The sequence below is a fragment of the Hemitrygon akajei genome, chromosome 10, assembly GCF_048418815.1.
Source record: "Hemitrygon akajei chromosome 10, sHemAka1.3, whole genome shotgun sequence".
Classification (NCBI taxonomy): Eukaryota; Metazoa; Chordata; class Chondrichthyes; order Myliobatiformes; family Dasyatidae; genus Hemitrygon; species Hemitrygon akajei.
In genome coordinates this window covers 55,841,206-55,904,069 of record NC_133133.1, presented here as the reverse complement: position 1 = coordinate 55,904,069, position 62,864 = coordinate 55,841,206, and the positions used below count along the sequence as shown (strand labels likewise).

The 62,864-nt window shown below is 42.8% G+C and overlaps 1 protein-coding gene across 3 annotated transcripts; it reads right to left on the bottom strand.

Annotated features, from left to right (window-relative positions):
* Positions 1–9,258: 9,258 nt before the first annotated feature.
* gpr34l (G protein-coupled receptor 34 like) lies at positions 9,259–16,867 on the bottom strand. 3 transcript variants are annotated; one of them, XM_073057649.1, is made up of 3 exons: positions 16,756–16,867; positions 16,086–16,198; positions 9,259–11,328 (listed from the first exon to the last, which is right to left on the bottom strand). In XM_073057649.1, exon 3 carries the CDS (start codon positions 11,317–11,319, stop codon positions 10,282–10,284), a length of 1,038 nt encoding a protein of 345 aa, XP_072913750.1. In that variant the 5' UTR covers positions 11,320–11,328; positions 16,086–16,198; positions 16,756–16,867; the 3' UTR covers positions 9,259–10,281. The 3 variants fall into 3 exon arrangements, with proteins under 3 accessions (XP_072913750.1, XP_072913752.1, XP_072913753.1); XM_073057651.1 differs by having other exon boundaries at positions 16,094–16,198; XM_073057652.1 differs by lacking the exon at positions 16,086–16,198.
* Positions 16,868–62,864: the final 45,997 nt, after the last annotated feature.

The window sequence follows — 62,864 nt, the reverse complement described above, 5'->3', positions numbered from 1 at the left end:
TTTCTGCCTAGTCCCACTGACCTGCACCTGGCCCATATCCATATGGTCAATTGTGCACTGGTGTGTGTTTTCTGGACTTGCTCATCCTGAAGTCCACAATCAATTCCTTGGTCTTGCTGCTATTGAGTGCAAGGCTGTTGTTGTGACCCTACTTAACCTGCTGCTTGATCTCACTTCTGCTTGCCTCGTTGTCACTATCGGAAGCTCTGCCAGCAATAGGTTGTGTCATCAGCAAATTCATGGACGACATTTGAGCTGTGTCTAGTCACACAGTCATGTGTGTACAGACAGTAGAGCAGTGGGCTAAGCACACATTCTTGAGGTGCGCCTGAGTTGATTGTCAAGAGATTTTTTTAAATTTATTATCCAAAATAAACTTTATCATAATAAAAATATTTATAAGAATTAACCGTGCAATTCCTTTTCATCCTTACATTTGTAGACAATGCATTTAGGGTTAAATTACATTTTTTAAAACCAAGAGCACTATTGTACTCGTGACACCCCACGGGGTGGTAGCAACTGCAACAACTGGGGGAACTCCAGCAGTACTTGATGTCCGCCTGTGTGTATTCTTGGGAACAGCCATAGATCAGAGGACCCTCTATTACGCAGCGGGATGGGATGAACCACGGCACAAGCCCTTGCATCTTTCCTGGTCGGGCGAGTTGCTGAAGAACATGGCCTCACACTCCATGCGGACATCTCTGGCACCTGATGCCAACTGGTTGCAGATGGTGATCTCTCTGAGAACTGACCTCGGATCTGATCAGAAGGTAACGTCACCCGTGTATAGGGAGGTTTCACCTGGCTGCCTTCACATCTTGGCAGCATCACCCCTCTTCTGCTCTTGTCCTTCCCGATGGCTTTGGCAAAGACAGGGGAGAGTAGACAATCCTGCCTGACACCAGATTTGATGGGGAAGCTGTCTGTTTGGACTGCACCACAGGTGTCTGTGTAGTGCAGTTGGATCCAATTCCTAATGCCTTCCCCAAAGCCCATTAAGGAGAGCACGTCCATCATGTAGGAGTGTGATATCCTGTCAAAGACTTTCTCCTGGCCCAAGCTGACCACGCAGGCACCCATTCCTTTGTCCTGCATGAAGGTGACAGATGTTCTCTGAACAGTGCAAGGCTGCCAACGATCTTTCTGCCTCATACAATACAGGTTTGGTTTTGGTGGATTGCCTGTTCTGTAGCAGACTTGACCCCATTGGTGATGGCCTTGGACACGATCTTGTAATCTACATTCAACAATGCTTTGATTGTCAGAGGAGGAGATGTTATCACTGATCAGTACTGACTGGGGTCGCTGATGAGGAAGTGAGAGTTGAGAGCCAGTGAGATTGCATCCACTGTGAACTTGTGGTGGTGGGCACATTGCGGCATGTCCAGGCTCTTGCTTAGGCAGGAGTTAATTCTAGCCAAGACAAACCTCTTGAAACACTCGATTACAGTAGATGTGAGTGCTACAGGACCATAGTCATTGAACATAGTACAGGCTCTTCAGCTCATAATGTTGTACCTACTCTAAGATCAATCTAACTCTTCCCTCCTACATAACCCTCCATTTTTCTATCATTCATGTGTCTATCTGTGAGTTTCTTAAATGTTCCTAACGTATCAGCATCTACCACCACCCCTGCAGGATGTTTGATGCACTCAGAACTCTCTGTGTAAAGAACTTACCCCTGATATGCCCCCTGTACCTTCCAATCTCCTTCAGATTATGCCCTCCCCCAGTATTAACCATTTCTGCCCTGGATTATTATCAATTTGTACACCTCTATTGTCACCTCCCATCCTCCTTCACTCCTAAGATATAACCCCTAGATCACTCAATCTATCCTCAGAAGACATGTTTTCTAATGCAGACAGCAATCTCATAAATCTCTGCAGTGTGAGGCAGTTCACCCTGCTCTTACAGGGCATGGAACTGATTGCTGCCATTTTGAAGCAGGTGGGAACTTTAGAATGTAACAATGAGAAGCTGAAGATGTCCTTGAATATTCCAACCAGTTGGTTGGCATAGATTTTCACTACCATCCAGGACACTATCGAATTCAGAAGAGAACTCAATGAGCTGTATATGGTCTTTTCAAATTCTTTATTTTTTATGTGTTTGCTATGGGAAACAGAGATTAAATCCATCCAGAATTTGCATTTAATTTGATGAAACACTCATTGCAAGCATTAAGGATTTCCATTCCTGTTTGAAAATATAACAATCGTTCTGATGTGTAACTGTGGAGAATGGAAACCAGCAGCCATAATAATACTTCAAGCCAGGGGATGGAACAAGAGATAACTTGATAGAAAATTAAAATTAAATGCTTGGAGGAGAATTTGGTGATTTATAAAGCAATGACGTAATTGTTCAGAAATTAAATTTCATCCTCTTTTGGTGCACTATGCGTGATCTATGTATGGAGCTTAACTCACTTGATCCTCTGCAGACTTCTATAAAATTGGGATAACATTAATTAAAAGTCAGTAAAATAATATTTTACATTTGGAATCCTGTGCTAAGCAAGATCTGTGCAGACTGTGCGTGAGAGCTGCTTAAAAAGCATGAGCTGCTGCATCATTGAGGACATTATTATTCTAAAGTTCTCTCTTCATTGCTTCCACAGAACTCCGCACAGCAGGCTCTTGCGAAAGTGAAGGAAACATGGCAGTTTGTTCCTGTCGTCACCGATCAACTGGACGCTGACAGCTTACATTCATTCCTCAACCACGCTTTACCTACTTGTGCACATGGAAAGCAGCTTGGCCCCCGTCATCAAACTGCTCTGAAGTTTGAACAAATACATGTCATTTTTATACAGAAATTGACAAGTTGTATGGAACTATTGATCCAATAGATATCTTGTGTACTTCTAAATCCAATCCTTTGTATATTCAAGTACCAATCAAAATATATATTTCAGGTGTTCTGAAATAATTAAACCTATGTGTTAAAGGTGGATAATACTTGAGAATTAGTATAACAACTGTCTAATGGTAAATGTTGCCCTGGAATCCTTTATTTTCATCTTTATCTTGTCTTACACTTGGAGATCTTGGTCCCCAGTCTTGAACAGAAAGGCTGTTAGGCTTTCAAGGGCCATGTTCAGCCTGGGTAACTGCACTATGTCTATGCACTGTCTCTGTCAACTTATCATCTTTACTGTTGCCTTACTGAATTACCAGACATAGAAAAGTCTATACGAAGTGTCTGCGCTCTGTTCTGTCAGCACATAATTTAAACCCTGCTTTGCTGTAACTTCTGCATTTACACTCATCCCCCATGTGATGGTGTGCCCTTATCAAGCCCCACGCAGTGAGTGGGGTTATGCCTCTGCAAGAGTTGGGTTCATTAGCTAAGCAGGTGCTTGCTCTGATGGGATTTTTACAGATAGGCTGTGAATAGGAACAGAGACAGATGGTGATAGGTGGAAACAGATCGGGGGAAAGAAATGTTTGATAAGGCTTACTTTCAAAGTTCAAAGTGAATTTATTATCAAAGTACATATATGTTGCCATTAACAACCTGATGTTCATTTTCTTATGGGCACACTCAATAAATCCATAATAGTACCAGTGATAGACCACATCAACTGGGCACACAAACAGTGTGCAAAAGACAACAAACTGCAAATACAAAAAGAAGGAAATAATAATAATAAATAAATAAGCAATAAATATTGAACACATGGGTCTATAGGTTATGGGAGTATTTCAGTGATGGGGCAAGTGAAGTTATTCCCTTTAGTTCAAAGGGACTTTAAAGTTGCTGACCCTCTCCGCCTCTGATCCTCCGATGAGGACTGACTCAGGGACCTCCGGTTTCCTCCTGATGTCAGTAACCATCTCCTTGACCTTGTTGACAATGAGTAAGACGTTGTTGTGGACCACTCAGCCAGATTTTCAATCCCCCTCTTAATGCTGATTCGTCACCACCTTTGATTCGGCCTATGACAGTGGTGTCGCCAACAAACTTGAATATGGTTTCACTTTAGCTTATAATGAATGAAATGATGTTAGGGATTCAAAGGTTTTGGAATTATGTGAAAATAGCAGATATTAATTCAAATGGTGACCAGTCTTCAGGAAAAAAAAACTATTCACAATTTATACTTGGTGGCTAGTGGAACCAATCATTGGGCATGGGACAATCTGATTCTGTCCCCGTGAAATTACACAGGAGAAGATAATCAATGAATGTTCCTGTTAACTGGTGGTCATTGAAAACTTCAGAATGAGATCAGGAAAGGCATTAGTGGACATCTCATATTGTTAAAGGCATATCCCTGCCTCTTAATGAACAGTTCAGGACTGGTCTGTTTAGTCATGCAATACTCTAGCTAGTTGTGTATTCATGAAGGCATTCCTCAACACTAACTGATGCACCATCAATAACTCACTCTGAGACGTAAAAGCGAGGTATCGGATTTTATTGACTGGAAGAAGGAACGAGCAGTGAGTGACCACCATACTACATCCTGGAGACTGAGAGGTTGGGCTCAGACCTCCATCACCTTTATACAGGGGTCTGTGGGAGGAACCACAGGAGCAGTCATCAGGGGGTGTGTCCAGACAGGTATATGTAGTTCACCACACTAACAAAAGGAACATATTTCAGGTGTCTGGAGTTTGTGTGAAGAAGCTTTCAAAACAGACACCACTGCTGACCGCCAAATTCGAGAGGAGTTACTTTCCCCAGGCAGTAAGGCTGATCAACAGCAGCATCTACTAATCCACCACCATACTTCATCATCTCCTGTCAGAGTCACCTTATGTACACAAGCATCACTTTATGAACATACGATCAATGTACAGGTATATAAGCTATTTATATTCCATTATTGTGATCTTTATCTTACTGTAACACACACAAACTACTGGAAGAACCCAGCAGGTCAGGCGGTATCCAAGGAAATGAACAAATATAGAAACATAGAAAACCTACAGCACAATACAGGCCCTTCAGCCCACAAAGTTGTGCCGAACATGTCCCTGTCTTAGAAATTACTAGGCTTACCCATAGCCCCCTATTTTTCTAAGCTCAATGTACCTATCCAAAAGTCTCTTAAAAGACCCTATCGTATCTGCTTCCACCACCGTTGCCGGCAGCCCATTCCAAGCACTCACCACTCTCTGAGTAAAAACTTACCCCTGACATCTCCTCTGTACCTACTCCCCAGCACCTTAAACATGTGTCCTCTTGTGGCAACCATTTCAGCCCTGGGAAAAGGCCTCGGACTATCCACACGATCAATGCCTCCATTGATATTTTGGGCCCAGACCCTTCTTCAGGACTGGAAAGGAAGAGGGAAGATGCTAGAATGAAAGGTGGGAGGAGAAGAAAAGATCGAAGGTGATAGGTGAAGCTAGTTGGGTAGGAAAGGTAAAAGGCTGGAGAGGAAAGAATCTGATATGAGAGGAGAGCAGACCATAGGAGAAAGGGAAAGAAGAGGGGACCCAATGGGAGTGATTCCTGTGGAACGTTGGGGCAGGGTAGGTAAAGATATGTTTGTTGGTAGGATCCCTTTGGATATGGCGGAAGTTGCAAAGGATGACCTGTTGGATGCAGAGTTTCTTGTGGCGGTATCTTAAGGATAAGAGAAACCCTATCACTGTTCAGGCAGCAGGAAGATGGGGTGAGCATGGATGTGTGGGAAATGGAGGCGATGCAGATGAGGGCAGCATCAATGGTGGAGGAAGGGAAACCCTGTTCTTTACAGAAAGGGCATCTCTGATGTCCTGGAATGGAAAGCTGTATCCCGAGATCAGAAGTGGTGCAGGCAAAGAAGCTGAGAAAAGGGAATAGCATTTTTACAGGAGATGGAATGGGAAAAGGTATAGTCCAGATAACTGGTGGAATTGGTAGGTTTATAAAAGATGTTAGTCAATGGTTTGTCTCCAGGGATGGAGGAAAAGAATTCGAGGAAGGGGCGGGAGGTGACAGAAATAAACCAAGTGAATTTAAGGACTGGGTGGAAGTTAGAAATTAATGAGCTCAGCATGGGTGCATGGAGCAGCACCAATGCAGTTATCGATGTAGTGGAGGAAGAGTTGGGAAGTATTACTGGGAAGGCTTGGAATGCGGACTGTTCTATGTGGCCAAAGAGGAGGCAGACATAGCTGGGGCCCATGGCTACCCTTTGATTCTGGAGAAAGTGGGAGGAGACGAAGGAAAACTGTTGAGGGTGAGGACTAGTTCTGCCAGATGTAGGAGGGTAATTTTGGAGGGGAACTGGTTGGTTCTTTTACTGAGAAGGACACTAGCGGAGAGCTAGCAGGCTTCTTGATGGGGAATAGAAGTGTGTAGAGACTGGACATCCACCGTGAAAATGAGCCAGTGAAGGCCGGGGGATTGAAAGTTACCAAGAAGAGCTGTGTATGTGGGTGGGAACACAATGAACCAAAGAGGATAGACTGGAATTGTGGTTCAGTGGGGCAGGACTGGGCAGAGACAATAGGCCTACCTGGACAGTCAGATAGAGTTAAGATGCAGACGAGGGCGTGAGCGTGGCCGGGTCTGCACGACAAACAGGAGACAGGCAGCAGGCAATTCTTATCTTGCCACGGAACATTGCTGAATTTGAACGGCAAACAGGGAAGGTAAATGGCAGATAATACTTATCTTGACACGGAGAGACAGAGTTACCCAGGTAAACCTCGGTACTGAAGTAAAACTTAGTATACACAATCCTAAGCGGCTGGAAACGTGAATTATCACACTGGCTGAAACAATGACCTGGCGATGAGTGGATGCAAATCTGGGGTTTTTATGCTGCTGGTTTAGATGATAATCAGGTGCCACAACCAATGAGCTCAGGAGAACATGGGGAAAAGGGAATTAGGAGAATATGAGGGATTAACGGTCGGGACCTTGACACAAGCAGCTTCTATGGAAAAGAGTACAGTCGATGTTTCAGGCCAAAACCCTTCGGCAGGTCATTGATTTCAGGTAATCAGAAAGGTTTCTAATCTGAAAAATTAACTTTTACTCTTTCCACATGTGCTGCCTGATCTGCTGACTGTTTTCAGCACCTTCTGTTTTTACTGTGAGCTCTAGGTGTCACTCTACAGTGTCTGGATTTACATTGAACTGCAGCTGCTAAGTTAACGAATTTCACGTCACATGCCGGTCGGTGATAGTAAACCCGATTCTGATTCTGATTTCCAGTTTCTGTGACATACCAGGTGCCTGGGCCATTTTCTTGCTGAGAGCTGCATCGCCCAGAAAAGATTACTGGCATTATCCAACCTTAGTAAAATGACTTGAGCTATTTCTGTACCAAGTTAGATAATAACTCTAACACAATAAGATCAGGAAAATATAAAAAGTCTAATATCCCATGAAACACTTGAAATAGAACATAGAACAGTACAGCACAGGAACAAGCCCTTCAGCTGACAATGTTGTGCTGAACCAGCTGAAAATTAAATTTTAAAAACCCAAAATATAATCCCTTCTACCTACACAACCTCCATATCCCTCCATCTTCTTCATATTCACGTGTCTATGTAAACATCTATTAAAAGCTGCTAATGTATTTGCCTTTGCCATTATACCAGGCAGCTCATTCCAGGCATCAGCCACTCTCTGAGTAAAAAACTTACCCCTCACATCCCCTTTGAACCTACCCCCTTTCACCCTCAATGCGTGCCCTCTGGTGTTAGACATTTCAACCCTGGGAAACTGTCTACTCCGTATATGCCTCACATGATCTTATAAGCCTCGATCAGATCTCTCCTCAGCCTCCAACACTCCAGAGAAAACAACCCAAGTTTGTTCAGCCTCTCATGATAGCACGTGCCCTGAAAACCAGGCAGCCTCCTGGTAAACCTCTTCTACACCCTCTCCAAAGCCTCAACATCCTTCCTACAGAGGGGCAGCCAGAACGGTATGCAATTCTCCAGATGTGGCCTGACCAGAGTTTTATAAAGTTGCGGCATTATGTCTTGGCTTTAGAACTTAATGCCTTGACTAATAAAAACAAGGACTCCATGAGCCTTCTTAACCACACTCTTGACTTGTAGCATATACAAGAGGAAATCTGCAGGTGTTGCAAATCCAAAGCAAACACACACAAGATGCTGGAGGAACTCGGCAGACCAGGCAGCATCCATGGAAAAAGGTAAACAGCGGACGTTTTGGGCTGAGATCTTCCTCCAGCATTGTGTGTGTTGCTATCGACCTATGTAGCCACTTTCAAGGAGCTATGAACTTGGACCCCCAGATCTCTCTGCTCAGCAACACTGTTAGGGTTTTACCCTTAACAGTGTACTGTCTCTTTGCATTTGCCCTACCAAGGTGCAACACCTCACATCTATCTGGGTTAAACTCCATCTGCAACTTCACTGCCTGTATATGCAACTTGTCTGTATCACGCTGTATACGCTAATAAGACCACTATTGCTGGTCTTCTACACTAGCCACAACTCCACCAATCTTGCAAACTTACTAACCCTCCCATCTACATTTCCGTCCAGGTTGTTTATATACATCACGAACAGCAGAGGGCCCAATACTAATCCCTGTAGAACAGCACCAATTACAGACCTCCAGCTCGAATAAATCTACTACACTCTGTCTTCTATGCGCTAGCCAATGCACAAGCGTAGGAAGGAAAGTGTGTTACTTTACTTTCAAATTTCAACTCCCTTCTCTTCACATTGTCTGTATCCAGATTGTCATTCCCTTCTATCCATGGTGATGTGTTCTCTATTCCAAGCTCTTTAACTCCCACAACTATCCTAAATACACCCACACACCCAGTCTTTCTGTAGAGATTCCATTCTACTCCAACAGGGTTTTCACTTAATGACATCTTTTCTGACAGTTTCCTTTTGCAGATGTGCTGCTCAATGGAGAAGCCCCTCCACCATGATTAACATCTTCCTTGACCACTCTCATCCCTTTTTTCACACTTCTACTCTCAGCCTTTCCCCTCTCTCACAGAGCTTTAATGGGGTTTCCTCGCATTCCTCCCTACGAGTCTTACATTGAATATCACGCAGCCATTTCCGCTGTCTTCAGTGAAATGGCACCACATACCACAACCTTTTGGAGTTCCCATCTCAGCATTTTAAATGGCATTTAGTTACCTCCAACAAGTTTACCTTCTTAGAACTCTTGCTTTGCATGTGCATTTCAGTGTGGAGCCTTTCAGATAAATATAGGAGACTATAGTAATATTACATTGTCTCAGTCACTATATTTTTTAAAGTTCAAAACCACACTGATTAGGAAAATAACATTTTATTAGAGTAAAGCTGATGTATACAAAATCATCTTTTTGACCTGTGTTGATAAACACAGTGAGCATGTTATAGGTTATTATAGACAATTTTTCTTTTGCATATTGCCTTTATTTACAGTCTAATCATTCCAGTGGTTCAAATTTTACCAGTCCTATTGAAAACAATTATTTCTAAAATGGGACTTATATATCCAAAATAGAGCAGTTCTTTAAACATCAAGTTAGTAAGTCAGCTCATCTACTGTCCAGTACATTTTTGTCCTTAAAATGGTTTATTGCACAGGAAAATGAATTTAAAACCTTCTTCTCAACGCCATGATGAACTATGTAAACCAGCAAGACCAAAGATTTTTTTTAATATTTAGTGCAGATGTTTGATTCTCACAGAACAACAATTACTTTCACAATGAAATACTCATCCATATTTTAAGTTTGGGAAGTTCATCTGCCCTTCTCCAGACAGTCTACACTCTCTTGTGTCCACGCAGTTTGGGAAGGTAGAAATTTTCAGGTTGAACAAGTTGCACAATTGGCCTTGAATGTACTTATTTTTCCTTACGTAATAATGCTGCATTGAAATTATCTGGGGAGCACTTGAAGTGCTCTCTATAAGTTCAGTATAACTTAGATCATATATCTTCTTTGCAAAAAGACTCTAATATCCTGTTTGAAAGCCACAGAGGAAGTAGTTGTATAGTTGCATCAGAGGAGTCTATGGTTGATATTTTCATTCCCATGAATTCCAGTATTCAACAGGCTTCACATAACTGTAGCCGAACTCATCCTCTTGCACTTATTTTCCTTATTGTGACCATATAGTTGCCTCATGTATTTGCCAGGCTGTTTATGAGATGCATTCATAAATGGAACTTGTGCTCTCTGTAGTATGGCCATTTCAGCCCATAGGAATGCGATGATGCTAATCCTTTCCGGAAGTACCACGGTCCAGCAAGATAGTTGCTGCAATTTTGCTGCCATGAAGGCCTTGCATTCCATTTCTATCCCATTTACTCAGGGATCACACCTCTTCAGATTTCTGTGATGGATTTGAAACTGTTTAGTGTGCCATTGGTTTTGGGGAAAGTTTTGTTGAATTTTCCATAAAAGGTGTTAAGTATAGTCCTACGAAAGGAGTTGGAGAGGAAGAAATAGATGATTGGATCAAGACAACTGTTCAGAGCAGAGAGGCACAGTACCAGTTCATTGGCTATGTGCAGGGAATTCTTTGTGAGGCAGCTGGGAATTATATCCATCTGAGAGAGCACGTACGGGATTCGAACAATGTGGTATGGCATGAAGCACACAATGTAGATCACAAGAACGATAAATGTCTTCAAAATTGCTCTAGTTCTCACTTTCCGGATTTCTTCCTTCTTTTTCCCCTGGGAGATCTTGTAGAGCTTGACAGCAATCTTAGCATAAGATATGAGGAAAAGCAAAGAGAGGAGGAAGATGAATATGACGGCTGCCAGGTTCATTGAACCGGCTAGTTTACTTTGCCTTTTGTAGTGGAAGCACTTTGAGTCTTTAGATTTTGTGGTGCTCAGCACAACAAAGGGAAGCATTAACAGAAAGATGGATGCCCACAGAGCCATGGATATGCCTGAACTCCATTTCACACTGTGGAGTCTGAATTTGCGGAGAGGCTTTGTGATCTTCAAATAGCGGTCCAGGCTGATCAGCACCAGGAATGCAATGCTGACGTACATATTAATGTAGAAGAATGCCCCAATGATCTTACAGAAGTAGCACTTGGCCATCCAGGCATATTCTCCGATGTGGTAGGCGATCCTGAATGGAAGGCAGAGCAACAGCAGGAGGTCAGCCAGGGCCAGGTGCTTCATGTAAATGGAGATCGATGTTGCCTTCTTCTGATTGAAGTAAAACACCCACAAGGCCATTACGTTGCTCGCCAGCCCTATCACACAGATAATGGAGTAGAAAACAGGCAGCACGGTTGAGAGGAAGCCATCTTCAATTATACAGGTAGGCTCTGGTGTACTAGAAGTTATTGAAGTCTGGGTAATATTGTCAAGTAATGATGCCAAAGATGACAAATTAGCCATAGTTGTAATCTAAATCATAGGCAAAAAAAAACACGGAAGAACATTAGATTCAATGCATAAGTGAAAATAATCTGTAAATTAACAATTAACTCTTTTGAAACAGGCCTATTTTTTCATGCCAGGTGTGAGACACTTTGAGTCAGGCTTTCCTGTGTTATTCTACATGTACCAACTGTTTCCAACCTCTGTTAGACAGGTTTTTCATTAATTGAACATATTGAGCGTTTAATTCATATTGCAATAATCTAACTTTATTCTTCAGATTTTAAAAGACAAGCACTGCCACACATCAAGGATGCATGCATGCCCACTGTTCTACCCTCTTTATGCTCATGATTGTGTGGCTAGGCACAGCTCAAGCACCATCGATAAACTGGCAGGATTTCAGGTGGTGATGAGAAGGCGTAGAGGAGTGAGGTAGATCAGCTGGTTCAGTGGCATCAAAACAACAACCTTGCACTCAACATCAGTAAGACCAAGGAGTTGATTGTGGGTTTCAGGAAGGTGGAGTCGAGGGAACACACACTAGTCCTCACCGAGGGATCAGGTGTGGAAAGAGTGAGCAGTTTCAAGTTCCTGGGTGTCAACATCTCTGAAAATCTATCCTGGGTCCAACATGTTGAGGCAATTACAAAGAAGCCACAACAGTGGCTGTATTTCATTAGGAGTTTGAGGAGATTTGGTATGTCACCGAAGACTCTTAAAAATTTCTATACATGTGTTGTGGAGAGCATTCAAACTTATTGCATTACAGTCCAGCATGGAGGGGCCACTGCACAGGATCAGAAAAAGCTACAGGAAGTTGCAAACCTAGCCAGCTCCATCTTGGGCACTAGTTTCCCCAACATCCAGGACGTCTTCAAAAGATGATGCCTCAAAAAAGGCAGCATCTGTCATTAAGGACCCCATCACTCAGGACATGCCCCCTTCTCATTGCTTTCATCAAGGAGAAGGTACAGGAGCCTGAAGACACACACTCAGTATTTTAGTAACAGCTTCTTCCCCACTGCCATCAGATTTCTGAATGGACATTGAACCCATGTACACTACCTCACTTTTTGCTCTTGTTGCACTACTTACTTAATTTAATTTTAATGTATATATATTTCTCATTGTAATTTATATGTTTTATATTGGACAATGCAATGTATAGCTGCTACAAAACAACATATTTCATAACATATACCAGTGATATTCTGATCTGTTCTGATTATAAAGAGGAACCAAGTGAGTAAAAGATTAAAAGCTGATCATCTAAACTATTAGGGAACTTTATGTTTCAGATTCATTTTCAGATTTATTTATCACATCAACATCGAAGCACACAGCAAAATGCGCCATTTGCATTAACAACCAGCATAGCCAAAGATGTGCACGTTCTGGCACCAACATAGCATGTGTGAAATGCTCTGCAGAACGACGCAGACGACAATAAAGCAGAGCCAAACAACAAAGCAACAGCAGCAAAACAAGTCCAATTCCTCCCTCCCTCCCTCCCTCCCTCCCATCCACACACACACACAGTCCTCTAACCCCAGGACAGCACGCTTTAGCCTTAAGCCTTGGGGATTTGCTGGAGTCCATGATTTCAGTATTGGGGGGTTAGTTACATATATTTTTGGGGGTTAGTTACATATATTTCTCGACTTCCAGTTGAATTAAAATACTGTACATCCAGAATCAAACAAGTTGCCACCAAATTAGCTTTCTGGGTCAGACTGAGAGTAAAATCCTCATTTCCATCCTGACAAGTTCTACCACCCTGAGCCCTGACAAGTTCTACCACCCTGAGCCCTGACAAGTTCTACCAAACCTCTCCAAGTTTTGATTTAGAAATAACAAAGAAATCAATTGTTCTCACAGTGAGACAGTTTAATTGCATTTCTCGAACTTCTTCTTCATCAGCCTAATATTCAGCTGAATAATTGTGGTTAACAAACTTGTGGTGGCCACTGTGCGCTTCAAAGACTTGTTCAATACCCACAAGCTTATTGACAATCAGCTGCCAATGCAGGAACATTGCAGCAGGAAATGGCTTCAATAGATTTTTACCTTGATGCATCAAAATACAAACTACTGGGTGTGGGGAACGTAAAGAATATCCACAAACAAGAAATAGATAAAATACAAACAGACTAGGAGAAGTGAGCAATAAAGCCGGAGTTTATACAGTATTATGTGAAATTGAATTGGAATTTATTATTGAATCAATTTGCTGCCCCTCTTCAAGGAAATGAGAACAAATCTTTCCGAAGGGAAAATTGTGTTTCTTGAACTTTCTTAAAATTTTTGAGGAAGTGACAGCTCAAATAATAAATTCGACCACGTGGTTTACTCAATGTCTGTGCAGCATCTGACAGGGAATTTTATTGACTCAAGTTAAAGGTCAGTTTAAATTTAAGTTAAATAATTGAATTAGATCTGAGCTACAATGGATTTTCATTAGACGAATTATCTTGGGATGAGTGTGCTGCAGCTAATTCATATATAGTGCATCAGTGTTAACTGATGGGACTCCAGTGGATTTCCTATTGATATCAATGATTCAAATTCAAAACCTCAGTGCACATTTGCAGAAAATAAGAAACCGAAAGGGAAGTAGAATTCAAACAAGCAGCTCAGAAGTTATAAACTATTGGACAACATGTAATCTAGCTAGCAATTTAATGCATTGTACCACACAGAGGAGCAATAAAGAATATTAATATTGTAAACAAAATCTGTTATAGAACCAACTCAGGTTAAAAAGCCAAGGCAGAAAATGAAAAAGAGATGGGAGTATTGAATGATCTGATATAAGCAAATCCACCTAATGTGGAGCAGTAATCAACAAAGACTGCAAAGTGTCAAAACAACAGAATATTAGACATTGCATTGAGCAGAACTACATTTTGGATATTGCATTCAGATCTAGATGGCAAAAAAGATTCTGATCCCTAATGCTGGGGCTGGAAGGGGGTGGGGAAGAGCAATGGATTGGAAAGGCAAAGGATTTGCAAGTTAACTGCTCTTGACTAGCCAGTATCAGGAGCATGTAAATGGAGTGCACTATGTAGTACTGCTCAGCGGAAAAAGAAATATCTCCGCACTGTACGGTTAACCCGTGAGACATTCCCGATTCTGCCTCAAGCCTCACCAGCTAGTGAACTGTGAAACTTTACGCTCCAAGGAGACCTGCTCGCAGGAGTGAGAGCGGCTAGTTTGGTTCACTCGATTTGCTGTCAGGAAATGACTGAGAGAACAGAGGTTCTGTCTCCTAAAGCTTTTTGGCAGTGGGGGTGAAGATTTGAGCTTCTGAAATAGTTATCCTTCTGATATATGTTGGACATAGTAGATCAGGTAGCGTTAATGCTGAGAGAAGCAGGGTTAGTGAATGTTCAGATGAATGATCTATCAACAACCTGAAATGGTCAGTCTGTTTCTCTTTTCATTTGAAGTTGCTGGATCTGCTTTATACCTCCAGCATTCTTTATTTTTACTTCTACTCTCCAATATCTGCAGTATTTTGCTCTTTTGATGGACCAGACTGAAACATTGATATTGAACTGCTCATTGGAGACTCGAGTCACCCCAACCACAAACTGTTCCAGCTGCTACCATCCAGGAAACAGTACAGCAGCATAAAAGCCAGGACCAACAGACTCCAGGACAGCTTCTTCCACCAGGCCATCAGACTGATTAATTCATGCTGACACAACTGTATTTCTATGTTATATTGACTGTCCTGTTGTTCATGCTATTTATTATAAGTTACTATAAATTGCACGTTGCACATTTAGACGGAGACGTAACATAAAGATTTTTACTCCTCATGTATGTGAAGGGTGTAAGAAATAAAGTCAATTCAACTTGCCCAGACATGACCGGTTCACACAAGCGCAGACTGGCCAATCATACTAATCTCAACCATAACAAACAGAATCAGAATCCGTTTATTATCACAGATGCGTTGTGAAACGTGTTGTTTTGTGGCAGCAGTACAGTGCAAGACATAAAACGATAACTATAAGTTACAATCAAAGTAAATGAATATATAATACAAAAGAGGACTAGTGAGGTAGTGTTATGGACCATTCAAAAAAATAATGGCAGGGAGAAGAAAGCAAAATGATAGAAAGGGGTTTCGCAGTTTTGTCAAATATTTCTTCTATTAAGCTGCACGCTTAAGCCTTCCGTCAGTATCATTCAGCTCCCGATCTCATTACTACACCAGTCCAAACCTGGACAAAAGAGGCAAATTTCAGAGCCAGGAGTAATTGTCCAGACAGCACTCGTCCACGTGTAGGTCAAGGAGACCTGATTGAATTGAACTCGGTGCACGTCAGGTTGAAAATCCTCCACTGGCTGTGGTAAACTACAGCACTGAGTGGCAAGATGCCGTGGGAGTCAAAGCTCACTCACCTCAGTCTAAGTATATTACTGCAAGATTTCCCCAGAGCAGAGTATGAGTTATATCAGAAATCTCTATCTGCTTTATCAATTAATTTCCCACAGAATTAAGATCAATGTTTGCTGATGGCTGTGGAAAATTAATTTCTACTCACAACTCTTCAACAAATAATTTACATTAGCAAGTCATGAGTGACATTCATGTGTGGATTACAGAGCTTTCAGTTTTATTTCCTCGGTGTTCAATGGTTTTTCTACTGATAGAATTTCCTCACTATAAATTTCCTGAAGACAGTCACTACTCAGAAACCTATCTGGACAACCACATAAATACAGTTCCTTCAAAATGTCTGGATATTTTATGGAGAGCGACTCACCTACTGACCTTTCAAAATTTTCAGACGACCTTCAAGCTGTACATCAGCAGTGTGATGATACTATATCTCCTCCACTAGACAGCTCCAGCAATACTCCAGAAGTTTAATATCATCTAGTTAAGAGGGAGAGGTAAGATTAATGTTAAACTAAACCTCCAACATGCACTTGCATTGTTTATATGACCACATTGATTAGCATTTGATGTAACTACAACATATCGCCTGGTATTGCTGTCTATTCAGACATACTGCTTACAATTACTCATTGCTAAAGCATACCACAATCTTGTAGATTTTTGCTTACATGGTCTCTGCCTCTATCAACTGCAAATTTTCTGCCTGTACCTTCCGCATCACACCACTATCCCATATACATCTGCAACACATTAGTTTACACAAACTTTGATGTTTATATTAAACTTTCGAAATGCAACAAATGGACCCTAGTAACCATGATGTGGGACAACCAAATTCTTCAATCTCCCCTAAATTCCTAGAGGTTTCACCATAAAAGTTTAACGTGACAAATTCCAGGGGAAGGTATGTTTATCGACTGCTGTGCATAAGATAAAGTTCTCAGCTGGGAAGCTACTCGATAATAATTTACAAGGAGTTAAGAAATGACTAGCTTGTGAATGGTGATTTGAGTTATAATTTCATAGGCTCTTACCTGCTCTGTGTTGTTCTGTTCTGCTCTCTCACTGAAAGTTCATTGAGAACCCCTTTTTAATTCCTCTGTCAATGGAAATTCCATTGAGGGAACTACGCAAGCTTTGCTTTGTAGTTTAGCTCATGGGTTAAGACTTCCTGATGTAATTTCTATGACACTTTTTTTCTCAGTGGTTTTAAGTATACGCCTACTTCTTTAATGCGTTGCTTCAAAAAGAAAACAAGAAGGAAATTGTTTAAAGTGTACTGAATAGAAGCAGATTCAGGAGTCAGAGCAGATCTTTGCTGCTTGTACAAACAAATAAAAATACTTCATACTTACAGAAAATGTTGATAGAACAGCACACTTCAGATTATTCTCCTTTGCCTGATTTGTTCATATTTCAGCTTAGGGGCAAAAGTAATATTTATTGCAGCCTCTTATTTAGTCCTTTAATGAATTATCTTGCCAGGCCAGGTCAGGGTCATACATATTATATTGCTGTATCTGGAGTATATGTTGGCCCAGAAATAAAAATAGAAAATGCTAGAAACATTTAGCATGTCAAAAATAAAGAGTCTTCACAGTATTTCTTTGAAGATCTTAAAGCCATAAGACAAAGGAGCGGAATCAGGACATTTTGGCCATTGAGTCTACTCTGTCATTCAATCATGGCTGATTTATTATCTCTCTCTTTCCTCTTTTCGTGTCTTCCCTCCCACCATAACCTTTGACATCCTTACTAATCAGGAACCTGAAAATCTCCACTTTAATTACACTCAAAGATTTGGCTACCACATCCATCTGTGGCAATGAATTCCACTGATTCAACACCACCTGGAAAAGCAAATTCCTCCTCAGCTAACGGGACGCCTTCTATTTTGAAGCCATATCCAGACTTTTGCTTCACTCCCTTCTTAAAGAGTGGAGTGGCAATGCAATTTTCCAGCCCTGTGGAACCATTCCATAATGAACCCACTTGTCCTTGATTCTCTGACTATTGGATGAATCCTCTCCATGTCCACTCTGTCCTTTCAATATTAGGTAGGATCCATTGAGACCCCCCCCCCCCTCATTCTCCTAAACTCCAGCAAGTACAGACACAAAACTATCAAATGTTCCATATGCATTGACCATTTCAGTCCTGGGATTGCTCTCGTGAACCTCCTCTGGATGCTCTCCAATGCCTGCACATTCTTTCTTTGATAAAGGGCCCAAAGCTGCTCACAATACTTCAATTTCTTTGAAGAATTGTGAGCAGTTCCCAAAATGGCTTACAGTACTCCAAGTTCAGTCTGACCGATGCCTTTTAAAGCCTCAGCGTTACGTCCTTGTATCCAGGTCATCCTTTCTTCCCACTACTGCCATCAATAAGGAGGTACTGAAGCCTCAGGTCCTGTACCACCAGGTTCAGGGACATTTATTACCGCTCACCATCTCTTGCTCCTGAACCTGTGTAGATAACTTCACTCAGTTTCACTCACTCTAGCACTGAACTGATCCCACAAACTATAGACATACTTTCAAAAACTCTTCAATTCATGTTCTTGATATTTATTTATTTATTTATTTTTCTTTCCCCTTTTTTCTATTTCCACAGTTTGTTGTCTTTTACACACTGGTTGTTTGGCCGTCTCTGTTGTACATGGTTATTCATTGATTCTATTGTGTTTTTTTGTAGTTCAGCTGTGAATGCCTACAAGAAAATTAATCTCAGTGTAGTAGAGTATATGGTAACATATATTTTGATAGTAAATTTACTTTGAACTTTGATCTTGCAAACAAATTTTGCCAGCTCCTCGTTCAATGCAGTTACTTTACTCAACAGTATTAACAATACATTTAATTTTAGATTCTCCCTCTCAAACTGCAGGGTGAATTCTATCATATTATGATCACTCACTCCCAAGAGTTCCTTTACTCCATAATCAAATCGCAACACTGGATTTAGAATTGGTTTTTCCATTGTGGGTTCAACTATAAGCTGCTCTAAAAGCCCATCTCGTAGGCATTCTACAAACTCCTTCTCTTGGGATCCAGCACCAAAATGATATTCCCAATCTACCTACATATTGAAATCCCCCATGTTCATCGTAACTTTATCCTTTTTACATGCCTTTTTATTTCCTGGTTTGGTGTTTTACGCCACATCCTGGCTACTGTTGGGAGATGTTTTTTTTCCACAGAAACTGCCTGAGAAGTGTTTTAGCATTTTGCTTTTTTTTAGGCTTTCTCAGCAGTTTGATTTTGCTGTCTAAACCTGTCTTTGCAGGGTATTAGTGAATTCGATGATTTTCTAAAACAATCTAATAGTTGGTAATGCTTGTCTTTTTAATAGAATTTAAGTCTTCAGCCACCATTGCTTAATTTGAATTCAGCTTACTTGACAGTTTCTCTCTTCCTCTTGTTTACTCAACTCAATTACTAAGCCATGTGGTAGCTTTTAACTCTCAAAGTCTGGGTATCAGCATGGGTCAACAGTATGTGACTTACTTTCCTTTCAAGTTGCATTTTCACTAAGCAACACAAAACCTGACTTATATTAGGAGAAGATTAGAAATCACATTATTTCTTTATGACCTAATGAACATGTTCCTAAAGAGATAACAGATACCCAAAACTTTCTCTTGCTGGTCTGTGATTTAAAGCAGTCCCTTTCGAACACAAATATTCACCTTTACCTAAATAATTCAAAGGGACTCCTTAAACTTTGAATTGCACTGCCTGCATACTGTTCTTGCTTCAACACCAACAGAAAACAGCATACATTTTTCCTTCTGGAGTAACTTTGTGAAACAAGTATAAATAGTGAATAGTGAGAGTAAGCGTTCGGCACAGACTAGAAGGGCCAAGATGGCCTGTTTCCATGCTGTAATTGATATATGGTTATATGGTTATATGACATGAGCTGATGTGTGGTGGGAGGCCATACTTTCATATTAAAAATTTCAGAAGAAGTTACCTCAGAGATGTTTAGGAATTCTGGATTTAAATTGCTTCCAGCTAATTTGATAACTTAGGATTTCATTTTCCACACATTTTAGTTTATATTGTCAGGAAGATCCTTCACCCTAAACCCAACATCCTGCCCCAACCCCTTTCAACCACACTTTTAACCTCACCATCCTTCTATGTTGTTTGACAGGAAGATCATTGGTTAACTTCAGGAAGTTAATAGAGGAGGAGTTTAGCAATGGTTAAGCTTGTCGAAGATGCTAAATAAATGTAAATTGTTCTTTCAACATTTTAAATCAAAATCAATTGAATAGGAGCATAACTATTCCATTGTGAAACACATTGCGAAAAATATATTATAGGTCGCCTTATGGAGTGAAAAGAAAATCCATCTGAAGTTAGAGACACATTTGGAAGTATGACAGCTGGGGCAGGGTCTGCATACCATTACTTATAATAATATGAAACCTAACAGCCTAAATGGCTGTGATACTTTACTCCCTGATGAGCTAATTGCCTCTTATGCTCACTTTGAAAGGGAGAATAAAACTACACCTGTGTGAATCCCCACAGCACCTGGCCTGTGATCTCTGTCTCCTTCAAGGGAGTGAACCCAGTGGTTTACCTGGCAGGTACTGAAAACCAACTAGCTGGAGTGTTCAAGGACATCTGTGAGAAAGTTGTACCACTATCAGCAATGATTAATCATGTATACATATGAAAGTCTAGTGCATATCTTTACAGTGATCAGTCTGTTTTGTCTTTAAAAAACACTCTAAGATGACATTTTAGTAAACTGATCGTTGTGCTCTGAGAATTGCTCAGTATTTATTCTAAATATGTGGGTGATCCAATTTTTCTCTTGATTGTACTCAATTGGAGTTTCTGAGAAACATTTGTTTCACACTCCCATTAATAATTGTGCGACCACAGTCTGAACCACAGCCATAGACAAGTTTTGACTCAAAGCATCCATGAAAGCTTAATTACAGTGGTAGAATTTAAGGTAGTAATAACCACTCCACACCTCTCTGCTGTCTATTTTATGCGGCATTGCATTTACAAGTTTCTATTCATGAAACGCTACGAGATCTTAATCATTTCCTCTGTGAATGGAACAAATGATATTGCTCCCTCAAGAGAGAAAAAAAAATTTAAGTCCCAGAGAGAACTCAGAACAGAAAAATGCAGCTACCTGTGGAAAGGAATGTTCATAATGGCAGAAGAAATAAAGATATTTGAAATACTGGGGAGTTTAACAATACCACAAACTGCAACTTGGAAACTGCACCCTATTTCCCAGTGCCTTTAGCCTAGCAGTTTAGTCACTAGTTCTTCTTCCTGACCCTGGTTGCACAGCAAACATAAAGCAGTACAGCACACCACAGGCCTTTCAGTCTACAATTCTAAGATTTCAGATACGAAAGATTTCAGTCTTTCATTCTAACCTACTGCAAGATCAATCTAACACTTTCCTCCCACTTTGCTATTCACTTTTCTTTTGCCTATGTGCTAAGAGTCTCTTAAATGTCCCTAATGTATCTGCCTTTACCACCACCCCTGGCAGTGTGGTCTACAAAGTCTGAAAAGCTTTCCTCTGCCATCCCCTCTACATATTCCTCCAATCACCTTAAAATTATTCCCGGTCATATTGTCCATTTCTGCCCTGAGAAAAAAGCACTGGCTGTCCACTTTAATCATCTTATACGCCTCTATCAAGTCTCCTTTCACTCTCGTTGCTCCAACAAGAAAGCTCCCGTTCACTCACGCTATCCTCCCAAGACATGCTTTCTGATCCAGGCAGCATCCTAGTAATCTCTGCACCTTCTTGTTAAACTTGTAACTTGTGAAAGTCTTTGGAGGTACTGGATTAAAGTGCCTCTGCAAGATTCGTACATTTTTGTTAAAGATGTGTTTTTAGATTAGGATTGGTTACTTGATGGGCTGATGAGTGATAGAGATCAATTAATACGGTTGGACAGAGGACTTAATATTTGAAGGGACATGTTGGGCAGCTTTGATATGAAACATCATTAAAAAGTAGGAGGTTGCTTGGGTCATGATTCATAGAAACTGACATTGGGAAAAATCCTTAAGAGTAACTTGTATGGCCATGATAGAAATTATAAATTATTGTTGCTCCTTGTGGGTGACGATTAAAGAAGCATCTCCATGGCTTGCCACAATATTACTCAAAATTACTTGGATTTGCCACCACATTGAGACCCCCCCACCTCCCACCGTCATAATTTGTTACACAAAGGGAAGCCTTGGCTCTGAGGTGAAAAGCAACATTGCATTCATAAGCAGAACAGAGACAAGCTAACAGTCAATCCACCCTGGTGCTTTGCAACATATAGAAACTGAGAGTCAAGTGTTACTTCCAACCAAAGGGCCCGTGACCCATGTAATGGAATCAACTCATGACCTATGATTGCAGACTCTTCCCTTTTCTCCAATGAGAAAACATGTGCTAATTGTAAAGAGGCCATCATTTCTGGATTCACTTGATTCTGGAAGTTTCTAGTTGTTGAGCATCTTATTTTGTTTGCAGACTGTAATATAACGGTGACAATCTTTGAACCATTTTAATGATGATGACTGCACGAATGCACAGCAGGCTATCTTGGTGCTCTTTGAAGTTGTACATCCAAACAGAATACCACAGTAGACATTTCATGGCTGCATCTACTTAACAAGAGGGAAATGGCTGAATGGAAGAACAAACTTCTCAACTGCAATTTGACAATAATAATTCGCAATTCATAACTGGTGATCCTCCGAGAGGACCATAACCTTGTCATAAAGTTTGGAGGCTTGCATGCCTCAGGAGTGCTACATTAGCTGGAGTCAGGGTCTTGTGCTTTGGTTCTTGGTAGGGTCACCCATGCCAAATAGGTCAATGGGTAGAGAGCAGACTAAGAGTGGTCCACTGGTCTTCCAGGTTCAGGAGTTCAGCTCAGGGCTAGCAACCCTAAATGGTAAAAAAAAATTGTTATGGAAGCAGCAATGAAGAAACCTCCACTGCTGCCCTAAACACCAGCGGTGTAACGGGCAGGAAGTAAGTGAGCTGGTGATCTTGACGGTCCCTCTCCTTTGCACCAAGTGTGTGATTATACTGCATCAAAATTGGGTGAATCAGATAAGGGACTAAGTGAGCTGATCACCCCTCTTGAGGAGGTGGCATGTGCTGTTGGTGTGAGAGGGCTGCCTGGGGTGGTGGGGGGGGGGGGCGCATTGCTGTTACACGTCTGCAGGGCAAGAATGACAATAAAGTAGTATGATTAAACATTTTTTCCTGACTCATGTTACTAACAGTACCTGCTGGGCTTTTGCTACTCAGGAAGCTGGGTGACATCAGATGGCAGGTGCGACATGGACATTAAAAGAAGAATAGGGATGGCAAAAGACACCTTTACGAGAATGAAGAGTATACTGACCAACACTAAACTAGGCATGACAACCCGCCTCAGAGCACTGAAATGTTACGTTTATCCAGTTATGTTATATGGCTCAGAATGTTGGACAATATCTAGTAACATGAGGAAACGAATTGAAGCAACAGAGATGTGGTTTTTGAGGAGAATGCAAAGAATATCACGGATGAAACGAATATCTGACAAGGATGTCATGAACAGAGCAAGCACAAAAAAAGAAATAATGTATGAGATCATGAAAAGGCAACGTAACTTCATTGAACATGTGATTAGGAAAGAAAACACAAAGTACACTGCAGATGCTGTTGTGGTCAAATCAACACGTACAAACAAGCTGGATGAACTCAGCAGATCGGGCAGTATCCGTTGAAACGAGCAGTCAACGTTTCGGGCTGAGACCCTTCATCAGTCCTGAGTTCATCCAGCTTGTTTGTACGTGTTGATTAGGAAAGAGGAGTTAGAATGCATGGTAATCATGGGAGAGATTGAAGAGAAGAAAGCAAGAGGAAGACAAAGACAAATGATGATGGAGACAGCAGCCAGAGAACTGGAAATGAATACCAATGAACTGATCCACTTGACACAACACAGGAGTGTGTGAGTACAGTCAACTGGGTGTAATCAAGTCAAAAGGTTTTGGTGGTCCTTGTCATAGGTTTGGAAAATAGAGCCCACTACTTTGTTCCTGCTGTCTCCTTGAGTGGAGATGCTGGTTGTATTCTGGCATGTTCTCACGATGTGCTGCTTAGCAAAGAACACCTTCTCGAAGTGCCCTACCTTTTGACAGAACCAGCAGGCTATCGTTTGATGATTGCAGCTGGACAATTGGGCATGACTTTCACCACACTGATGACATGATCTTTGTGGGAAACGTAAGCTACAGGTCAGTATTCTTATGTGTTTGGAGGGGACTGGATCTGCATAAGGCTTCTCTTGACTATAGTGGTGAGCTGCGGAGCTGTCTCAGAACAAGATGGGTAGAGTCCGCCCATCTTGGATTCTAACAATCAACACTTGGATAAGCATTATTTCTTCAGATTTGCTTGGGGGAATACTTTTGTATTTGCATTCCCACAGCGTTAGGGTCAGTCTTGTGATGACATAATCTATGTTCTGGTCAGGGGTCTGCTGTAACTGTGAGAATCTGAAAAATGCAATAAAGACATTGTCCTGCATCCCCAAAACATCGACCAAAGCCTCAAATGCATCTGTCACTTCAGATTCACTGTGTAGGTGCGAAGTTTTGAATTATTACTGCCCAAGTTCCCCCAAGTGCATGTAGTGCAGCTAGAGTTTCATCGCTTCCTCCAGCTTTGCTGCTGATGTTGCAATCAGTAGGAGGTTGATGTAGTCCGGGAAGGTTGTCTTCCTTTGCAGCCAAGTTCCAAGGGTCAGTTTTGCCATAGCTGGCCCAAAACAGATTGGGTGCTTGGAGTAGAGCGGCCATTCTTGTTTTGATCCTCTTTGCCAGAATGTTACGTATCTGCAGGGCAAGAATGACAATGGAGTAGCCTGCTTAAATGTATTCACTGAGTCATGTGAATAATGGACACGCTGGGCAATTTACAGTGTGGGAGAACAAACCAGGCCCAATGAAAAACAAATCATGCACTCAAAAGCCTGCACTTGAAAAGGAGCGCCCAATCGATTGGCCACATTCTCGTCATTGATCTAATACGATACAGGTGGGAGGATTACTATGGTATTATGAGTGCATTTAATCTGTGCTCAGTATATTGAAGTTGTCCATATGCAGCTGACAATATATATTGATCTAAGATTGATCAGGATTGTTCAGGATACAAAGGTTCATTGAAAAGCTGTTCTTGATTACGGTTCATTGAGATCCAATCATTACACAGTGCATTGAGGTAGAACTAGGTAAAACAACAACAGTGCAGAATAAAGTGTAACAGCTGTACAGAAAGTGCTGTGCAGGTGAGCAATAAAGTGCAAGATCATAACGATGTAGATTGTGAGGTTGAGAGTCCATCTTATTGTTCTAGGAGACCATTCAATAGTCTTATGACAATGGGGTAGAAACCATTCTTGAGCCTGGTGTCAGGAGTTTTCGAGTTTTTGCATCTTCTGTCAATGGAAGAGGGAGGCAGAGAGAACGTCTGGGGTGGGTGGACTCCAGAGAGAGGATAGTGGTGCAGTTCTGGTGGTTTTGCTCATTAGTTTGAATTGCCAGCTGCCGAGTGTTCTGGTTCAAAAGCGGACATGGCTGGTTTCTTTCATCTGGTGTAGACCGTTATTTTTCCTGGACAATAGCCAATTGAAGTTCCTTTCAGAACATGTTCCTTTATAGACTGTTGAGATTGAGGTCATTATTGAGACCATGGCTTCCTTAGAGAACTGATTTCCAATACTGGTTTGCAGATCTAGAGTGACCTAATAGACCTAGAGCCAATATATTTTAACATGCTTATGCAAATCAGCATCTAACAGGCATGATAAAGGAAACAGTGAAGCAGCAGTTACCAAGCAAGAGGTTCAAAGAGCCCATGAGTCATCAATAAACATTGCTTCAGACAAAGTATAGCTGGAACCCAGTGTATGGATGACCAGACTTCAGAAATCTGTCTTTAAGCAAATTTCAGTATAAGTCTTTTGATAATTTTACAAGATGATAATGTTTTCAAGTCAAGGCAAGTCAAGTCACTTTTTATTGTCATTTCAACCATAACTGATATGTACAGTACATAGTAAAAATGAGACAATGTTTTTTCAGGACCATGGTGTTACATGACACACTACAAAAACTAGACCGAACTACATAAAAAACACAAAAAAAACTACACTAGACTACAGACCTACCCAGGACTGCATAAAGTGCACAAAACAGTGCAGGCATTACAATAAATAATAAACAGGACAATAGGGCAGTAAGGTGTCAGTTCAGGCTCTGGGTATTGAGGAGTCTGATAGCTTGGGGGAAGAAACTGTTACATAGTCTGGTCATGAGAGCCCGAATGCTTCGTTGCCTTTTCCCAGATGGCAGGAGGGAGGAGAGTTTGTATGAGGGGTGCGTGGGTCCTTCATAACGCTGTTTGCTTTGTGGATGCAGCGTGTAGTGTAAATGTCCGTGATGGCAGGAAGAGAGACCCCGATGATCTTCTCAGCTGACCTCACTATCCACTGCAGGGTCTTGCGATCCGAGATGGTGCGATTTCCGAACCAGGCAGTGATGCAGCTGCTCAGGATGCTCTCAATACAATCTCTGTAGAATGTGATGAGGATGGGGGGTGGGAGATGGACTTTCCTCAGCCTTCGCAGAAAGTAGATTCGCTGCTGGGCTTTCTTTGCTATGGAGCTGGTGTTGAGGGAGCAGGTGAGATTCTCCGCCAGGTGAACACCAAGAAATTCAGTGCACTTAACGATCTCTACCGATTAGCCGTCAACGTTCAGTGGGGAGTGGTCGCTCGGTGTCCTCCTGAAGTCAACAACCATCTCTTTTGTTTTGTTCACATTCAGAGACAAGTTGTTGGCTCTGCTTCAGTCTGTTAGCCGCTGCACCTCCTCTCTGTAAGCTGATTCGTAGTTCTTGCTGATGAGACCCACCACGGTCGTGTACATTTTGTAGTATACATTAGAAAAACTGGATACAGTAAGTGTTCCATTATTAGTGTGTTCAGCTGGACAGAGAAGGCACCTGATGAAAGAACTATAGGAAGTATGTTCAGTATGATGTGATTATGGGTAACTACAGATAGCAAAAGTTTCTGACTTACAGAAAAATGGATTTATAGATTATTCTCAGGAGCAAAACCTTTACATAACTTGGAGACTGCTTCCACACACCATGATATCTTCCACCCAACAGATTAATGAGCCCCAAGCTACAGGAAAATGCAATAGGTGGAATAGAAAAAGCCAGAAGGCGCAGCACAAGAGATAGGACTGAGAGTGATAGCCTTAGGTGAATGCCATGCAGAATTGTCAAGCTGGAGATGTGGGAGATGGTTGAAGTACTGTGAGCCAAGAACAAAATGATGAAGAGGACTAAGAGGAGTTGAAAATTCATGTCCATCAATTAGTGCACACACATAATGCCCACAAGCATTGTGATTGAGAAGGTGATGATCAGGATGAACCTTGGAGTTGAGTACTGAACTGGATCACAAGACAGAAAGTTCAGGAGGACTCAGAGACCTAATGTTAAATATATGACACAGCCCATGGTGGTTGAAGGGTGGAGGAGTGGAAAGGTAATCCATCAGAGTTAAGGCTGACTAGTGTGGACACATTGCGGGCAACAAACATACCTCAACTGTTAAGGTGGTCTTAAAGTTTGCAAACATCTCTGGATTCATTAAATTTGTAGTTATAGACTCTTTATTCATATGACCAATTATGTCATTACCTAAATGTAAATAGATAATTAATAATATAAATTCATGCAGAAAGTTGTATTATTATGAATTTGTTACTGGTTGAAGGGTGAAACAAGGACCTTAATAAAATGTGCACAAAATGTGACATAGCCTTTGAAGCAGCATGTACACTTGTCAGTTAACTTGTTAAGACCATAAGATATAGGAGCAGAAGTAGGCCATTTGGCCCATCGAGTTTGCTCTGCTATTTTCTCTCAGCTCCAATCTCCTGCCTCCTCCCTGTATCCCTTCATGCTCTGACCCATCAAGAATCTATCAACCTCTGCCTTAAATATTCATAAAGGCTGGTTTACACAGCTGCTTGTGGCAAATATTTCCACAGACTCAACACTCTCTGGCTAAAGAAATTCCTTTTCATCTCCATTCTATTCTCAGGCTGTGTGCTCTGGTCCTGAACACTTCCACTATATGAAACATCCTTTCTACACCCGCCCTATCAAAGCCTTTAACCATTCGATAGGCTTCAATGAGGTCATCCCTCATTCTTCTGAATTCTAGTAAATGCAGGTCTAGAGCCATCAAATGCTCTTCAGATGACAAGCCATTCAATCCTGGAATCATTTTTGTGAACCTCCTTTGAACCCTCTCCAGTTTCAGCACATCCTTTCTAAGATAAGGGGCCCAAAACTGCTCACAATTCTCCAAGTGAGGCCTCACCAGTGCTTTATAAAGCTTCAACATTGTTTTTATATTCTCGTCTTCTTGAAATGAATGCTAACATTGCATTTGCCTTCCTCACCATAGACTCAGCCTGCAAATTAACCTTTAGCAAACCCTGCACAAGTATCAAGTGCCTTTGCACCTCAGTTTGTTTTGTATTTTCTCTCCATTTAGTCAACCCTTTAATTTCTTCTACCATCTGCCATGTCTTTGCCCATTCTCTTAATCTGTAGCATTCTTTAGCCTCTCTACTTCCTCAAAACTACCTGTCCCTCCACCTATCTTTATATTGTCGGCAAATGTTGCAACAAAACCATCAATTCCATTTTCCAAATCATTGATATATAAAGAATCAGTCCCAATATAGACCCCTGTGGAACACCACTAGTCACCAGCAGCCAGCCAGAAAAAGCTCCCTTTATTCCCACTCTCTGCCTTCTGCCAATCATCCTCTCTTTACCCATGCTAGAATCTGTCCTATAATACCACGAGCTCTTAACTTGCTAAAACAGCTGCATGTGTGGCACCTTGTCAAGACTTTCTGAAAATCCAAATATACAACATCAATCAATTCTCCTTTGTCTATCCTGCTTATTATTTCTTCAAAGAATTCCAACAGACTTGTCAGGCAAGATTTTCCCTTGAGGAAACTATGCTGACTACGGCCTATTTTAGCATGTGCCTCCAAGCGCCCTGAGACTGCAACATCTTCCCAACCACTGAGTCAGACTAAATGGCCTATAATTTCCTTTCTTCTGCCTTTCTCCCTTCTTGAAGAGTGGAGTAACATTTGCAAATTTCCAGTCTTACAGAACCATTCCAAAATCTAGTGATTCTTGAAAGATCATTACTGATGGCTCCACGATCTCTTCAGCCTCTTCTTTCAGAACCCTGGGATGTACACCATCTGGTCTACCTTCAGACCTTTCATGTTTCCAAGAACCTTCTCTCTAGTAACGGTAACTTCACACACCTCATGCCCCCTGACGTCTGGAACTTCCAGCATACGGCTAGTGCCTTCCACAGTGAAGACCAATGCAAAATACATATTCAGTTCATCTGCTATTTTGTTGTCCCCCATTACTATCTCTCCAGCATTGTTTTCCAGCAGTCAGATATCCACTCTCACCTCTCTCTTACTCTTTATATATCTAAAGAAAGCAACATCTGTGGCATTCTGAGCCCCCATTATATCTACCCTGTAAGCCCCTCATTATCTGTTCAGAGGCTGATTTAGTTGCCCAGCTGAAAACAAACAAATGCCTTGCCATGGTGACACCTTATTAACGAGTGAACATCATACCACGTGTTCCTTTCAGAGCTTAACACTTGCAGTGAGATGTATTGAAATACTGTGAATGCATGTAAGAAAAAAATGAATGTAGGGGTCGTATATGGTGACATATATGTACGTTGATAATGAAGTGAATTTGACATTTTTGAACTTTGAAACTTAAAAGATCTGTGCCTACACTTCTGTAATGCTCCTGCAAGCAAATTTTCCCTTGTACCTATAACCTGACTGTGCAGATGACAATGTACTCGAGTTGACTTAGGATTCAACTCCCATACTGTACACATTTCAGAAATATGTGCACCATGTGATTTGACTTCTGATCATGCCACTTAATGTCTGACTCAGGTTTAGTTGTCCAGTTTAAAAGCAGATCTGAGCTGGAGTACTGAGTTCCAAAATTACGGCATGTTTGAAAGAGGATCTGAGATGGAGTACCAGTACCAAAATTACAGCAAACTGGCGCGCTGCGCAGTGAGTTCTGATTCTTGCTCATTGGCTATCGATGCAGTAATACCTCTGGCACAAACAAGTCAGAAAAAGCCGTGAAAGTGCTTACCATGCTAGTGGATACTGTGCTGCTGGTTGGGACTTGGTATCGAGCTTACAAAAGAGGAAATCATCTATCAAAGCAGGAATCAAAGCTGAATGATTTTATCCTTTAAGCACGTCATTTCTAAAAGTTACCAGCTGAGAAATTAGCATCAGTGCTGCCTGCTTTCGGGTGTTTTAAATGCCCTTATGTAACTTGGAAGCTGGTTCATGGCTTTGGTGAGTGAGGCAGAATACACTGACTATGAAGAAGTATATGAATCATTTATTTACAAACAGTAAAAGATTCGACCAAGCATCTAAGTTCCCCCTAGATTACACAAACTACAAAACTAAATATTCAACAAACAAACACTTAGCTAAGTCTGGACCATACTTTCCTAAATTCTTCAGCGCTGGCCGTGCCCTCAGTGTGAAGCACGGCCTGGGAACAAAAAGAGAGAGAGCGAGCCTCCCATTCCTGCTATTCTTATATCCCTGTGGTATCCCGGTGCTCTGGCACACAAGGCAACCAATCGGAAGGAGCTGCTGCACACTTCTAACGAGCCAATCAATGACCAGCATGATCAAAACGGGTTTCAAGCGACAAGTAAACTAGCACCTTAAGATTCCAAAATAGCACTTGTCAGGTGCATGTATATAACTGTGATGGGAAGTGCAATCCTGATAAATGTGTTACTTTATCATAGAAACTGTTCACAGAAAACAAATAAATCAGGCAGAAAAGTGAACAACACTGCTTAATTTTGGAACTCAGCTAAGATCCATTCTGAGATTCACGCATCTGAAAAACATCTTCAACTTCCATGGCTGGATTCTTGGCTTCCTTATGTGGAGACCACATTCAGTGTGGATTGATAATAACGTCTCCTTCTCACTCACTATCAGGTGTAACCTCAAGGATGCGAGCTTAGTTCCACTCCTTCATTCTCTCGACATTCATGACTGCCTGGCTAGGCATAGCCCAAACACCATCAATGAACTCACAGATGACACCGCCGTCGTCACGGCATGGTAAAATCTTAGATGGTGATGAAAAGGTGCACAATGTAGACACTGTCTAGGTGCTCTCACAGACAGGCAGTGGTAAGAAGATGGTAATCAGGCACATGAGAATTCACACACTCCAGCCAATTTGGACTTCTTCGTAATTGTACTTAACTCTTTTCCTTTTGTTTCCGTCTCATCAAGTCTTGATCAAAGTGACGACAATGCTTCCTGCTTATCTTAGTCTACATTCCAGCAAAGAAGATTAGTGATTTAGATGATGCTGATAGATATAGGAGCAGTATTAATTTAGTCGTAGGTTAATGCTTTCCAGTTGCAATGGAGGCATCAGTATTTAGTTAGTTTGAGAGCTTTCTCAAACTGCACTGTTTGTGCAGTGCAGCTAACAGTGCAGGAGCAACTGAGTATTTCCCGGAAGCAGCTGAAGAAATTGAGGTGTTGGTGAGTGAGGCTGAAGAGACTGTGATAAGAGAGGATAGGCAAGGTGCTGGTGGTGGAATTGGGCTGTCCTGGCAGAGAGCTGTTGAATACACTAATGACTGCCAGCTGCACCTAGAATTTATGATTTTCCTTTGTTCAGTACAGTCCGTAGTAAAACTCAGTGAACTGTTCATTTCGTGCCTGTGTCTCTCCCTCTGCACTTGGGCCATTACTGAACTCCTGTCAGCAAGACTTGACCATCAAAATGGACCCAGAGGAGCAAGGGTAGCTGAAATCAGCCCTGAATTTTATTGGATGGGTGGGGGAGAACATAAAGTCAATGGAGGCTGGACTGACAGAAACGGTTCCTGCAGTGTGCGAACTACTCTCAGAGCGGCACGTCCAATCCAAACTCGAAGAACAAGTGTCAGCCCTCACAACAATGGTTTGGCAACTCACAACAGACAGCCAGAATCAGCTGGCAGTCATTAGCGTATTCAACAGCTCTCTGCCAGGACAGCCCAATTCCACCACCAGCACCTTGCCTATCCTCTCTTATCACAGTCTCTTCAGCCTCACTCACCAACACCTCAATTTCTTCAGCTGCTTCCGGGAAATACTCAGTATTCCTCCACCAGGCAGATTCTCCGATGACCCCAGCAGCTACAGAAAACTTATTACCCAGTGTGAGCTAACTTTTCAAGCCCAGCCAGGTCAATTCAGTGAGGAAGCATGTAAACTGGTTTGCATGGTGAATCTCTTAGATGAACCCAATTAATTGTTCAACACCCTACAATGAAAAGGCCCTCACTGCAACCCAGCCTTTCCAGCGACTTGTAGTTGAGTTCAACAGAATGTCTGACCTTGTAGTATGGGGTCAGAGGCTGCCCACCAGCTCCTGGACCTGTGCCAAGGGAGAGGGTCAGTGAGGGACTACGCAGTAAAGTTCCTCACTCTTGTAGTTTAGACAGGGTGGAACAAAAATTCATCAGAAACTTCAGATCCAACATGGCTCCCATAAATTTACTCAACAAAAGACCTCTGCAGGATTCCAAAGGACATATGAAGCAGATAAATCACTCTCAGAGCTAAAGTGATGCTTTACCAACGTGCCTGTGGTGCAGACATCCAAAGCCATCTCATGCGTTCATCACCGAGGTCGATGCATCAGATGTCGATATTGGAACTTAACTCTCCCAGCACTCTTCAGTAGGTAATCGGCTGCACCCCTGTGCTTTTCGTTCCCGTCTCTTGACTCCTGTTGTTTGGCTGTCAGGGAGGCCCTGGAAGGAAGGCGACGCTGTCTGCAGGGAGCAGAGCATCTCGTTCTGGTAAGGACAGATCACAAAAACCTCTCCTATGTGAGTGCAACAGAGACCAAGAGACTCAACTCTTGTCAAATCCGTTGGGCTCTCTTCTTCACCCAGTTTAATTTCACTCTCACCTACTGTCCTGGAAGGAAAAATGCCAGGGCTGACTCTCTCTCTCTCTCTCTCTCTCTCTCCCTCTCTCTCTCTCTCTCTCTCTCTCTCTCTCTCTCTCTCTCTCTCCTCCTCTCTCTCTCTCTCTCTCTCTCCTCTCTCTCTCTCTCCCTCTCTCTCTCTCTCTCTCTCTCTCTCTCTCTCTCTCTCTCTCTCTCTCTCTCTCTCTCTCTCTCTCCTCTCTCTCTCTCTCTCTCTCTCTCTCTCTCTCTCTCGGCAGATTGACTATCCCAATCCAGAACCCATCCTTCCCTGCACATACATGTCTACTCTGGTGATCTGGGGAATTGAAATAGAGGCGAAGGCTGTCCAACAGTTGGATCCAGGCCTAGGTGGGTGACCTCCCAACCAGCTGCTTTTCCCTGCCATGTGCTTGGAATGGGGTCACTCTTCCTGGCCAGTTGGCCACCTGGGGGTTCGACTGACCCTGGAATTCATAAACAGATGACTTTGGTGGCTGTCTATGTCCCAAGATGTCCACGACTTCGTCTCTGCCTGTCCCATTTGTGCCTGTGATGCACCATCAATAACTCTAGGAGACTGGAAGTGAACGATAGGTTTTTATTAACAGCATAAAGGGAGCACGACCATGTCGAGACTGAGGGGGGAGCAGTGCCCCCAATCGCCTTTATACAGGGGTCAGTGGGAGGAGCCACAGGAGCAGTCAGCGGGGGGGGGGGGGGGGCGTGTCCAGACAGGTATACATAGTTTACCACATTCACTCCTCCTTTGTTTTAAAAGAGAGGCCCCACAGGGCGAAGTTTCAGACAAGTATATTTACCGAAGTTTTTGGCAAGTGTATTTACAGGTTGAGTCTATCAGGCAGCCGAGTCTGTCGCTACGATCTACGTAGCACCGGTGGTGATTGCACTGGTGACAGTGGTTGTGCTTGACCTGGCCTGACTGGAGGTGCCAGCCCGTTAGGCATCAGTAACCCCTCATGCGTGTGTGTGGCGCCCGGTATGGGAGTGTCGGGAGGAGTTGGTGTAGGGCTTGGCGTGCGCAGTGTCTCATGGGTAGGTGTCTCGTGGGTATATACATCGGTGGGTACGGGGTTCATAGTCACCGTGGAGTGTTCGGGGTAGGGGTCTGGTGCTCCTGTGGGTGCCAGGTCGTGGATGGAGACCGTGTCCTCCCGCCCATCAGGTAAGACCACGTAGGCATACTGGGGGTTCACATGAAGTAGGTGAACCCTCTCGACCAGCGGGGAGTATTTATTGCTCCTCGCATGTTTCCGGAGCAGCACTGGCCCTGGGGACGTCAGCCAAACTGGTAGGGTGGTCCCAGTGGCAGACTTCCTGGGAAAAGAAAAGAGTCGCTCATGAGGGGTGGCATTGGTGGACGTGCATAACAGGGAGCGGATAGAGTGGAGTGCCTCGGGGAGGACCTCCTGCCAGAGAGAGACCAACAATCCCTTTGACCGAAGGGCTAAGAGTGTGGCCTTCCACATTGTGGCATTCTCCCTTGCCACCTGTCCATTTCCCCGGGGATTATAGCTCGTGGTCCTACTAGTAGCAATACCCCTAGCCAGCAGGTACTGGCGCAGCTCGTTACTCATAAAGGAGGACCCTCTATCACTGTGGATATAGCAGGGATATCCGAACAGAGTGAAGAGCTGGTGCAGGGCCTTTATGATGGACGTGGCAGTGGTATCAGGGCAGGGGATGGCAAAGGGGAATCGCGAGTGCTCATCGATTATGTTGAGAAAGTAGACATTGTGGTCGGTGGAGGGAAGGGGGCCCTTAAAGTCGACACTCAGTCGATCAAAGGGGCGGGTGGCCTTGATAAGTTGCGCCTTTTCAGGACGGTAGAAGTGCGGTTTGCACTCGGCGCAGACTTGGCAGTCCCTGGTCATCGTCCTGATGTCCTCAAGAGAGTAAGGCAGGTTCCGGACTTTCACAAAGTGGAAAAGCCGGGTGACCCCCGGGTGGCAAAGATCTGCATGGAGGGCGTATAGCCGGTCGAGCTGCGCACTGGCACACGCTCCCTGGGATAGGGCATCAGGGGGCTCATTGAGCCTTCCAGGCCGGTACAGGATATCATAGTTGTAGGTGCAGAGTTTGATTCTCCAACTCAAAATTTTATCATTTTTGATTTTGCCCCGCTGTTGGTTGCTGAACATGAACGCAACTGAGCGCTGGTTGTGTCAGCAAGGTGAACCTTTTGCTGGTGAGATAGTGCCTCCCAGTGCCTAATAGCTTCCACTGTGGCCTGGGCTTCTTTCTCCACTGTGGAGTGCCGAATTTCAGAGCCTTGAAGGGTACGAGAGAAGAATGCTACCGGCCTTCCTGCCCGATTGAAGGTAGCAGCCAGCGCAAAGTCGGAGGCGTCACTCTCTACTTGGAAAGGAATGGTCTCGTCCACCGCATGCATTGCTGCTTTGGCAATGTCCCCTTTAATGCGGCTAAAGGCCGCGCGGGCCTCGGCAGAGACGGGAAATGTGGACTTGACCAGGGGGTGGGCCTTGTCTGCATAGTGAGGGACCCATTGGGTGTAATAGGAAAAGAAGCCCAGGCACCGTCTGAGGGCTCTGAGGGTGGTGGGAAGAGGGAGTTCCAATAGGGGGAGCATACGGTCGGGGTCAGGGCCAAAGACCCCGTTCTCCACGACATACCCAAGAATAGCAAGTCGGGTGGTTCCAAACACATACTTGTCCCTGTTATAGGTAAGGTTAAAAGCTTTGGCCGCTTGGAAAAATTGTTGGAGGTTAGTGTTGTGATCCTGCCAGTCGTGACCGCAGATGGTGATGTTATCCAGATATGGGAACGTGGTTTTCAGTTGGCACTGGTCCACCATCTGGTCCATTTCCCTCTGGAAGACAGAGACACCATTCGTGACACCGAAGGGGATGCACAGGAAGTGATAGAGCCTGCCGCCCGCCTCGAAGGTGGTGTAGGGGTGGTCCTCTGGGCGGATGGGGAGCTGGTGATAAGCGGATTTCAGATCTATGGTCGAGTACACCTTGTACTGAGCTATCTGGTTGACCATATCTGCGATGCGGGGTAGGGGGTACGCGTCAAGCTGCGTGAACCTATTGATGGTCTGGCTATAGTCTACGACCATCCTATTTCTCTGCCCGGTCCGACAACAACCACCTGGGCCCTCCAAGGACTTGTGCTTGGCTCAATGATCCCCTCCCTGAGCAGCCGCTGCACCTCCGACTGAATGAAGGCCCTGTCCCCCGCGCTGTACCTCCTGCTTTTAGTTGCCACAGGTTTACAGTCGGGGGTCAGGTTGGCGAACAGCGGTGGGGGAGGGATCTTGAGGGTGGAGAGGCTGCAAGTGGTGTCAGTAGCGCAGCTGTCTGCATGGTGTTGGGTGGGATGTGCGGGTCGGTGTGTGTCTGTGGTCAGTAGCGGGGTATGTGACGAGGTCCCACAAAACTGAGGATTCCTGACAGTGAGTGGTGGGAGGGGCCCGTCATATGCCATAGTCACACTTTCGAGGTGGCTCTGGAAGTCCAGCACCAATAGCACAGGGAGCACAGGGAGGTTGAGGCATGACCAGTAACGCAAAGTCCCGATATTCTGTGCCCTGCACCACCAATGTCGCTACACAACCCACCCGGATGTCTGTGGAATGTGACCCAGAAGCCATGGTGACCCTCTGGCTTACCGGCTGTGTCTCGAGTCTGCAGCGTTGCACCGTGTCCGGGTGAATAAAACTCTCAGTGCTGCCCGTGTCAAACAGGCAGCTAGTCCTGTACCCCTCCACCAGGATGTCCATCATTGACCTTGCAAGCTGGTGTGGGGCGCTTTGGTCGAGGGTCACGGAGGCCAGAGTTGCATCACCGTCTTGGCGCCCGGTAAGCACCCGTGAGTCAGGGGCAGGGCGAGGGGTCTGTGGGAGAAGCCACAGGAGCGGTCAGCGGGAGGTGGGGGTGCATGTCCAGACAGGTATACATAGTTTACCATAGCCTGCAACAAAAGTCATGTCAGTGCTCTGCTAGTCCACTTTGCCTCACTACCCCTGGTCCCACACCTCGGTGGTTTTCATCACTGGTCCACCTCCACCATTCTGGTACCGGGGGACTGGTTCTGTAAAGCAGCTCACTTCACTGCTCTCCCCAGGCTTCCATCAGAGGATCTATCGTGAACCCAACACATTGATGTGATCATGATGAAGGCACGCTGACAAATCTATTAGGAGTTGGGGGAGTTTATGTCGCCAAAGACGCTGGCAAATTTCTACAGGTGGACAGTGGGGAGCATTCTAACCGGTCGCATCACAGCCTGACGTGGAGGCTCCCATGCACAGGGTCACAAGAGGCCGCGGAGTGTTGTGGTCTCAGTCAGCTCCATCGCAGGCAAAATGCGTCACACTCCCCACAGTGCCTCAAGAAGACGGCATCTATTTCGAAGGACCCTCACCAAGCTCCCTTTTTATTATTGCCATTGGGGAGGAGGTATGGGAGCCTGAAGATACACAGTCAATGATTCAAAAACAGCTTCTTCCCCTCCAGCATCAGATTACTCCATGAACATACTTCATTATCTCTTTTTTTTGCACTATTTATTTATTTTATAATTTACGGTCGTTTTACGTCTTTACGTTGCACTGCTGCTGCAAAGCAAATTTCATGGCATACAAGTCAGTGATAATAAACCTGATTCCGAACACAAGTTCATCAGTACCATTTCACTGCTTCATCAATAAGTTGGTTAATTTTTATTTTCTGGCTGTCGTCCCAATTGTATAAATATTTGGTGGTGCCTGCTATTACCTGTTACACATCTGGAGTCCCGTATGAATGCACAAGACTCAAGACTTCAACTCTACAGGTAGGATGGTGCTGGAACCCTTAATCTTTGCCATATCCTGTTCATGCAGCCACTGCAGCTGAACGTTTAGAGATCAGGTTCTGCAACGGTAAGGTCCTTAGACTTCAAACATTTTCACCTTGTGTGGTCACATACTGATGCACCATCAATAACTCTCGGAGACGTGAGGCGAGAGATAGGCTTTTATTAGCTGGAAGAAAGCACTGTCAGCAGCAAGAGACCACCACACAACATCCTGGAGACTGAGGGAGGAGCAGTGCCTCCAACCGCCTTTATACCGGGGTCCGTGGGAGGAGCCACAGGAGCAGTCAGCGGGGGGGGGGGGGGGGGGGCGTGTCCAGACAGGTATATGTAGTTCACCACACATACCACACATACACCACCTTGTTTCTGATGCTCAGTTGCTGGATTGCATCTCTATAGAGATTGGGATTGTTGACTCTTCCTCTTACCGTTAGTCGTTCCACAATCACACGTGACGCTTCACTGGGAACTTGCTCTGATCCACCGATGACCAAGCTGCTGCCTACAGTGTTCCGCTGTTTAGTGGGTGAATATTTGTGCGTAGCTTCCATAGAAAGGCACCTGATCTTTAGGAATGCCAGGTGGTTATCCCAATGCATTCATAATTTCAGCAGAAAACAGTACTCTATAAGAGGTACCCATTCCTGTGTTTGACCTGATGGCATCCGAGTGTCAGTTTTGGTTACTGGGATATCACATTTATCGGTGCGCCCACTGCGCGTCCTACACTGCTTCCTACACTGCCTGCTTCAATCCGCTGCAGCCTTTTCACGGCGTGTGGTCTGGGGTTCCTGACTTCAAAGTTCAAAGTAAACTTATTATCTGAGTACTTAGATGTCACCACATACAACCATGAGATTCCTTTCTCAGCAAGCTTACTTAGCAACTCTACAGATCAGTAACTGATTTGCTGTATGCTTGCCAAAAAAAGAACCTTATGGTTGTTTGTGGTAACAAGTATGTACTCTGATAATAAATTTTACTTTGAACTTTGAAGTAAACAGGATCTGTAAACTGCTAACATCAGAAATTGAAACTGTAAATAAACTGGGCAAATGCAGATAATAAATAACGAGCATGAAATAACAAGATAAAAAAGTCCTCAAATGAGTGTAGTTACTCCCTTTTGCTCAAGAGCGTGATGATTGAGGGGTAGTAACTGCTCTTGAACCTGGTGGTGCAAATCCTGAAGCACTTGTACCTTCTACCTGATGGCAACAGCGAGGGTGGTGAGGATCTTTGATGATGGATGCTGCTTTTCTGTGGCAACGTTTCATGTAGATGTGCTCAATGGTTGGGAGGTCTACCTGTGATGTGCTGGCTTGCTGAAGATTGTAAGTTTCCCTGCATTTTCAGATGAGGATTACAAAATTGGAAAACCTGAATGTAATCTCCATCCGGTGGTCACCTGACTCCTTCATTTACAGTCATAAATAACTTGTAACTCCAGCTCCATCCATGGTCTTAATGTGAACAAGAGGGATTAGTGTAAGTGGGCAAAAATCTTAGCATAGGTGTGGTGAACCAAAGGGCCTATTTCATGCTGTATGGCACTATAATTCTACAAATCTCTGACACAAAATCTTTAAAAACTGCAGGGCTTGTTTAAAGGTTGGCAGGTATCATCTTGAGTACCTTTGCTAACCATACCACAGTGTGGTCAATGCACAGAATTCCTGCAAAAAGCAGTGCAGAGATTGCCACCAGCTTACTTAAAATGGGACTGAGGTAATTCTGTTTAACCTCAACTATCTTTAGTCCTGTTTCCTTGTCAGGTTTTTAGAGCTCAGCTGTATGAGGATGACAGCTGCTAGTTAGTAACTCTCCATAGTTCCCTCCCTGGAAAGCAAGCTAGACTGTTTTCTCAGCAGCTGAGCCAATGCAAGGCAAGCTGCTCTGCTTTCATTTCTGGCTGAGCCAGAGTGAGATGAGGAACTGCCGCATACTTGTTCTTGCAGAATCGTGGCGCCAGGACAACATCCTGTGCACAGTATATACATACTGTGTTTTGCACGTTGGCCCGGAGGAACGCTGTTTCATTTAGCAGTGTATATGTATTTGGTAAGTATGACATCACTTTGAACTTACAGTCCTTTAGTGCCTCCACTTATCATTTCTCGGCCTTTCCATTTATTTTCACCCTCCCTCACTCATCTGACTCCATTTGCCCATCAACCCTTCCTCACCTGGACCCACTTATTGCCCACAAGTCCCTCTCATCACTTCATGCTGACAATCCCCCTTTTACACTCTCAGTCCTGTTACATGTTTTTGATTGAATCATCAATTATCCCTTTGGCTCTATAGGTACTGCCTGACCTAATGAGTCCTCCTGCAGACCGATTTTGTTTGTCTAGATCTCAGCATCTGCAGACCGTTGTGTGTATCTCTGCTCTCAGATTCAGTTCCTACAAAATTGGGAAGTGAAAACTTTAACGAATGATTTCAGTTCTTATACGGCCTAGGTCCTTCTGCAAGTTGATGGGAAGTGCTTGCCATTACTGGGTATACATTAAAGGTCACCGCACTAAAGGTCTAAGCACTAGTATTTCCCAAGACTGTACAATCCCTATTCAGAAGTCTTTATATTTAGAAACATCAGTGTGGGATTCTAGTGAACTGAATATTATTCTCAACCTTGTTTTAGCTTTTTTGAGTTTAGATATTCGTACCATATCAGAGGGTCTGTCCTGGGACTAGCACTAAGAGCCATTACAAAGAAGGTACATTAGCGCCACTACTTTCTTAGACGTTTGTGCAGATTTGGCATTTCATCTCAAATTTTGACAATCTTCTACAGATGCACAGTGTAGAGCATCCTGATTGGTTGCATCGAAGCTTAGAGTGGAAGTACCAACGCCCAAGAACGGACGCCAAAATGTGATGGATACAGACCAGTCCATCACAGGTAAAGCCCTCCCCACCTTTGAGCGCATTTACAAGGAACGCTGCCACAAGAAAGCAGCGTCCATCTTCAAGGACCCCACCATCCAGGACACGCTCTCTTCTTGCTGCTGCCATTGGGAAAGTGTAGCCACTGACTTCTGCCGCTCATTCAGAATGACTGTCGGCATCACATAGCTTCTCTTACAAGTGCCATTCTTCTCTAGCCGCTATCTTTAGAAGGGAGGCCTGATCTAGGCGGTGTGGCTGTGACTTCATATTTTTTACATTTTTTCATGATGGACTGCACTGAGTTCTGGGGTTATATTCAGTGCCCACTTTCTCTGATGGACAGAACATAGGTGCTGTCTCCCAGTCTACGTTGGGACTCGCTGATATACGAGAGGCCACACGGGGAGCGCCAGACACAGTATATGACCCAACAGACTCTCACACCTTTTCTCCCTCTCTCACCTCTGGTGGGCAGCCTCCAACCTGATGGCATGAACATCAATTTCTCGAACTTCCAGTAATGGCCGCCCCCTCGGTTGCTGCTTTCTTGTGGTTGCGTTCCTTGTAAAGGTTCCAAATGGTGGTGGGGCAGGTTATCTGTGATGGACTGGGCTGAATCCATCAGTTTTCTGCAGGGTGGTGCTTGGATTTCCAGCATCTGCAGATTTTCTCTGATCTATACTTGTTAGGAGCTGTGATAACATTTTTGAAATCCCATTTCTTTCATATAGTACAGTATAGCAGATCTTGAGTCACTGTGGAATTGGTATGTAGATCCCAGGGGAAAGAAGTCTGCCCATAATGAATTGTTTCACATCGAATCTGATGTGGGGAGAGTGAAAAGGAACAGGCCGCTTCAGCAGGATGTACTGTGTGAGGGACAGGCAGGCCATAGAGACCCAAGCTGCCCCAAACATCAATAGTCGTGTGATCACTCGAATCAAGTATGATGTTTTCCTAAGGGTTGTCTATTGGTGGTTCCTTAAGTGTCTGTAGAGGCCGACCCAGGATCCACATATTCTGCTGCAGTGTGGGCAAGACTAAGTGATAATTGTGGTTCGTGGCTGGGTCTTTTGGTTCTTCAGTCTCTCCTTTCACAGCTGCTGTTTATTCACTGTGGCACAGCGGAAGTTGTTCTCAAGTAGCACAGCACTCTTTTCAACAGATTTCCTCCAGCTATATCTATTGAGTACAACGTCTGCTCAGTATTTAGATATAATGTTGAATTTCTTCAGCCTGATTTTGATGTGATTTTTGAAGTGTTTCCTTGGCCCACCAGGGGCTTGCTGACCTTCCTTCAACTGGGAGTAAAGGATCTTGTTTGGGGAGACACGAGTTAGACATTCGGGTGATATGACTTATCCATCGGAGTTGGTATTGCTTTATCATGGTGGAGCTGCTGTTGATTTTAGCCTCTTCCACTGCGTTGGCATTAGTGTGTCTGTCCTTCCAGATGATCCTCAAAATCTTTCATAAGGCTCTTTGGTGGTATTATTGCAGGGCTTTCGGGTTCCTGCTGTAGGTAGTCCATAATTCAGCTCCATACGGTGTTACAGGAAGAATGGCTGCTCAATGAGCCAAGAGTTTTGTTTGGGCTTGTAGGTTGTGGATGTCAAAGACAATATTTCTTTAATCTTGCATAGGTTCCACTAGCACTACCATGGTTGCTGTTGATCTCTGAGTCAATGTCTGCTTTTGAGGAGAGAATGCTGCCAAGATAGGGAAAGTAGTCTACATTTTCTAGGGCGATATTGTCAACTTTTATGGAGGTCTGGTTGGATGGTGGCTGATATAGGACATGTGTCTTTGTTATATCCAAGACAATAATTCCATGATAGCAGTGGTGCTGACCCCAATCTTGGTCTTGAACCAGTGGAGGCTGAAAAACCTACTGTGCATTACTATACACAATTGGAATTCTCTGTGGCAGGTCTTGGCCAATGAGGTGAAGGATGGCGGCAATAAAGAAGGCAATTAGGCTGAGCACAGTGATATGGACCTGTTTGACTGCTGTCTTGACAGTGAATGGTTTTGATTCAGTGCAGTATTGCTGAGTACTGTACGATTATACAGTAACCTCAGTATTCATAAGTACTTGTCTGGACAGCTATGTATTGGTAGTATCTGCCAGAGAGCTTGCCAATCTACTGTATCAATGCCTTTGTCAAATCTATGAAAGCCAACTACAAGGGTTGCCTTTGTTCATTACATTTTTTCCTGTAATTGGCATGCCAAGCATATCAGGGCACACTAGTACACCTGTTTCTGTACAGTTGATGTTGGTTTTAAGTAGCTCTGTAAAAGCAGTGAAATTTAGGTACCTTCACGTTGCCCAGTTGGTCATACGGCAAATAATTGATTGTGCAGAAATTATTTCTGAGCATTTTTTCCTATTCCTTACAGTTTAAAGATATAACTTAAAACATCTACTTTATTCAAGGACATGACATTTGCTAACTGACCTCTGCATCAACAATTTCAAGTAGAGGAAGTTGATGCATTTGGTATCCATGTATTCAATTCAAAATCTCCCTTTCTTTTTGTCTTTCAGCTGGGGTGATACAGGAATTCCCATCTAGTATCAAGTTGTATATGGTATGTAGAGGAAAATCCTGAATGTGGCTTTTTTGAAGTTGGTTTCTTTACTAAGTTTAATTCTGCTTTCCTTTTCAAGCACTTGGTGAAATTTGTAACTCATCAATTGTTGAATATTATAATCTAGCATTGTACAGAAGAGCCAAAATAATTGTAAATATTATCCAATAAATCCCCCACCTTCACTCTTTCCTTGTAATCGTGGATTTTTTGGAAATATTTAACTGGTTTTTTGCAGAAGTCACTATTAAATCAGGTTTTACCACATCCCTCGTTCACTCATAAATTCTTGACGGGAAATGATTTGCAGGAAAATATGAAAAAAAGAACAGGAGAGTGGTGATTCAGGCAGTTCTTCAAAAAGCCAGCACAGGCACATTGGGGCAAATGGCCTCCTCTCGGTTATATGAACCATTGATTCTCCTTCTGTTTGTGAAGCATCTTGGGACATTTTTCCCTTTGAAGTCATAAAATAAATGTAAACTTTTCTTCTGATTTCTCTGAGTTTAACTCCTCCGCTGGGAACTATCTCCTTTTATTTTTTCTGCGTTCTCTGGAATTAAAAAAAAATGAGAGGTGACCTCATTGAGAGGAACACTGTTTTGAGAGGAATTGACAGGTTAAACTAGATATAGGGCTGAGAGAGGAGAGGAGACATTCTTATTTTCCTCAGTATCTTGCTTTGATTCTGCTTGATTTATAGAGTTAGAGTGTCGTACAGCACGGAGAAAGGCCCTTTGGTCCACCAAACACATGCTGATCATTGGGCACCTATCAAGCACGATAAAGGTGTGCACACCAGAATTGAGCCATGTTGTCTACTATATACAAACGTACATTTTTATCTTTTTCTTGCCCTAGATCTGAACTAGCATCTGACTTCACTACATCCTCTGGACCTCTGGCAGCAGATACCAGATATCATCTATTCTCTGTGTTTTTTTTAAAAATACCCCTTTAAAAATACCCCTCTCACCTTAAATTCATAGCCTCTTGTTGGAAAAAGATTCTGCCTATCCACATGATGTCTGCCACTTATTTTATATACCTCTACCCAAGACACTCCTCAGCGAGGGAAACAAACCCAGTGTATCCAATCTCTCCCCCCCCACCCCTCCCACAAAATTCTCTAATCAAAGCAACCTCCTAGAAAACCTCCTCTGCGGTCACTCCAGCAGAAGCCACATACTTCCGATAGTGTGGTGCCCAAAACTGCACAAAATATTTCTAAGTGTGATATACACTCTATGTCCCAACTGATGCAGGTCTGCGTGGCACATCGGTACCTCCTTCACCACTCTACCAACCTGAAATGCCACTTCCAGGAAACTATGAACTTGAACCCCAAGGTTCATCAACATTCCTTCTTGTCTGCTGTTTACTGTGTATATCCTACCACTATTTGACTTTCCAAAATGCATCACCTCACACTTGTTGGGATTAAATTTCATCTGCCAACATTCTGTCCAACCTTCCATCTGATCTACAGATATGTCCACACCACTACCAACATATAGACATACTAATCACACTTCCTACATTCACGCCCAGCTTGCTACATTATAAACACTGAAGGTCCCAGCACCAATCCCTGCAGTATATTGGACACAGACATCCCACCTGAAGAGGATCTTTCTGCCGCTACACTTTGCCGACTATTAAGAAGCCAGTTTTGGATCTAATAGCCAACTCACCTTACATCCCCCGTACCTCAATCTTCTGGACTAGTTTATAATGTGGGACCATATCAAAAGCTTTATTAAGGTTCATCTCGACAATTTCTTCTGCCTTGCCTTCCTCAATCATCTTAGTTAGCTCCTCAAAAGAACTCAATCAACTTAGTGAGGCAAGATATCCCCTGCACAAAGCCACACTGACTATCCTTGATCAGTCTCTTTCCTTTTCAGACATCAATGTCCACACCTCTGTGTAGAGAGAGTGTAATTACATCTTAATTCCCCACTCCCATGAAGATGATCATTATTTATCTCTCTTCTCGGCCATTTTGATACTGGCCTGTAAGTTTTATAAAACGATTGTGTTTCTTTTATTTATAGGCATGATCAGAATTGCAACTTTCAAAGCAGGTTTAAGTATGAACCACATCCTATTCCTCTGGCATCAAGAAGCTGCAATGTTGAAACTGGGAGTGTGTAAGCGGCCGTGGTGGAAGTGGCTGAGGTTTTCTCTACAGAGGGGCACTGCAGTGCATTTCTCTGAACTACTCATTGCTACACCACACCGAAGGCTGATTCTCAGCCTTCCTGCATAATTCACATACATTACCCTGTGGCTTCTAGACTATTCTTTTCCGTCTGGTTACAGCCTGCACAGGCGCTGACCTGGCTTTGTGTGTTTGGCCATCAGCTTCCTGCTGTGACCTGAGCAAATTCAGGGAAAGAACTGCTAGGTCGATGAACCTACCTCTGCATTCAGAATAGAGAAAGAAACTCTTGTTCTCGCACCATTGTCATCGTGATTGTTCATTGTGTGCTGCTGGGGGAATTAAATCTATAGCAGCATCTACAAAACTGGTATTACATCTGTCAAAAAAGTTCATAAACAGAATTTATTTTCTTTATGCACTCTTTCAGTTGTATGTCCTACAGACTCGGGTAGAATATCGCCCTGCACAATTCCAATGTTCAAGTGCCTCATTTAAAGCCTGCAGCCTATTTCCTTTCTCACTTCCATGCATTGGCTTGTATTAATGCTGTGTTACCACAACCATGTTTGATGTTTAATTGCTTGCACTAATTGGTTTCCAAATTAACAGGCACTCGATTTGCAGAAAGCCACCTCTACTGATAGAAAGAGCACAGAGTTGGTGATGGTGATGCACCATCAATAACTCTCTCTGAGACGTAAAGGCGAGGTATCAGCTTTTATTGACTGGAAGAAGGAACAAGCAGTGGTTGACCACCATACTACATCCTGGAGACAGAGAGGCCGGGCTCAGACCTCAATCGCCTTTATACAGGGGTCTGTGGGCGGAGCCACAGGAGCAGTCAGCAGGGGGCATGTCCAGACAGGTATATGTAGTTCACCACAGATGGTGGAGCATATGTGTGTGTTGAACAGGGGATAGTGATTGGAGCTAACTTCTGAGGATGTTCTTCTAAGTGTATAACCTCTCCTTTCCACGCAGAGCTGGAGGAGGATCTTCTGACCTTGACTCGACAAAGTGCTCCTCAAAACTCGCAATGAGTTTTTGCCTGCCATTGGTAATAAGACCCTAAGTGTCACCTCCTTCTTCACAGGTAGTCCCTTGGGGTCAAAGATGAGTATTTTCCACCCTCCAGTGCTGTAGGTCCTGAGGTCAGTGTGAGACCTCCCAGGTGGGGCAAATGATGATTGATTGACTGATAGTTTTGTATATTGTATGTTTCCTCATGTCAGTGTTACAGGTTGACACCCCTGACACCGACACCGACATCGATCCCTATCAGAACTGGGACAAGTCCTGTGGTGAACCTATCACAGCTTGAGGGCAGTTGACGTAAGTAGTGACTTTCTATGTTCAGTGCAGGAGTGTCTGTCAGTTCCTTCCCAGCCTAACAATATACAACATTATTACCTCAAGGTTAAGCCAAATCAAAAGATACAATAATAGTTGAATCAAACTCTTTGATGTAGTCTTAATAGTTCTAATGTTGCCCTTCCCTTGGACAACATTGGTGGCGTGGAGAGGGAGACTTGTAGCTTGGGCAACTGAAGGTCTTCCATTAAAAAAACCTTGCCCAGGCTTACGCCCTGAAAACTTTCCAAGCTACAAATCCATGGTCTATCGAGACTAACGGAGGCCTACACACTGCACTTACAATAGTACAAATTACAAATAGTAAAAATTGTAATACTCTGCTATCTAAATTTAAGATCTACACACTCTATTGATCAGGTGAACTCTACTTGCATGCATACAAATCAGACTTGCCAACAATTCCCTGCTCTCTAAAGAAGTAACTTATTACCCAAAAAAGCTGTTCCCTTTCTCTTCATCTGCTTACCCAACCAAATCATTTCTTCAGGGAGGTATGGCAGGCAGAAATGGCAGCTGAAATTTAGTGTGAGCTGTTACAGTTCAGTAGGAGGATTAAGAAGATGTACTATAAAGTAGAAGGCATAATTCTAAAAGGGAACAAATACAGAAAGGCAGGGCAGGCTTGAATGGTTAGGAAGAGGAAACTGGGGTTCATTGACTTTATAAATGATAATGTATTGTACAAGAGCAAGCGTGATGAACTTTCATAGTTCAGCCACAAATGGAAGATTGTGCACAATACTAGGTGCCAAAATTTAGGGAAAGGTATGATTGCTTTACAGATCATGTGTAAATGATTCCAGGGATAATGCACATTTTGTGGATGGACTGGTGAAGTTGGGGTTGTTGGAGACCAATTCAAGCCAATTTAATAGTACTGCAAATATTTAATGAGGAATAAAATTTGGTTCACAGATGCCAGAACTAACTCATTCCTAGGCCACTCTAACACGTTGTGAAGTGTCTTGTTTGTAAAACTGGTGGTATTGGGTAGGGTTTTGATTGTATGATAGCACAAAGATGATACATCAAAACAACACACCCTAACACACAGTAAAAGCTTACCAAAGAACTACAAGATCACTTTATCCGCAAAACTCATACAAGAGTGTTGTTCTATCACTCCAATTTTCCATTCTAGCCAGGCCTTGGGGTTACATGTGATCTGCAAAACTCATAGAAGAATGTAGTTCTATCCCTCCAGTTTTCTATTCTAGGCAGGACTAGAGGTTACATTACTTGCACAAATATGACTGAGTAAATTTAGATAGTTGACTGTATATTTAGATGGCTGACATCCTGGGCTATGTCCAAAGGTTGAACTCATAAATGACCACAAATAGAGGCAATTTTATTGCCTTGTCTCTTGCATTATCAAGCCCAGGTGTCTGAAAAGCTGCTGTAGGAAATGGAGGTGATCATCTGCAGCCAAGTTCCTTCTCCTTCATCCACCTCCTGACCATCCTGACTTTGTCCCCTCAATTCAGTGCTGTACCCGGGTTATGCACTCACATTGGATTAGCATGAGACCACTTAAGCGGCAATAATGCACCAGCAAACAACAGACCTTTGCACAGTAAGTGATAAGGTCTCTAAGTCAGATTCAAACACCCCATCTCCTAGCATTATTACACATTTTAATTTCCCATCCTTGCACCACCAGTCTTAGCTCTAATTATCTGCTGTTTTCTTCCAATATTCCTTGCTGTATTTTCTTGAATCTCTTTTAGTTTCCAAAACAAATTCACAGATCTACCCCAGTTAAAATGGGAGGCAGAAGATATAGCAGAACTCTCATTTGCACCTTTGTTCAACAGCTCATAAGATGAATACACTGCATTGGTCTTTGGTCTTTGCACTTGTTTTAACGGTGGTCAGGATTAGCATTGATATCTCACTCTAACCCCCTGGATTTTCAGCTATAGATTTCCTCATAACTATATTAATTATTTGGTTAATATTTCCACATCTCCAGAAGTTTGCAGGTTTGTCACTAATGTGTCATTTTCTTTCTATTCCCCCCCCCAAAAAATTAACATTGATTGCATCACCTGAAAGGTAAAATAATTTCTCTTATTCTATCACCTCAGAAGACCTCAACGAGAAAACAGTCCCTTTACACAAACTGCGGCAGTAGTGAGGGGAGTCTTGCACAGCAAAGCCAGTACATATTTTGATGAAGTTATATGCTAAACCATATTTGTTCCCTCCCTCTCCTGCTCATAGTTAAAGTCCTTACTGATAATAACCATATAACCATATAACAATTACAGCACGGAAACAGGCCATCTCGGCCCTTCTAGTCCGTGCCGAACGCTTACTCTCACCTAATCCCACTGACCCACACTCAACCCATAACCCTCCATTCCTTTACTGTCCATATACCTATCCAATTTTGCTTTAAATGACAATACTGAACCTGCCTCTACCACTTCTACTGGAAACTCACTCAACACAGCTACCACTCTCTGAGTAAAGAAATTCCCCCTCATGTTACCCTTAAACATTTGCCCCCTAAGTCTTAACTCAGGTCCTCTTGTTTGAATCTCCCCTACTCTCAATGGGAAAAAGCCTATCCACGTCAACTCTATCTATCCCCCTCATAATTTTAAATACCTCTATCAAGTCCCCCCTCAACCTTCTACGCTCCAAAGAATAAAGACCTAACTTGTTCAATCTTTCCCTGTAACTTAGGTGCTGAAACCCAGGTAACATTCTAGTAAATCTTCTCTGTACTCTCTTTATGTTGTTGACATCTTTCCTATAATTCGGTGACCAGAACTGTACACAATACTCCAAATTCGGCCTTAACAATGCCTTGTACAATTTTAACATTACATCCCAACTCCTATACTCAATGCTCTGATTTATAAAGGCCAACATACCAAAAGCTTTCTTCACCACCCTATCCACATGAGATTCCACCTTCAGGGAACTATGCACCATTATTCCTAGATCACTCTGTTCTACTGCATTCTTCAATGCCCTACCATTTACCACGTATGTCCTATTTGGATTATTCCTACCAAAATGTAGCACCTCACACTTACCAGCATTAAACTCCATCTGCCATCGCTCAGCCCACTCTTCTAACTGGCCTAAATCTCTCTGCAAGCTTTGAAAACCTACTTCATTATCCACAACGCCACCTACCTTAGTATCATCTGCATACTTACTAATCCAATTTACCACCCCATCATCCAGATCATTAATGTATATGACAAACAACATTGGACCCAGTACAGATCCCTGAGGCACACCACTAGTCACCGGCCTCCAACCTGACAAACAGTTATCCACCACTACTCTCTGGCATCTCCCATCCAGCCACTGTTGAATCTATTTTACTACTTCAATATTAATACCTAGCAATTGAACCTTCCTAACTAACCTTCCGTGCGGAACCTTGTCAAAGGCCTTACTGAAGTCCATATAGACAACATCCACTGCTTTACCCTCGTCAACTTTCCTAGTAACCTCTTCAAAAAATTCAATAAGATTTGTCAAACATGACCTTCCACGCACAAATCCATGTTGACTGTTCCTAATCAGACCCTGTCTATCCAGATAATTATATATACCATCTCTAAGAATACTTTCCATTAATTTACCCACCATTGACGTCAAACTGACAGGTCTATAATTGCTAGGTTTACTCTTAGAACCCTTTTTAAACAATGGAACCACATGAGCAATACGCCAATCCTCCAGCACCATTCCCATTTCTAATGACATTTGAAATATTTCTGTCAGAGTCCCTGCTATTTCTACACCAACTTCCCTCAAGGTCCTAGGGAATATCCTGTCAGGATCCAGAGATTTATCCACTTCTATATTCCTTAAAAGTACCAGTACTTCCTCCTCTTTAATCGTCATAGTTTCCATAACTTCCCTACTTGTTTCCCTTACCTTACACAATTCAATATCCTTCTCCTTAGGGAATACCGAAGAAAAGAAATTGTTCAAAATCTCCCCCATTTCTTTTGGCTCCACACATAGCTGTCCACTCTGATACTCTAAGGGACCAATTTTATCCCTCACTATCCTTTTGCTATTAATATAACTGTAGAAACCCTTTGGATTTATTTTCACCTTATTTGCCAAAGCAACCTTGTATCTTCTTTTAGCATTTCTATTTTCTTTCTTAAGATTCTTCTTACATTCTTTATATTCCTCAAGCACCTCATTTACTCCATGCTGCCTATATTTATTGTAGATATCTCTCTTTTTCCGAACCAACTTTCCAATATCCCTTGAAAACCATGGCTCTCTCAAACTTTTAACCTTTCCTTTCAACCTAACAGGAACATAAAGATTCTGTACCCTCAAAATTTCACCTTTAATTGACTGCCATTTCTCTATTACATCCTTCCCATAAAACAAATTGTCCCAATCCACTCCTTCTAAATCCTTTCACATCTCCTCAAAGTTAACCTTTCTCCAATCAAAAATCTCAACCCTGAGTCCAGTCCTATCCCTCTCCATAATTATATTGAAACTAATGGCATTGTGATCACTGGACCCAAAGTGCTCCCCAACACATACCTCTGTCACCTGACCTATTTCATTCTCCATCAGAAGATCCAACACTGCCCCTTCTCTAGTCGGTACCTCTATGTATTGCTGCAAAAAACTATCCTGCACACATTTTAGAAACTCCAAACCATCCATCCCTTTTACTGTATGGGCTTCCCAGTCTATGTGTGGAAAATTAATATCTCCCACAATCAGAACCCTGTGCTTACTACGAATATCTGCTATCTCCTTGCAAATTTGTTCCTCCAATTCTTGCTCCCCATTTAGTGGTCTATAATACACCTCTATAAGTGTTACTACACCTTTCCCATTCCTCAATTCCACCCAAATAGTCTCCCTAGACGAGCCCTCTAACCCAGGGGTGGGCAAACTTTTTGACTTGTGGGCCACAAAGGGTTCTAAAATTTGACAGGGGGGCCGGACCAGGAGCAGATGGACGGAGTGTTTTGGTAATACACCTCATAAGAGAAAATAAAATATCATGGGATATGTAGAAAACATGTGCTTCAATTTCAATTGAAAATGAACAAATGCATTACAACAAAATATCTGTCTTTGAAGTCCCATGGTATTTAGCTATTTATTGAAATGACTTTTAAAACACTGAAAATTAAATGAATAAAATACAGCTTTTTTTAATAGTAACAGTTATTATTTTAAAGCACTGAAAATTCTGTTATCCTTCAAGATATTATCATCATCACTCTACTCCTGACTGTCTTTATTTCAAAAATGATAGGAGATGCAGGTCTACTTGTCCTGCTCCTTCTTATTCAATTGTCCCCTGTGCCAAAACTCAACAACGACCAGTGTCACTGACAGAACAGTGACAGCGCGCCAGTATGCGGAGCGCGTTATTTGATCTGGAGCGCATTTTTTATTTTGAGAATGTACGTGCACCTGCGCTCTACTCATGTCCATGTAACATGTAAGGCTTATTGAAAAAAATATTTTCAAATGCATTTTTTACATAACACAACAAAGAAACTTATTTTTAATTTCAGTGGGAACAGTGTTGTTGGTCTCCCTTTTTAGCCAGCGCATCAAAGTCTGGATTTAGTTTTGTTGTGGCGAAATCGCCAGAATTGCGGGGGAAAAAACGTTAACAAGGTTTATTAATATAATTTCATCAAGTTCTGTGGCCAGATTAAAAAGCTTAACGGGCCGCATATGGCCCCCGGGCCGTAGTTTGCCCATGCCTGCTCTAACCTATCCTGCCAGAGCACCACTGTAATATTTTCCCTGACAAGCAACGCAACACCTCCCCCTCTTGTCCCTCCAATTCTATCACACCTGAAGCAATGAAATCCAGGAATATTTAGTTGCCAATCACACCCCTCCTGCAACCATGTTTCACTAATAGCTACAACATCATATTTCCAGGTATCAATCCATGCTCTAAGCTCATCCACTTCTTCTCCAAACTTGAGAAATTTGGAGAAGAAGTGATATAACCACTTCTTCTCCAAACTTGTACCAATGGCTCTGACTGGTATGGCTGTGGATCATGGAACAATATAAAGAATTGTGACAAAACTCCTTGACATAACTTTCTGATAGAACCACCAGCACACTACAAACAGCTGTTTTGCTGTACTTAATGTAGTAAATGGCCATTGTGTGTTCTTCATACCGAGTCTCCCAGGGAACTACATCTGCATGAAGTTCATCCTGCAGAAGCTCCTTGAAGACCAGGTTAGAGATCTGGAGCAGCAATGGGATGACCTTCGGCTTGTACAAGAGAGTGAGGAGATAATCGATCAGAGTTACAGGGATGTACTCACCTCAAAGTTGCAGGAGGTGAGTAGCTGGATGAATGTCAGGAGAAATGGAAATGTGAATAGGCAATTAGCACAGAGCCTTTCCCCTCAAAAATAAGTACACAGTTTTGGACACTGTTGTAGGGGGTGAGCTCCCAGGGGAACGCCACAGAGACCAGGTTACTGACACAGCTTGGGTCCATGGTGTAGAAAGTAAAGAGGAAGAAGAGGGGAGCAGTAGTGATAGGGGACTCCGTACTCAGAGGAACAGACAGGAGATTCTGTGGATGTGAATGGGATTCCCAGATGTTATGTTGCCTCCAGGTGCCAAGGTCAGGGACATCTTGGATCGCATCCACAGCATCTTAGAGAGAGAGGGAGAGCAGCCAGATGTCTTGGTACATATCAGTACCAGTGACATAGGAAGGAAAAGCAATGAGATTCTGAAGAGAGAATTTAGGGAGCTAGGTAGAAAGCTGAGAAGCAGGATCTCCCGGGTAGTGATTTCTGGATTGCTGCCTGGGTCACACACCAGTGAGGAGAGAAACAGGATGATTTGACAGATAAATGCATGGCTGAGAAGCTGATGCAGGGGCAGGGCTTCAGGTTCTTGAATCATTGGGATCTCTTCTGGGGGAGGTGTGACTAATACAAAAGGGATGGGTTGAACCTGAACCCGAGGGGGACCAATGTTCTTGCCGGCGGGTGCGTTAGAGCTGTTGGGGAGGGTTTAAACTAATTTGGCAGGGAGGTAGGAACCAGAATGAAGGGACTCAGGAGAGGTCAGATGGTAAGAAAGCAAAGATAGCACGCAGTAAGACTGTCAGGAAGGACGGCAGATGATAGGACAAAATTGCAGCCAGGAGGGTAAGTATCAGTGCATTAGGAATGCAAAATCAAAAAGGGTAGCAAATACAGCACTCACAGTGTTATATCTCAATGCTCTGAGTATGATTGGTGTGTCAAGGCCGACCAGGATGGGAAAAGGCTGTTTTCCAGGAGCAAATAGCTTTCACCATATTGCGTGCAGATATAATCATCTGGTCTGACAGCAGTAGAGAAGTGGTTATTGGTGAACTCGCTGTCCCCTGGGAAGACAACATCAATGAAACCCATGAGCGCAAGTTAACCAAATATGCAGAATTAAGATCAGAGTGCAGAGACAGAGGGTGGAAGGTCTCATGGATCCATTCGAAGTAGGGTGCCGTGGCTTTATTGCGTTCACTTTCCAGAAGTGGCTGCGTGACCTTGGCTTCACTAGAAGAGAGATCAAGTCAACCAGCAGGACTGTAGCTAAGGCAGCAGAGACAGGATCATCATGGATGTGGACCGAGTACGTCCAGGGGGGCAGATAGTCCGACAGTGTATCCATCTTTCGCAAATGCTTCAGTAGTTGCATAGATACCTGAAGAGTAGACTATCTGTTGAATGGAAGCGACCAACATCTCTGATAGAGGCAGATGCCAAGTTGTTAAACTCATCAGTGGGAGGTGGTGCTTTAGCACTGCTGGCCCACCACCTCGAGGGAGTCTTGATCATAAGCGGGCCGAAACTCCTGAGGACAGGTGACAGATCAACCAATGATCCCACTGGTGATAGCGCAGGACAGTTAACATCTTAGTCCACGTGGATTTTCAATTCTTATAAGAAATAAGGTGGATGATCTTGTTGCACTATTACAGATTGTCAGGTATGATATTGTGGCCATCACTGAATCATGGCTGAAGGATGGTTGTAGTTGGGAGCTGAAGGTCCAGGGTTACACGTTGTATCGGAGGCATAGGAAGGTAGGCAGAGGGAGTGCCGTGGCTCTGCTTGTAAAGAGAGGCATGAAATCAGTGGAAAGATGTGACATAGGATTGGATCTCAAAAGAGTGGGTTTGTTGTATGCCTACGAGATGGTTTTTAGAGCAGTTTGGTGTTGTGCCTACTAAGTGATCAGCAATACTGGATTAGGGGTTATGTAATGAACTGGAGGCAATTAGGGAGCTTAAGATAAAAGAGTCCTCAGGAGCCAGTAATCACAATATGAATGTGTTCAACTTGAAGTTTGATAGGGAGAAAGTAAAGTCTGATGTAGTAGTATTTCAGTGGAGTACAGGAAATTACAGTGGTATGAGAGAGGAGTTGGCCAAAGTAAATTGGAAGGAGCTGCTGACAGGGATATCAGCAGAGCAGCAATGGCCTGAGTTTCTAGGAAAAAAGAGGAAAATGTATTCCGAAACTGAAGAAATACTCAAATGGCAAAATAGTACAACCATGGCTGACAAGGGAAGTCAAAGCTAATGTAAAAGCAAAAGAGAGGGCATGCAATAAAGCAAAAAATAGAAGGAAGATAGAGGATAGGGAAGTTTTAAAAGCCTACAGAGAGCAACTAAAAGAATTGTTAGGAGAGAAAAGATGAAATATGAAAGCAAGCTAGCGAATAATGTCAAAGTGGATAGTAAAAGCTTTTTCAAGTATGTAAAAAAAAAACAGAGATGAGAGTGAATATAGAACTGCTAGAAAATGGGGCTGGAGAAATAATAATGGGGGATAAGGAGAGGGCAGATAAATTAAATGAATAATTTGAATCAGACTTCATTCTGGAAAACACTAACAGTGTGCCAGATGTTATAGCGTGTGAAGGAAGAAAAGTGAGTGTAGTTACTATTACAAGGAAAAAGATGCTCAAAAAGCAGAAAGATGTGAGGGTACATAAGTCACTTGGACCAGAGGAACTGCACCCCAAGGTCCTGAAAGAGGTAACATTAGAGATAGTGGAGGCATTAGCAATGATCTTTCAAAAATCATTGGACTCAGGCATGTTTCCAGGGGACCGGAAGATTACAAATGTCACTCCACTCTTTAGGAAAGGAGGGAGACAGCAGAAAGGAAATTATAGACCAGTTAGCCTGACCTCAGTGGTTGGGTTGTTAAGGATGAGGTGATGGAGTATTTGGTGACACGGGACAATACGGGACAAATTCAGCACTGTTTCCTTAAGGGAAAACCATGCCTTGGCAAACCTGCTGGAATTCTTTGAGGAGATTACAAGTAGGATAGATAAAGGGGATGCAGTGGATGTTGTATATTTGGACTTTCAGAAGGCCTTTGACAAGATGCCACACATGAGGCTACTTACCAAGTTAAGAGCCCATGGGATTACAGGAAAGTTACTAACATGGTTAGTACATTGGGGTGATTGATAGGAGGCTGCGAGTGGGAATAAAAGTATCCTTGGCTGGTTGGCAACTGCCAGTTCCGCAGGGGTTGGTGTTGGGACCGTTTCTTTTTATGCTGTATATCAATGATTTAGATGATGGAATAGATGGCTTTGTTGCCAAGTTTGCAGATGTTACAAAGATTGGTGGAGGGGCAGGTTATGTTGAGGAAACAGGTAGGATGCAGAAAGACTTAGATTAAGAGAATGGGCAAGAGAGTGGTAAATGAAATACAATGTTGGAAAATGCATGGTCATGCATTTTGGTAGTAGAAATAAATGTGCAGACTATTTCTAAATGGGGAGAAAATCCAAAAATCGGAGATGCAAAGGGACTTGAGAGTCCTTGTGCAGAGCACCCTAAAGGTTAACCTGCAGATAGAGTCAGTGGTTAGAAAAGCAAATGCAATGTTAGCATTCATTTCAAGAGGTCTAGAATACGAGAGCAGGGATGTGATGCTGAGGCTTTATAAGGCACTGGTGAGGTCTCACCTTGAGCATTGTGAGCAGTTCTGTGCTCCTCATCTTAGAAAAGATGTGCTGGCATTGGAGAGGGTCCAGAAGAAGTTCACAAGGATGACACCAGGAATGAAAGGGTTATCATACGAAGGATGTTTAATGGCTCTGGGTCTGTACTCGCTGGAATTTAGAAGGAAGACGGGGGGATCTCATTGAAACCTTTCAAATGTTGAAAGGCCTAGACAGAGTAGATGTGGAAAGGATGTTTCCCATGGTGGGAGAGTCCAGGACAAGAGGGCACAACCTCAGGATAGAGAGGTGTCGATTTAAGACAGAGATGCGGAGAAAGGCAGCTGTGGAGGTCAAGTTATTGGGTGTATTTAAAGCAGAGATTGATAGGTTTTTGATTGGACATGGCACCAAAGGTTACATAGGGAAGGAAGTTGAGGAGGTGAAAAAGGGATTAGCCATGATTGAATGGCAGAGCAGCCTCAATGGGTCAAATGGCCTAATTCTGCTCCTATGTCTTATGGTCTTAAGAAAGGAGCTGATATTGCAGCTTTTCAATAAGTTCTCTATAAGTATCCTATAAATCCCCAAAACGATCTAAAGAGTTGAGACTGATAGATCTTTCCCAGCTGTTCATTTAGCATCATCTGTGTTAGAGCCATGCAGCCTTTCATTCCAATCCTGGCCAAAAAAATGCCAAGTCTGCCTGGACCATCAATCACATGCACTAAGTTCATTTCATTCTCCCTAATTCCCATTAAATTCCCCTAGATTCTACTACTCGCCTCCAATATTAGGGGCAATTTACAGAGGCCAATTAACTTGCCAAACACCTACATCTTGGGTGGGCGACAGGAAAGCAGGGCATCCTGGAGAAGCTCACGTGGTTACAGGGAGAACATGCCAACTCCTTTTGGACAATACCACAGATCACGGAAGCTGTGGGACAACGACTCTACTGGCTGCACCACTGTGCCAACAAATGGTTCGCTCTCCTCCCATGTTATGAAAAGGGGCATGAGGGGAAACCACTTTTCTGTTTAGTCTGAGCTTTTTTAAGGTTACTTTTAATCCTGGCTTCCACAATAACTCCCTTTGTAATCTTTTATGTTCCTTCCCGTTCCTTCAAAATCATTTACACACTAGATCAATTGACCTTGTCGGTCAAACTCTTCAAACAACTTCCACGTTACAAAGAAAGATATGATGGCAGTCTTAAAACACATGAAAGTGGATCTACCCCCAGGAGCTGACCTCCATCAGGGAGAAGGCTACGTAGCAACCAAGCCAGGACTACCAGATTCAAAAACAGTTACTTTCTCCAAGCAGTAAAATTGATCAATAACTCCCCTACTAACTCACCTCTCCACACCCCTTTCCTGTCAGTCACCTTATGTACAAACATTCCTGTGCCTGGCGTCGTTTTATGGATATATAATAAATCAGTGTGTACAAGCTATCTTATATATTTATATTTATTGTTTTTTTATTATTATTGTATTCTTAATCTTATTGTGTTTTTTGTGTTGCCTCAGATCTGGAGTAACAATTATTTTGTTCTTCTTTACACTTGTGTAATTGAAGTGGCATTAACCAATCCTGCATTTTGAATCTTGAAAGTATATGGAAAGGCATTGTGAGAAGCCAGGGTAGAAAATTATTGGGTCCCTGGCAAAGATTTTATGAGGTAGTGGAAGGTGACCAATGTTGTACTTTTATATAACAAAGACTGCAAAGACAAATCAGGCAAATATAATCCTAACATTAGTGAAGAGAAAGTAACTGGAGGGGATTCTGAGAGACAGAATCTATTTGTATTTGCAAAGGCAAGCACTGACTAGTTAATCAATGTGGATTTTTGCATAGGGAATTGTCTCACAAATTTGGTTGAGGTTTTTGAAGTGGTTTAAACAAGTGTTGCAGGGGAATGAAAACCAGAGGGTCAGAACAGCTAGTGGAGATGGTGTGAAGACATCTGTTGTTGAGGCTTTAGACAATACCAGGAATCAAGAATTGAGCATGGTGAGAATGATGTCTTGAGCTTCATATATTTCAATGCGAGAAGTATTCTAGGAAAGGCAGATGAGCTCAGGGCATGGATCAACAGATGGAATTATGATACTGAGAGAGAATTGGTTGCAGAGGGCAGGACTGGCAGCTCAGTATTCCGGGGTTCTGTCATTTTGGGCACGACAGAGGGGGAGGGGTGGTGCTCCTAGTCAGGGAAAATGACACTGCAGTGTTCAGTCAGGACAGACTGGAGAACTCTTCTAGTGAGGTTTTAAGGGTGGACCTGAGGAATAAGAAAGGTATCACCATGGTAATGGGGTTACATTATATACCAATCTACAGTCCATGGGATTTAGAGGAACAAATTTGTAGAGATTGCAGACTGTTGCAAGGAACATAAAGTTGTTATAGTAGGTAATTTTAACTTTCCACATATTGACTAGGAGTCCATATTATAAAAGGACTAGATAGGATAGAGTTTGTCAAATGTGTTCAGGAAAGTTTCCTTCATTGGTATGTAGAAGTCCCAATGAGAGAGAGAATGTGATGCTGGATCTGCTATTCGGGAATGAGACAGGGCAGGTGACAGAAGTTAATGTCGGGGAACACTTGGCATCCAGTAATCATAATGCCATTAGTTTCAAAGTAAATATGGAAAGAAGATAGTTCTAGCCAGTGTATTCAATTCTAAATTGGAAAAAAGTCAATTTTGATGGTATCAGAAAGAATCTGGCAAGTGTGGATTGGGTCAGGCTGTTTTCTGGCAAAGGTGTACTTGCTAAGAGGGACACCTTCAAAAGGTACCAGAGGACTGGAGGATAGCTGATGTTGTTCCACTGTTTAAGTAAGACATTAAAAATAAACTAGGAAATTATAGGCCAGTAAGCCTGGTATTAGTAGAGAGGAAAGTTATTGGAAGGTATTCTAAGTGACTGGCTATACAGTGCCTATAAATAGTAATTAATGCCCTCCCCCCCCCGGAATTTTTTGTGTTTTATTGTTTTACAACATTGATTAACAGTGATTTAATCTGGCTTTTTTACACTGATCAACAGGAAAGACTCTTTTGTGTCAAAGTGAAAACAAATCTCTACAAAGTGATCTAAATTCATTACAAATATAAAACACAAAATAATTTATTGCATAAGCATTCCGGCCCCCCACCCCCACTGGCCAATTTCCATATGACTCACCAAATCTTCACTGGTGCAGCCAATTGGTTTTAGAAGTCACATAATTAGTTAAATGGAAATCACCTGTGTGCAGTCAGGGTGTTTCAATTGATTGTAGTAAAAATACAACTGTGAATGGAAGGTCTAGCTGCTGGTGTGTCAGTATCCTGGCAAAAACTACACCAAGAAGACAAAAGAACACTCCAAGCAACTCCGCAAGAAGGTTATTGAAAAGCACAAATGAGGTGATGGATACAAGAAAATTTCCAAGTCACTTAATATCCCTTGGAGTACAGTTAAGTCAATCATCAAGAAATGGAAAGAATATGGCATTACTGTAAATCTACCTAGAGCTGGCTGTCCACAAAAACTGAGTGACCATACAAGAAGAGGACTAGTGAGGGAGGCCACCAAGAGACCTATGCTAACTCTGGAAGAGTTACAAGCTTCAGTGGCTGAGATGGGAGACACTGCGTGTACAACAGCTTCATCAGTCACGGTTTTATGGGAGAGTGGCAAAGAGAAAGCTACTGTTGAAAAAAACTCACAGGAAATTTTGGCTAGAGTTTGCCAGAAGGCATGTGGGATATTCTGAAGTCAGCTGGAAGAAGGTTCAATGGTCTGATGAAATCAAAATTGATCTTTTTGGCCATCAGACAGAACACTATATTTGACATAAGCACATTATCAAAATCACACCATCCCTGCTGTGAAGCATGGTGGTGCCTGCATCATGCTATGGGGATGCTTCACTGCAGCAGGCCCTGGAAGACTTGTGAAGGTAGAGGGCAAAATACAGGGAAATCCTGGAGGAAAACCTGGTGCAGTCTGCAAGAGAACTGTGACTTGGGAGATTAGTTTTCCAACAAGACAATGATCCCAAGCATAAAGCCAAAGCTACACAGAAATGGCTTAAAAATAATGTTAATGTTCTGGAGTGGCCAAGTCAGAGTCCAGACCACAATGCAATTGAGAATGTGCGGCTGGACTTGAAAAGGACTCACGATTCCCATGCAAACATAGAGCTTGAGCAGTTTTGTAAAGAAGAATAGGGAAAAATTGCAGTGTCCAGATGTGCAAAACTGATAGAGACCTATCCACACAGACTCAAGGCTGTAATTGCTGCCAAAGGTGCATCTACTAAATACTGATCCGAAGAATGTGAATACTTACACAATCAATTATTTCATATTTTATATCTGTAACTAATTTAGATCACTGTAGAGATCTGTTTTCATTTTGATATGCAAGTCTTTTCTGTTGATCGTGTTTAAAAAGCAAAATTAAATACACCCTGATTCAAAGTTGTAAACGTGAAAACTTCCGGGGGTGTGGTGTGAATAGTTTTTATAGGCACTGTATGAATATATGGAGAGACATGGACTGATTAGAGATAGTTATTCAAGATGAGGTACTAAAGTCAATTAGATATTGACTTTGTTATAGATGCCAGAGATTAGTAGTGGATGGTTGCTTCTCTGACTGGAGGCCTGTGACAAGTAGAGTGTCGCAGGGGCCGGTGCTGGGTCCATTGTTGTTTGTCATCTATATCAATGTTGTGGATGATAATGTGATTAGAAATTTGTGGATGACACCAAGATTGGGGGTGTAGTGGACAGTGAGGAAAACCATCAAAGCTTACAGTGGGATCTGGACCAGCTGGAAAGATGGGATGGAAAATGGCAGATGGAATTTAATGCAGACAAGTGTGAGGAGTTGCACTTTGGTAGGGCCAGCCAGGGTAGGTCTTACACAGTGAACAGTGGGGCACTGAGGAGTGTGGTGAGCAAGGAATACAGGTCCATAATCCAATGAAAGTAGTGGCACAGGTGGATAGGTAAAGTTGGCATATGAAAGTAAGCTTGCCAATAATATTAAAGAGGATACCAAAAGTTTTTCAGATACATAAAATGTAAAAGAGAGGTGAGAGTGGATAGCTGACTACTGGAAGATGATGCTGGAGAGGTAGTAATCAGGGATGAGGAAATGGCAGACAAACTGACTAAGTATTTTGCATCAGTGTCACTGAGGAAGACACTAGCAGTGTGGTGGATGTTCCAGGTGTCAGGGGTCATGAAGTGTGTGAAGTTGTCATCAGTAGAGAGAAGGTTCTTGGAAAAAAATGAAAGGTCTGAAGGTAGATAAGTCACCTGGACCAGATGGTGTACACCTCAGAGTTCTGAAAGAGGTGGCTGAAGAGACTGTGCAGGCAGGCATTAGTAATGATCTTTCAAGAATCACTAGATTCTAGAATGGTTTTGGAAAACTGGATGTAGAGAGGATGTTTCCTATGAGGGGAGAGTCTAAGACCAGAGGACACAACCTCTGAATAAAGGGGCTTCCTTTTAGAACAAGGTGAGGAGGAATTTCTTTATCCAGAAAGTAGTGAATCTGTGGAATTCTTTGTCACAGGCAGCTGTGGAGGCCAAGTCTTTGTGTATATTTAAGGCAGAGGTTGATAGATTCTTGATTGGTCAGGGCATGAAGGTATACAGGGAGAAGGGAGGAGACTGGGGCTGAGAGGAAAATTAGATCAGCCATGATGAAATGACTTGATGGGCCAAATGGCCTAAGTCTGCTCTTATATCATATGGTCTTATAGGTCATAAACAAAGCTTTCAGTACATTGGCCTTCATAAATCAAAGTATTGAGTACAGGAGATGGGATGTTGTTGTATAAGACTTTGAAGTATTGTGTGCAGTTTGATCACCTACCTACAGGAAAGATGTAAACAGTACAGAGAAAATTTACAAGGTTGTTGCCAGGACTGCAGGACTTGAGTTATAAGGAAAGCTTGAATAGGTTTGGACTTTATTCCTTTGAATGTAGAAGACTGAGAGGAGATTTGATAGAGGAATACAAAAGTATGAGGATATAGATAGGGTAAATGCAAGCAAGCTTTTACCAATGAGCTTAAGAGGGACTACAACTAGAGGCCATG

What these genes read in the sequence shown, in the direction of transcription:
- gpr34l (XM_073057649.1), bottom strand. Translation starts at nt 11,319, where the DNA reads ATGGCTAATTTGTCATCTTTGGCATCATTACTTGACAATATTACCCAG.